Raw genomic sequence first — 71,355 nt, 5'->3', positions numbered from 1 at the left:
CCTCCGGCCTTCTCCAAAGCCTTCCTGTGGTTTGGAGAAGGCCGGATCGCTCCAGGATGAACCATGAACCCTCATCAAACCGCCGTTGAAAAAAAGAGTACGGCATCAGAGCATACTGAACAACCGTCCGAATTCCCCTACTTCCGCTCCATCCCGCTGGCGTGCAATTCGATAAGCTATCGAAAGCCAGAGGAGTCAACAAGAATGTCGACTGCGTGCTTTATGTCCTGAATTCCTGAATAAAATAAGCTTGATATTTCATAAATCTCCATTCGGTCCCTGTCCCTGCTTCTTGATGGATGAATCTAGCGTCAAGTTCGTATTATATATATTGTTGACGGCAGCGCCACACTCAGTCAAGTGTGGCATCTCGAAGTCCCCGAATAAACGTAAACAGCAGTCGTTGTGCGGGCGTCGTCCAGGAGTCACGGTGTTCTCATTGGGATAGTTCCCAACCAGATTTACATATACCGACCGAGATTTGCGAGGCTCAAGAATTATGGTTTCAATCGATTCAGCTGGGGGCCTATCGATCTCTCTCACTTGGACCTGAAATCATTCCATCGTAGAGATGCGCTCCTCGTCTATTGCTTGCGCCTTGACCTGTCGGGCTCAGAAGCTTCCACTATGAGAATCAATACCGAACTGGGAATCCGTACTCCGGTCTTCGGCGGGCCTCCCCTTGAGTGTGCGGGCGCCTCTAAGGACTCTCTTCCGCAGCTGATCTCGCGGGATTTGTCGAACATTATGTCACCGGTCATTGTCATCAGCATCATCAGGCTCGGTTCCCTATTCGAGCGCCGACGTGGCGTGTCGATCGATTCTATGACGCCTAGAAGGATTGTGAATCCCGAGGATGACCGGTGACCAGCTTTGCCGACTGAAAAAATTCCGTACTTTTTCCGTACAAGTCCAGTCCGTACAATTGTCCGGTCCGTACCGGTACGGTGACCGTACCGCCGTACGAACGGCATGGATGTCTGCTCAGAGGTCAGAGCCCTCTGATTCCCCTTCTGTGGGTCTAGCATCCAGCATCGTCGTCTTCTATCGATTCAACATCTTCCGTTAATGAGTGGCATGAATGGTAGTTGAGTGAGCATCGCACCTCTGGATCCGGAGTTTTCCCTTTATTCCGTGGGAATCGCCGCATAAAGGCTATAAGAGGGTCTGAAGATCTTGGTGGATATGAGTTGGAGGACATTGTCGCTCTCTGTTCGCTCTCCAGTTACCTCTGGGAACGAGTCGACGCCGCGCCAAGACGCGACGCTTACGTCTCCGAACGGAAAAAAGCGTCAATCGTCTCCGACGCTGATTCGGATTCGAAAAGCGACATGAGAATGGTCCCGACCTACGAGATCAGATCCCAGCTTCGGACAGACAGTATTCGGGAACCGCTGGGTTTCGCGGCTCAATTTTTTTTTGCGGCGAGTGGAGGTCCGTTACTCCTCAAAAACAAATCGATTAGGTGGGAACTCGTGGGGACACTGCGTTTCTGACATCGAGAACTTGACGAATTTCCGATCTTTTTTTGTCTCGGCGAGAAAGTCTTCCCAGCAAGTCCAAAATCGGCTGGCTTGACCGGGATCATGTTGGATTGCGAGATCAGGCCGGGAAGTGAGCGCAGAGAATAATTTTCCTTCAATTCGAGGGCACAAAGTATCTTCATTCCCGAGCATCGACGATTAAAGGGGAAAATTCATAAAAATTGTCGTCGAAAAATATTTTCAATTCTATTCTCGCAGGCGCCAGGATGGCTGGGGGATGCGGAGAACGCGGTAATCATGGTTCCCTCGCGACTTTCAGAGTCTTACGAACATGTTCAAACCCATCACCGATCAAAATTCCGAGATGGATTTCCATGGATTTTTGTCCATCTAAAATTCGATTTGGCCCCACTGTGCGCCGTGCCAAGCTTCTACGTGGTTGGTCGTCCGGGCGTCGAAATCACCATAGTGGTTCCACAGACTACGTGGGAACACCGAGGAGTTTTCGAGCCACGTATTGATCACGTACACTTTGAAGGCTTCTGCTTTCTCATACGCCGGGCGATCGGACGGCGGAGATTCCGCGTCAATTCCTAGCCTGGTCTGTCGACTCTATCCAAAGGAACCAAGCTCAGAGCAGAGCACGAACGAATCAACCACTTCGTTTTAATAGGACGCGAGACCCAGGCTTTAGACTCTCCTCCAGAGGCACTGGTTGTAATGAAAGTTACTATCTTTAATCTCGGACAATGGAAATTCGTGCAGGATCCCTTGTAAGCGTGCAACTTCGAAGTCCAACTGGAAGATCCGCGGAGCGAAAACCTTTCCATTCCCAGTGGCATGGTTTCTCAAGAGCTTGAACACTCTACATTAAGCTCAGTTCGTCTCATCGGGGAGCAGAAAAAGTGCGAGCGGGAATATCTGTCCCTTGCAGAACGAGTAGAGGATATACAACAGGTGGGGGACGACTTTGAGAGTTCCATCGAGGGAGACGGTGTTCGACTCGCACAACAGACCGAACATTTCATCTGAGCCAAACCCCGGGATCTCATCATCGATTCCGCCGTCGAATAGGAGGAATTTCTCGTCGCTCAGAGATTTCGCGTACAGCCCGTCAACGACTATGTCCATCCGACTCTAAGGTAAAGCCGCAATCAGTTTCGCGCGAGCCCCATACAAGGAGGCACGCAAGGACTGAAAGGTTGTTGAAGTGGCCCCGATCTTTTCATCCTTGGAGGGAGCACGCGGATTCCTTGCTGTTCCACCCAGAGTCTCGGAGTGGATCCGCTTGACCCCTTTCTCTCGTTCGTCGACCACGGCTACTTTCATGTGGGAGCAGGCCTCCCTCTTGATTCGCTGTTTTCCGGCGGGTGCGAATGCTCACCGCTTTGCTTGGTGACAGAAGGCTCCGGCCAATCTCGAGACGATGAGCCTGGCCGAGCAGCCTTTCCGTCTCTGCGCGATGCACCGACGATGACAAGTACCACCCAGAACTTGTTTCTCCACTTCGTACAGATAACTCCCTACGAAATTCTGCGTCTTCCCCTTTGCTGAGAGCACTTCTTGTACAGCCATATCGATTGGGAGTCGGTGTAGGGATTTCGTCTCGGAGTTTGGGAATACTCAAGCACTTCGGAGATCGATGAGTACCGAGCGGGAGTGGCTGCAAGCCTACACGCGCGTTCAGCATTCCGATTCCGGAGCCGCAGCCGGATTTCACGTTATGAAAATTCTACGTGACATGAAAATGGAGGTCCACAGAAATCCACTCTATTAATACTGATCACATACTTTATACAAAACAACAACGAAATAGGGAAAAATCACGTAAAATCGTTGAATGTGTAAGATCTAGCAGCGGCATCGTCGATTTCGTGTGCCGAGTAGGTACCTGGGAGACTTCTGAAGGTCCTCTTAAAATTTCTAGAGGATGTGTTCAGTATTAATAGAGTCCGTACGACACAAGTGGATTTCTGTGGACTTCCATCTTTATATATACATATATATATATATATGTATAAATCGTTTATTCGATCCGAAACATGGCATTCGACAGATGGTTGATATGATCTATCATCCGCACAGAAGATCGAGCTCTCCCAAAGTTCTAGGGCAGTATTCTATGCCCGAAACGAGCCTAGCGTTCCCCCTCTGTACTTCTACAGCGACGCGCTGTCTTATGTACATCGCAGATCGCAGCTCGGCAATCGCCGCCGCGGGCCACTATACGGCGTCCGATTTCTTTTGTCAACTTCAGAGCTTCGGAACCCCACACGCCGGTGGATTCAATGACGAATGGGACGAAAGTGTAAGTTTCGAGGAATTTCCGATACTTGGTCCTTTTCTCTTGTTCGGCTTTGGCCGCCACCGCCCGCGCTGATCTGGCTATTTGTCTATTACTCGGTGCAAACGAATCTCTGATTGTCACATCCCAGATGAGTTGTTGGCCTCGAGACCATGGTTCATGTGAAATGCCGTCGGGTCTCAACATGTCGTTTGCTGATAAGTTTCTGGGTTCTTTCGTGCTTGTTGTTATCGCCGATGATCTCCATGGCTGCTTTAGCTTTCGCCACATCTCTGGGCATGATCGCAGCGATCGTTCCCCAGTTGAAAGTTGGAAAAGCTTTCACGGATTCCTTGATTACCGTCAATGCGGTCAAGCCTGTCTTTGCTGACTGACTGAGCACAAGGTGCAGCCGTAATGAAATCCTCATCGGGATATCTGCCTTCCACATGCGGAAGACCGCTGCAGCGTTGTCTCGAGTCACCAAATGACCCGCTAACTCGAAAATGCGACGAACGTTCGATTGTGTGACATCCATGGCGTGTCCGAATTCCATCGTAAGCTGATTCGTCAGACTAGCCGCCTTGGCTGGTGAGAGATTTCCCTGTTTCGAAAAGGAAATGTAAGTGGTGGCGTACATCAACGCACTTATCGACGTCAGGTACGCAGTCATTCCCGTAGCCATCATGTTATCGAAGAGCGATGTGATTTGGTCGTACGTCACATGATCGGGACCTGGTCGTCGCATACCATCAGCAGCTGTCCGAAGCTGAGCATAAGCTGGCCAAGGATTCTGTCCTGGCGTCCGACGGACAGCTGCTGTGGCTGTTTCGTAGAGTTGAGCAGTCATGGTCAGGCATTCGCGGTCGCGATAGTCCTTTGTCAGGACTTGAATCAAGCCTTGTCGAACCAGCTCGTTCGACGAGCGAGCATCTATATTTATGTATATAGATAGATGTGATCAGTATCAATAGAGTGGATTTCTGTGGACTTCCATTTTTATGTACATAGAATATGTACATATATAGTATATAACAAGTGTCCCGATCCCATTCAACGGAGCGAACCATTCTCCTCCCGTGTCATGACCGATTCGGATCTATTTATTTCCTGGCTCATCCCTAACGTCTACCTACCCTTCTCTAATTCGACAGTACTTCTCCTGCACTCGCTTCGAATGCCTTGCGAAGGCCAAACGGCCTCCGCTGGAAGGAGACCACCTGTAAATCTAATTGCGAACTATCCCAATGAGAACACCGTGACTCCTGGACGACGTCCGCACAACGACTGGCTATTTACGTTTATTCGGAGACTTCGAGATGCCACACTTGACTCTGTGTGGCGCTGCCGTCAACACCACTTAGTAGTTCTGCGGGCACCTCCTGATGTTAGAACATTTTCAACATACAGGCTTTCATCCTGATCGACCACCTATATCGCCGCTGATTCGAGAGAGATTCCGCTGGTTTTATCGTCATCCCCCCCTTTGCTGGAAATGCTTCGTTTCTGTTCTATGAGAAATATGAAGAATTTTGATCCGATTTCTAGCTATCCTTATTTTTGTTCTATTAGCGAGATTACGGAAAAACAGAATGAGACCATCTGAGCCTGATCAAACGGGTCCTCCTATTATATTGATGAGCATCCCGGAATCAGAATGATCCCCGGCTCAAATGGAGCGGGAAAGAATAGTTCGGATATGTTTCTGTGCTCCTCACCGTCTCCGTCAGGAGATTCACGGTGCTGAAGCATGAGCATCATCATCGACGCCGCACAGTTGGACTTGTGTTCCATGGAAAAAAGGACAAACCTGGAAATTCTCTCCGTGGCGTACCTTCGCCGATTGGAAACTCGCGGAGGTCGCTCTGCAATCATCTCGTAGAGACTCCGCCAATCGAGAATGTTTCCCTCGTTCACGAAACAGAGTTCAATCTTGAATTCGGACATCTCACGGGATGATGCTGAGATTCCATGGGACGGTCTTCAGATCGCATATAGAGCGATTCAGAGGTCGGAAGCCGGGGCTTCCGCGGATCGCGGGCGAGTCTTCTGTGCCAACTCTTACCCTCTGATTTTTCCGGTGCGAAAGAGTCAGGCATTTTCTGCGCCATGGATCTAGCTTCAGTTCAAATCCTTCGATTCGATTTGAAGCAGAGTCGAGAGTTGCTCTCGAATCTCGAATCGTCCCATCGCAGCTATCCGAAGGAGAGAACGTCTTTTTCTGTTTTAGTAGAAGTATATCACGGTGGGCCTGAGTGAGTAGAAAAACTCGAGACTGCTGAGTGCCTAGAGAGAACGTCGCCTCGGTGGAATCTGGAGCCGCTGTTCCCGAATGCTGGATTTCAACTTCGATGAAAGTATCATAATTCATCATTGAGCTCCGGGACGCTGTCGGGCCGAAGCTCTTCCCAAAGTCTGATCGCGCTTTGCGGTTCCTGTTGAGAGTCTCCACGCGTGAAAGCATCCTCTCCTCCGGCTTCGATCCGATGTTTTGTTGATATCGACTCTCCCTCAATTCTCGAATTTTTCCACCGGGTGTCGCTGTGGATTTCTTCTTTTCCTGAAACAACAGACGGATTGCAATCGCGAAGTTCGGAACGAATCAGCGGTCTCTCTCAATCGATCGGATCCATCATGTCCGAAACGGAAGCCCCGGACATCACTTTCATCGTTGAGGCAGAATCTATATGCGCGCCCGAAAGCATTCTCGCTTCATCATGCGAATACTTCAGGTAGGTGCATGTTTTGACGTGAAAACGTCTTTAATTTCACTCAGGGGGTAGAATCAATGTACTTCGTCCTCCATGCAACGAAATTTGAGGCACTTTGCGACCCGATAAGTCGTGTTGTTCAGAACGGATCCAATTGTTGAATGCACCGATGGGGACGGAATTTACGGAGGTATCTGCCATTTAATTTCCGTGGTTATGCCTGGCGGCCTTGAAGGTTTCCGGGAGCGATTCTGGATGCACCTGGAATACTCCCGGATAGTGTATAAATATAGGATTCCCTCTGAAGATATTGAGTTTGTGCGATATATTTGAGAAGCGTAGCGAATATTCAGATGGGCTAGACCGGCGGAATACAACTTATTGGGCTGGACCAGTCGATCAAGGGGACAATTCCCTGAGATTGATGGAGATCAGATCAAAGTCGCGATGCACGATATTTGAGATTATTTCGATCTCGAATTCCTACCGAGTCGCACGACTCAACAGTGGAAGGAACTCTCTCAAGGAACAATCAGGATCGCTCCCTTCCGAATGTACGGACAACGTGAGCTCAGCCTCCGCATAAGAGCGGTCCACAAATATTTTGCGATCGCGAACGACGATGCTATCGGCGAGGAGCTTTTCATTGGGTCGCTTCGACCCCGATACCCCGATTTTTCAAGCCGCGGATTCAGCTCCCGCTCGAATGGATACAAATCCAAGTCCGAACCATGAGCGCCTCCGACCTCTGGAGGCATCCTCATTCCACGCCGTTTCGTTTCCTCGAGAATCCGCTTGGATTTACTCTCTCTGGCCACACTCTTGAAGCTGTTCTCTCCGAAATCTGTGAGACTTTGATCATCCTCCGCGTTCTGTCGAGACCTTCGGCATAAAACTTCACTGTAGCCTCCGATAGGTAGGAGAGGGGAGCAGTTCGCGGAAATACTGAATCCCACGAAGGAAATACGTATATCACACATGAGGCATGCTCCCAGCGACTACTTGTTCGATCACGAAGGTCAGAAGGACCCTCAATCGAGAGGATCGAGCACGGCTATAGGAATTCAACTGAACACCAACCTCATGTATCAACGGCATTCGCGGTATTTGAGGTCACACTCAAATTGACGAATTTCATCGTCAATAGAATGACATCGATGACTTAAAGGGGAGTGCTGAACATGCAAGACGCCGATCGGGCTGCTCATAGAATCCCGCACCGAGAGACGTTCAACCCAAGGAGGTGTCCATAGTCTTTCCCAGTTCTCTCATGTAGTCAATGCTTGAGGGCGAATTCTCGATAATCATTTAGATACCCCCAAGGTGGCCGTTCGCGAATAACCTCTTAGGGTCGAATTTCTCTCGAGGCGGGGATTCTCGGACCAAAGTTTCAGCCCGATCGACGCATTACTTTTTCAGCACTCCCCTTCTTAGATAAATCAAGGTACATGCAATTCAAGGGAAGGCTGAGGATGTCATTTCGATGTCAGCTGTAGAAAGAACGAGGATTTCGAGGTTGGATGAGGAATAGACGTTTTCACGCAATATTACGGTAGTGGCGTCGACACTACCTGCGCGGTTTTTTATTCATCCCAAGGTAACTTGTTACTCATCGTTAGCATCCGTTCACACGACCCTATCATTTTATGTGATTCCATTATATGCATCATTCATTCAAGCGCGCTCCCCGAGAGTGATCGGAATCCATCGATACCGAAAAATATTCTCCTCTTTCAGAGCTCTCCTCCTGGGTCCTGGGAGGTCTGAGGGAGGCCTCAGAGAGCGGGATCGATGGATCTTGAAAGAAGGATGGACGTCCCATGCTTGGCGAACTACAACGGGCTCCAGAAAATGGAAACATCGATTTGCGAGAACCTGGGAGGAATTCGGTCAGCAGATACAGTCTTGGAGATCTACGAGACCCTTGCGCGTCTTCATTTTGAGCACCTGCGAAAATCTTGTGCATTGAATAAAATCCGAGACAACGAAGTCGATTTCCTCCCAAACCCGTTGGTCCATTGGTTCTTATGATTCAGATTTTTTCGCCGTCTATCGGTTTTTGGGGAGAATACCCCATGACTTTTTTGCTCAGAATCGATTTTAGGTATTTCCGGTTAGGGTTCCCTTTGGAAATGATTAGAATCGATAGCGTGTTTCGAAAACCTCAGCTTCCAGGAGTGGGGAGACATCGTTATCGGATGTAAAATCGAAAATCAATGAGGGTAAGCCATGACACTTTTTTTCCCTAAACCCGATCCAGCGCGGCCGGGTACGCTAGTCACATATATAACATATAACCATGACTTGTCCGTAATCCGTAACTCGATTTTGGACGCGGACCCAATCAGAGCCCGCGGGAAATCTAAATTTCGAATTAACGGCGCGGCACGGGGCGAGTCTGACAGCTAATGATTCAAGGCCTGGAGAGAGAAGTCTTGAGATCACGGCGCTATGAGTCTGCGAACATTTTGCAGTCTCGAGGCAGCCTCGTCATTGCCGGACGATGGAGTTTCATTGATGCCAATCTACGCCAGGTGGCGCTGCAGCTCACCCGCGTCGCTGTTTTCCATTCATCCAAGTAGACGAGGACATTACCTGGACGGTACCCGGGACGTTAAACCTTGGCTGTGTGGTTCAGCCCGAAAGAAAAAAAAGGAGAGTGGACGAGGTATGAACAGTGTCCCTGATATTTCCCACAGTTGTCTTGCCGATCAGACCCCTTACTTTTCTTGAACTCCGTCGACCGCGGAAGCTTATCTTGGAATCCTTCAAGGATGTGAGAGAGATTGATTCGAAGAGAGGGAAATCCTTTATTGTGTCAGTGAATATCTCTACGAGGTGGAAAAGAAGAGGAGAGGCAAATTCTCCTGTCGTTGCTTAAAGAAGGAGTCAGAAGGCTGTCCGGCCAGAGCGATTCTCGGCATGGTATTCGAGTATTTCTCCTATCACTTCTTCTTCGAGTCATCCATATCTAGAGCCTCAAACTCGAGTTCACCTTCGATTTCCTCGACTGAATTATCAGATTTCAGCCGAGTCTGGGTCTGGGGTCGTTGTTGAGAGGCAGACAGGGGCTCATCTTCATGAAGCTGAAGATGAAGAGCTCATCAAGAGTTCGGTGAGGCTCAAGATGGAAGAAAGTGTCACGGTCGCACCCTAAAGAAGCTTCGGCATATATATCGTGAAGTCCGAGCCCGGTCCCTCCCTGAGGGACCTGCGGTGTACTAATTCCGACGACCAAATCGGCGCTGCATTACCTACCTTCGACTCCGTGGCAACCATTCTGAATCGTGCGCGCTCGAGAGTGCGACCTCCTCAGCCAAGCTCGCTCGCAGATCTCGTCTTGCAAGATGCTTGGACACAGACGGCTGACGGCCGGCCTCCCCTGTTGATCATCGATGGGACGACCGACCGAATTCTCGGGTTTACGGCGCGAGAAATGATGACGACCTTATGCGGAACAGCGACTGATTTCAGGGTCGGAACGATCCGCGTTGTACACCAGCTTTTCTTACAACTCTATACCTTCCATGCTTTCTCCGTGGGTCAAATGATTCTGTTCGTGTATTTTCTGCTCCCGAACAAGCAGGAAGCAACATTCCGCCGCATGATCTGCCTTCTCAAGGCTCCGGCTGCTTCCATAAGTTGCCTCCGACCCAAGAGTCTTTCAACTCGATTTCGAAGTAGCGACTCCGAAGGCGATTAGACGAGAGTTACCGAATGCGGGTCTAAAAGGTTGCAACTTACATTTCCCACAGTGTTTGTGGAGGAAGGTTCAAGAATTCGGTTTGAGCCGGCACCACAGAGAACCCGGACTGGGATGCGTGGTGCGATCCATGGGTGTCCTCGCCTTGCTGCCGTTGAACTTGTTGGATTAGGCTTGATTGGAGGTCAATGCAGAGGCCTCGAGCACAGACAACCCCGCCTATTCGAAGCTAGAAAATATCAAGGAGTACTTCATTCCCACATGCTTAGAGGACCACTCACAAGTGCTCCCCCGCACGCTCTGGAATCGCTTCGGGAATTTCGGGCCCGTACAAAAAAACCATGAGGAAGGACGGCATCAAGGCATCAGTTCCGCGCTCGGGGAGAAGCACGGGAATATCTCCAAAGTCATCAGCCTCCTTCAGAGACAGCAGCAGAAGTGCGAGGAAGACATGCTACGGTTGTGTATGGGAGGAAAGCCGCCTCGCAAAAGAAAGAAGTTCGAAGAGCTGTACCGGAAATACCGAGTTTTTGCTGAGCTTTTCGAGACCAATCAGATTTCGTTGATCCAGTATATTCATAGCGTCAGGTTCAATCTTTCTTTTGACACCATTCGCTGGTGCCGTAGAAGTAAATAACATGGAAGTATATACTCGCATTGTCCGATTGTGATTTTGTTTCAATCTGCCTCGATTTGGATTGCAGTCAGAAGCGTCAATGATGGTAGGGAGCATGCCTCCCCCCCAAAGAAAAGAAACGTATACGCGCTCATGATCCCGGCATTCGGGGTTGCGGCAGTCGGGATCGCTCCGATATCCCGAAATCAGAAATCTCGAAGACCGATATCCGGAATCTGATATCCCGAACACCGCAATCCCGAGAGCTCATTGTCGAGCCCCATGGAAACCTGATCCAAGAAGATCTAAGAGACCTGCGCGAAAAAAACAGGAAAATCTCGAGCATTCTTCACCGAGCGATGAGTATGGTGACAAAGTCGGCCTTGAGGAAGCCTCAGCGACCGATTTGAGAGACATCATAAGTCATTGGGAGGAGGTATAATATCTACTACTCAAATGGTACTTTGGAACCGCAATTACTCAACAAACGTTGGATCTCATGAACAGAAACTTAATCGACGAGATCAAGTCACACCCACGGTCGAGGAAACGTCAAACTACATTAGATCGATTCTTCGGGGCAATTGTCGAGTCCAGAGATTTCGAAACGTATGATGAAACATGAAACAGAGCTATGTTCAATGAAGTATAAATGAACTTGACCATGTTTGCGACTGAGAGTTTTTCGTCGAGCCATCATGTTCTCACGGAACGGATTAACTTCTTCAACATGGGTTCCTAAGGAGAATTCTGTTCTGCTTAACGAACTATCCGCTTAGCGAAGCTCCTCGCGAAACGGGTTAGGTTCGGTAAGCGGGGCTCTGGGAGTATCGATTTCTCGAACAGAAATCGTAAACCGAGGAATCGCGTCGAGCGCGCAAGTCGCGCATTTCGCGTGCACAGTGGAGTGCGACGCCGACCTGACACGATTCGGTGTCTCGATGCCTCTCGGGAGCCGACCTGACTGAGTTCGATGGAAGAATCCACCTCCACGACTCTGGGATATGCCGAAAAACCTACAAGCTACAAGTGTCCTTGGGAGAGCTGCGTTCGGCTCCCCCCGACTCTCGACCGAGTCATAGCAGGAAGTGCACTTCGCGCGTCATGATGAAGTAAAGATTTTCTCCTGCTCTTCTGTGTGTTCGCAGAGTTTCGTCACTTCGACAAACTTGCAGATCAACGATCGTCTTCAAGGTGGTGCGAGACCATACCCGTGCTCCGTCTGCCCCGAGATGTTCCCACAAAGCGCACATCTCACGACACCCGTCAGCTCTTCAACGAGAGGAACGCCTTTACCTCGCGGGGAAGGCTCCTCCGTTTCCGAAGCAAAAACTGAACTTGATCGTCTCCCGTCACTTACGCTGTCGGAGTTCAAATGCGCTTATCGTCCCATTGACCGCAACGCCTGTGCTTTTCCGCGAGCCAAGATGCTGAGAATCCGCGTGCTGGGTTTCGGCTTTCTTGACTTTCGGCGTGATGGGTTTCGGCGTTCCGGGTTTCGGCGAGAAACTTTCGGCTTACTGGGACCTAACCTTCAAGACGGTGTGGATGGCCTCCGTCGCTACCTCGTTGGATTTCGATAGAATCATTCACGGTGCGAGAGATTCATCCAGGCGAAGATTACACTCATTTATATGCCTTTGCCTCGGCACTCGAGCAGCTCGGCCGCAATCGTTTTTTCCGGAAGTCATCCCAGCAGTCACTTTTCTCGAGCTCGTCTCTCTCTCCCGAATCGCTGTAAGGGGTCGTGCCCGGTGCGCCCCGGGTTGGCGCGGCGAAAGTCCTTCTCGCCATTTTGATGACTTACGTCCATAGATCTGATGGGCATGATCAATATTCACTGGGAGGGGGGAAGAGATAAATATTGAACAGGAATTCCTCGATGACAGGGCTTCAGCCTCCGGCTCAATCCCGGTGCCCAGCAAAAATCATCCACATCATGATTTTCTCTCGATGGGTTTTATCCCATTTTATCCCACCCCCTTGTTATCTCGGTTTGCCATCCATACCCGGATTTTATTTGTAAGAACATGGAGCATTCTTCGTCCCCCCGGATCCAGAATCATCTCTTTGCCAGGTAGGAAACCTGGATCGGCGGCGAATCCTTTCAAACTCGATTGCAACGAAGGATCATCAACATGCCTGGCTTCGTCTGCTACGACTAGTGCGGTAAGAGTTTGTGTGCTCCGAGTCTAACTTCCGAACTTGGTTTTTCTCCTTGATCAGAGCTGAGTGGAGGAAGAAGAGTGCCAGCGTGGAATGGTGAAAATTTCCGACCAGTCTCATGAATTCCACATTAATGCTTCCGATCCACGCACCGGTAAGCTACGAGCGGGGGAAGTACCACCGTACCCAGCGCAAGAGCCATCTACTCCGACGGAGAGTGTCACTACTGATTCGGCTCCCCCGAGTCTTGCCATGGTTTCGATGCAAGTAATTCCTCACTCCATACGAAAAGCCTCCTGAACGCGAGATCATGCTCTCGAGCCCATGGAACCCCGCGGAAGGTCCGCTCAGCTGTTTCGACCCAGTTGTTGGGTTCCTCGAAAGAGAGTTGAGAACATGCGTGCCGATCTATGTATCAGTGTTCAGAACGATCGATCCCAACGGGGCAGGGAAACTAAACAATCGCGGGTGGTTTCGACCCAAAGTGCAGCGTTCTATATGTCCGGGAGTTTCAGGTTCGAGCGAAATTCTATGATGGAGTGATGGCATAGGAAATCACAATGCTGAAGTTCGCTGCTCTCAATTCGGACGGGAGCAGTGGCTCTATCAATGAAGAAGTCGGATGCCAAGTTCAAACGCGGGAGGCTCAGGAAGGCCAAGCCTTCGCACTCTACAGGTGAGTTTCGCTCGATCATTCGAATTCATCCCCACCGTGTGATGTTCCATCAGCAAACGAGCTGCCGGTCACGTCAGCCGTCGCTTACACAGCTCCTAGCCGACTGAAGATCTCTCATTGTTCCTCTAACGTTCTCGTCGTCGAAATATTCCTTTCTCAATGCCGTTCGATGGTCAATCCAATCTTTGCTTTCAGAGACGCGCTCCACGATCTAAGCGGGGACCGACCGGAGGATGGGATCCAGAAATTCCGTCAGCTCCTGAAACTCGACTACCTCAACGAGGAAGATCCGGAAGCTCATCGGAGTCAGTGGATTAGTCTATCACAGTCAAGAAGTCTATATTGAGCTTTCTGTTCTTCAATTTCCGATCTCAAGCATCCTCCATCCATTGCAGAGTCCGGTTCGACGCTCCCCACATCTCTACAATTGAAGTATTTAGCTTACAAGAATCTAGGCGATGCCTACTTCAAAATGGAGCGTTTACGAAAAGCGGCGAAATATTTCGTCGAAGCAACCATGATCGATTGGAAGGACATACCGACGTGGTTCAGGATCGGTGATATCGGAATGCAGATGTTGAACTTGCAACTGGCTCGTAATTCTTTCGAAATGGCGGTCACCCTGAAACCGGATCATTGGCCCAGCGTCGAGCGTCTCATATCGGTGCTTTATATTCTGGGTATGTGGGGCTTATCGAGAATGTGCTCGTGAGAACACCAATGACATCGAGACTGGACATCGGTTGGCCCGGTCCAAGTGCGCGAGAGTTTTTTTTTCAAATACGTCGAACAAATGAATATCCAGGTGATTACGCGAACTGTCTCGAGTTCTGTCGGAGGACTCTGACAGCTGAGCCCGGCTTCAAGCAAGCAATTGTGCTAGCCGACAAAATCTTCGAGGATGCGCCATTCCTGAAGGACATGTATCGTGATGCCTACACAACCTTCGAGGATGCCTTGCAGGACTGTGATATATCAGCCGAGGTGAGATATTCCCGATTTCAACCAGATCCCCATCTGGATTGGATTGGCTCATTGTGGTGTAGCGTGCACCCATCCGCAAAACCTGACCCCGTGTCCGATCGTTATTTCAAGGAATCGGCTGAAATTGTGGAGGAGTGCGAGAACATACGGAACGAGCGCCGGGAATACTTGAGCTGGCTCTCGGAGGAAACTGCTCCGAAGGATTCACTGAAGCTCCGCAGGACACTGTCTGACTTCACTTGGTGCCTACTCGGCGGACTTCTTATCGCTCATTACGATAGCGTGTCGACGTCAAACAATCCATCACTCCTGTTGGAAAGGTGACACAGAACCTCAATGATGACCCGTCGACCACGATGCGCTCCGCGACGACTGAATACCCTTAGCATACCGATTTTCTGATTCTCCCTTCAAGGATTGAATTCTCTGAAGGAGAAACCGCGACTTCTCCTGAAGAGAGATCGAGATTTCGCTTCGACTCATCATCCGAGGACGACAGCAGCAGTGAGGAAGACGAAACCGATGACTCTCGACCGGGTTTCGATTACAAAATGACTGATTCCTCGTTAGATAATGAGAGTTCGCAACAAATCAACGATCTCGCAATGCTCATAGGTGAAAAATCAGAGACTCGATCTCGATCAAAGACCTCGGCCACCGCACTGAATATTCCCTGAAGTCTGGACATTCAGATAATTGTTGTATTGAGTGGACTTTTCCCCGATCAGGTGATAATACTCCCAGCGATTCCTTGCTGGACGATCTCGGTATCCTCATCGAAGATTCTCGATCTCAGCGTCGAAAGAAGGTATTCCATGACTTTCTCTCGAACACGAAGCGGCGATCGGCGAGGAATCGTCAAGGCAAGAAAACAGTGGACCTCAGCGTCAATTACCGCGAACTCCTCATCCAATTCTTGCCGACGTCGATCTTCAGTGAAGTTTGTGTCTTCGAAGGAGACCGAGACGAGGCCGCCGTGCACGCTGAGCATAGAGCTTATCCCAACGTGGTGAGATACGATTGATGACTTCCTATATCGGAATTCGATCTAATTTCCTCTTGATATCCAACTCCCGATGAGCTAGACATCGTCTTGGATGATTTCATTATGTCGACCGAATTAGTCCCGGGAGTGTATTCCCGGATCTTCCTTTCTCCCAACCGAACTCATCCGTTTCCATTCCGCCGCTCGCAGGTCAGCGACCTGAGGGACAACGAGACCAGTGAGGTGAAAGATTTCCTCGAGCTGCACAAAAACGCTTCGGCCTTGGATTTCATGTTCGAGTACTTGACCGCCATCAGTAGACAGGACGACAAGCGCTGGCCACGAGAGCTCAAAAGCATTTTCATGGGTCTGTACGAGCGCATTCGACATAATTTCCAGAAACCGGACGATACCGACGAGAGCAAGACGGAAGAAGTTCTGAAATGGGCTCGTCTGGAACTCAATGTTTGCGAGTTATTCCTCGAACGCTACATTCTCGCCAACATGAAAGCCGAGCAGGTGGAATTCACCGAGAGGTTCCCTCTGAACGAATACATCGCCACGCTCGATTCCGTTTACCGTCAAACCCACAGAAGAGTCGCTCTGGGTGAACAGTGGCTGGTTTACACCGCTCGAGCTCTGTACCTCGAAGCGCGGTTCTACATGCACTTCGGCGACATACAGATGGCATGTAGCAGACTCGAACAGCTATGCGTCGTGATGGAGCAGAAGCACCTCCTGCAGCCTGACCTCGATGCCGTGGACTGCATCAAGGTTGTTAATCTCAAGCACAATAATATCGTGTCCGCCAAAATCGCCAGGGAACTCATCGACGGGATCCATCGACTCCGACATCTTGAAGATCTTCAGAATCTTCTCGATGCCAAGCAATACGATAAAATCGTATCGCTGGTGAGCGAGACATTCAAAATCGACCGTCGGGTTCAGGCCAAGACGAGCGTTAAACCCCGCTATGAGCAGTTGCTGCTGCTCCACCACGCCTTGTGCATGTTAGGAGACGACGAGAAAACGCTGTACTGGGGTGAATCCTCAATCCACGAGTGTCTGAATCAGTACGTGCGAGCCACGGAGCAGGACATGAGGTACCATTGGTCGGAGACGGCGGTGAAGCTCATCGACGAGATCTACGCACTGATCGAGAGACATCCTTCAGTGCTGGATAGTTTGACTCCGGAGAAGATGTCGAGGTTCGCGCACACGCTGATCAAGATCATCTCGCTACAAATGGATCTCCGGGAGTCCGTGGACAACATGGCCATTCCCTCCGTGCTGACGTGGAACATGCTCTACCATGTGATCAAACACGAAGAAGACCGGATCGTCAACGAAAAAAGCGCAGAGACCGCTATGCCCCTCTCGCTCATGATGCTGTTCACGGCGCATGAGTATTTGGGGAAGAGAAACTGGTGCATGAGGAATCAGGGTGCTTTTGTACTACTCTGCGTCCGTGTCATGATGAACGAGACCATTGAATTCAGAGAAACCCTGGGAACGCATCCGTTCGAGGAGGATCTCACCGCTGGCCTGGAGCAATGCTTCTACTGTCTTTACGGCCAGGACAGGACCAAGAAGAAAACTCAAGTCCAGGATCACAACGCCTCCCCTCTGAAACTGAATTGGGACCACGCTAAATACGTTTTCACGTTCTACAAGCCACCGCGACTGCCGGAATTCGACTCGTACAAACATCCGGGCATCTCGGCCGAAGCAGAAGCTCTGTTCAAGCGGATAGCGTCGCTGATCCCAAGCGAAAGCAACCCGACCAGTTGCGCGGACAGAATGGCGATCTTCATCGAGAGCTCCTCGTCGGGCCAGATGCCGCAAATGCCTGAGAACTGTCCGGATAAGGAGCTCATCTCGGAACTGTACTACCTGCTCGGGGACTACTACTTTAAAAATAAGGATTTCATCAAGGCGTCACGCTACTACATGCTGGACAGCTGCGTGAATCCTCAGCGGATCGATTCCTGGGCGGGCATGGCCCTGTCGAGGAGCGCCCAGATCGAACAGCGGATGAACTCCTGCGATTTGAAAAAGGACGGCTCCCAAGTCCTCAAACGGAGCGACGGCGCTATATTTTGTTTCCAGAAGGCCCTCGATCTCGACGCAAGCAACGCGAGTCTCTGGATCGAATGCGGCTCGTGTGCGTATTCGATCGTATCGTTCCTGTGTCGCCAGATGAAACTCCGCAGCGAATTGGATCTATCGTCGGAGACGATGTCCGACTATCGCAGGAAAAAAGTCGAATATCTCAATATGGCTAAAAAATGCTACACCGAAGCGATTCGCTGCGAAGCCGAAGGAACCGGGAACGATGAGCAGTGGCTGTGCCATTACATGCTGAGCAAAATCACGCACAAAATGGGCGAACCCCTCGAAGTGTACCTGCATCACGTGTCTAGCGCCGCCTATCACCTTCACGAATTGGATGCTCGTTATCCGAAAAAAGTCATATACCACAGTCCCGCGCATCTGTCGATAGAATCGCTCGAGATGCACTACAAAATACACGCGTTCTCCATGAAGTTTCTGATCAAGCATCAAGACAGACAGATCTCGCCGGCTGAGCTCCAAATTCTTGAGAAGTACGTGAGGGAGGCGAGCGAAGGAAACTTTGCCCAGCATCGGGAAAAGCTCAAGGAAGGTTCGATCGCCGAGGCCGAGGACAGCGACGGAAGCCGAACCCCGAAACGAGGTCCGGGTAGACCAAAAAAGTAAGCGTCGAGTTCTCGGGGAATGCTGGTGGTGACGCCGCTCGAATTAAGGTTTCGATTTGACCCCATGCCGCGCATTCGATATTCTCGACGTGCGACTCGAGATTAATATCCGCGCTCCGGCGATATTCTTTCAGAGAGAGCAAAGAGAAAAAAATCGAAGAACTCTCAAACCCTCAGACTGTGCGGAGGAGTTCCCGCAAGCGGCCATCTTCTCAGGACGACATCGCGTCGATCCTCGGAGCGTTGAAAGCGAAACCCAACAGGTGGGTCGAGTTTTAATTTCCCTCGAATCCGAAACCCTGACTTGTCGTGAGTCTCTGAATTGTGCGTCTCTAACATGAGCCATTGTGCAGGAGCAACTCGCAGGAAGAGTCCGACGAGGACGCGGTGAAGTCCATAGTGGATGAGATAGTCACCGACGTAGACGAAATCATCCAGCGAGAACGGAGGTACCATTCTCATTCTGCAACGAATTTCTACCGATGAAAAACAAATTATTTGGAGCAGAACGAGGCTCCTCTTCTATGACGAGGTTCTCATCCCGGAGTAAAAATTCTTCCAGATGCAGAGACATGTCGGAATACGAGACCATCCTCGAGAAGCTTGTTGGGTATTGTCTGGCAGCTTTCAGGGAGTGCCTGTTCCGCTTTTCCGCGCATTTCAAATCGGTGAGTCCGCGCAATCCGGTGTAGTGGAGCAAACCACCTCATCATATATGTGTCAGACATTCCGAGGAGTTTATCTCATCAAAAAATTATTACCTTGCAGATCTACCAGATGGCGAATTTCTATTTCCGCTACAAACGTCATCAGGACGTCAATCTCTCCCTGGATTACTTGATGGCGAAGCAATCGAAACCACCCAGACTATGCACGCCTGGACTTTTCGCCGAAAGAAAACCTATAAGTTTGTTCCATGGCGTTTGGCACATACCGGCTGACGAAATCGATCGCGCCGGAAGCTTCGCCACACACCTATACCGGGCGACGAAACTCGCACTTCAGATCGCTATTCGTCTCAACGATCACGAATCCCTCATGCAAATCGGTTCGTTAAATTCCGTTACGTACGCGGTATTCGAACGACCCGCGAGCGATTTTTTATTCGTCCTCCGAGCACTGAAATTCGTATCCCCATCATTTTCTCGCATTCCTCTGAGCTCTCATCTTTTCGTCCGGGTAGATTCTTTAGGGAGAGGATACCCTAGAGAATCCTCGCTTTGTCGCATCTCGGCATTCCACCTCGTCCGGTTGTTTTGACCACACGTCACGCCAGTCTCACGAGACTGAAATAATTCCAAATCGTTCCGAGAACGAGGAACAGGAAGAGCACTTCGACCATCACTTCGTAATTATTTTGCGGATAGTACGCGGCGAAGCGACTTCCCGCGGGGCGGACAGTGTTCCTTATCGAGAGGAGGGATGGTCTTCGGGATGGTCTTAAGATCTGCTTCACGGCTGTCCTCATGTTTCTCAATTTCTCATCGGGAGCGAGAGAATTTTTTCCCGGGACTTGGGAGTCAGTGAGTTTCATTTGGACTCTCCTCGATACGTCCCTCGGAACGTTCCGTTTCTCCTTAGCGACGTCCGACGGGAGTGAAGATTCTGTGGTGGTAGCTGACATGGTTTCTTGATTATCTCGTCCTTTTTTCCCCGTTTCTCGCGGTGTGCGAATGTTGCTCAGTGGCTTCGTCGTTGAACGAATTCGATCGGCGGCCCGCACACCCCGACCGCCGGCATTCGCGACTCGCGATCTTCAATGAGGATCTCCGATCGCATCTTCCAGACGTGTCACGCTCTGATCTCATTCCAGGTCTCATGCTGGGCAAAACACCCGAAATGGAGAGGAAATACATCCGAGACTTCGACAGGACCCTGATCTCGAAACGAGCGATGGTGAAGAGCCTGAAAATTCTCAACGATAACTTCAGCTCCCTGATGAATGAGGAGCCACCACCTTCTGAGAAGGTCAGTCGCGCTGATTGAATCCATATATTCGCTCGAATCGTCGCACCTGCCTTTCGGAATTGATAGTTTACGCTGAGCTCCATCGTGGTATTCGTTTTCAGGAGCTGGTTCAAGGTCTGGTGAATATCTACCGCGTATGGCAGCAGTGCACGAAGATCAATTGCTACGTCAAGGAAGTTGAGAGCGTTTTCAGAGAGAGCTATACGCTAATGAAGGTGAGTTGGATCTCCAGCGTCTCGATAGTCCCGACAGCGGCTCTCCCGGAGCGGGAGGAGCGAAATTTCCACGTATTTCGATCTCCCTTGAGTATCCGATCGCTCGCTCCTCCTCATCCTGAATATCTGATTCTAATCCTGGATTCTCCCCCTCTTGAAGTTGGGAGAAGTGGACTCGCAGCCTACTGTTGTCGAACAGGCTGTCTCGTTTTGCTCCAAATATCTTACTCGGGAAGCTCGCAAAGAAAAATTAGCTCAACAGGAAGCGCAGAGATTGGCGAAACTAAAGCAAGAAATGGCAGTCAAAGCTGCACAGGTAAGTTCCTCGTTGGAAGTTGGCCGAGGAAAGCCGTCGGCTTCCAGAGATACATACTCATCCTTCGCTCTTCTAGGACGCAGCCAGAGCCGCAGCTCTAGCGGCACAACAAGCTCAAGCCCAAGCGCTCAAGGAGCAGATGGCCCAACAAGAAGCTCTACAGCAAGCGATGATGCTTGCGACCACTAATCCATTCTACAATTCACCTGTCATTGCTCACACCGAGACTTCATCCACAAAATTAGCTCGTAGGCTAATCTTGGATTATTCGATACTGAGCGATTTTATTGATAAATAATCAGATCGTAGGGCACGATTCACCTCGGGCGGATTTTTTATTTCAGCCATTCCCTCGCAAAGCCGTATTTCGCCCCCAAAAGCCTCGAAAGAGTCTGCGTCGGTAGTGTCTGCGACGAACTCGAGTCTTGCTCGGAGTTCGACCGAGGTGAAAACGGCGACTGCGCCTCGTTCAGAAGTACCGAAAATTGATCTCAATCCGAAATCCATCTCGCCTCATGTGGTCAAGTCTATGGGCGTCATCGCTCGGCTCCAAGGTAGATTGATTCGAATGAAATCGTGCGATAAGAATAAGATCGTCGTCCTGACGAGAGGTCAGAGGAATTATACTTTCTTTGCTGATATTTGATTATCCGAATTCTCCTTCTATTTCACTGAAGAACGAGCTTTCGAGATGGACGGTTCCAAGCACCATCATGAGAAGAAATCAGAGCGCAGTCCTCTCAAAGACGATCACCGTGAGTTTGGCTTACATGAAAACCGTAACTCCTTATCGAACTTTTTCAATTTCGTGGAAGAGCCGATCGGCTGAATTTTTCCTTTCACCCTGTTCTGTTAGATCCACGTAAATCTCCGCCACTATCCACTCTCCTTCTGGATGGCTTGGCAGCGGACATCCCCCTCAGCTTACTCACCTCGAAGAGCTCGATCGGAACGAAGAGACCGTTGGACTCCGAGCTGATCGTGCTGGAGGACAGCATCGATAAAAAATTAATACCGGGTAAGTAGTACGTTCCCGATCGTCGAAAATCATCGCAAAAAAGTATGGCTGACAACGGACCGGCTCAGTTTCCGGAAGAAAATATTTCTCCAACCACGAAACATACGATATTGGCTCTCCAGCGAGAAAGAGACCGTCTGACTGACTTGGGAGAGTCGCGAAGTCCATGCCGGAGAACATCAGTTGAAGAGTATAAATTGAAAGCATTCTCTTCAAGACACATTCCAAGAATTGAAGAAACCAAGAGCCGAGATTACAACTTCTGGAGGAGCCGAGCCCGCCGAAGGAGCAGACAGCGATGATAGTGATTGCGTGATCGTGGAAGACGCCTCCGTACCGAAGTCACTGGCCTCCATCCTCCCCAAAGGAATCACCGTCACTTTGAGCAATAAGAACAAATAGTCCGATTCGATGCAAACCGCGACGACAAGCGAGATCTTCCGTGGTGTGAAGCGGAAGATACATTGTAAATATTCGAGAAATATTTTTTGTGAAATATTTGACTACACTCCTGTGAGGTCAAAATGGTCAGACGATAACAGGAGCAATAAATTATATTAAGTTTGTCCGATGATTCCCGAACCCCGTTCCTCTGTGAAATTCTCGACGGCCATTCGAGGCTCACGTACCCAGACGCGTTCAGCCAAAGTCTCCGTGGCTCTTATCCCTCACGATGATTTGATCTCCTCCCTCGAGCAACGATGAAGCAACCATTGACGTTTGGTTGCATCGCGGGTCCCTCCGGAGGGAACGCGGGAATCCCCGATGAATTTCAGGGAATGGAACCAGATCAAACTCGACGATTGGAGATGTCCGTTACCCCCAAAGGTCATTCGCCCCTAATTGATTGCAGCTCCATCTCGCCGAGGAAGTCGTCGTTAATGTCAGCTATCTTCTGGCCGGAGAGTTTCTCGGCCTCCGCGGAAGAGCATTCCTCAGAAAGGCAGAGCATTGCCTCAACGTCCGCAGACATCCTCGAAAATGACGTGGAGGGAACGACATCAGATATCGAGCTGAGGAGAGCCTGGACCGGCGAGACGGTCCTTGGGTCCAGAGCTCTGCCCTCCTGAATAGTCGGAATCGGAACCCATTTCTCTGATGATGAATGAGACAAACGAAAATCAACCAGGCCACGCATATGGAGGCAGGCACACAGTCGAGAGAGGCACGAACAGGAATATCGATCACCTTGAAGTGGAAGGAGCTCACCTCCCTTTCTGCTAATATAGGTGTTCAGAGACATGGCTGGCCTCATTCCCGAGAAACTGAAATTCCGTAATTTTTGGGCGGAGCACGGTGCCAGGCTCATCGGAGTCATCAAGGTGGAGATTCGGGGAGAGGTCCCCGAGCCGTTTGAGTTCCGCGAGCGCCTCTGCAAACTTCCATTGGCTGCGGTCGTCATGATTGAGCTTTGCGCTATTCCTCTCGAACAGGATCCTCAGCCGGGACCAGAACTTTGCAAAAGTGTGACTGAGGGCTGCTGTTCCAATTTATTGCGCCACTCGAATCGGTCACAATCATCTGCATGGACTCTCTTATTTTAGAGTATTTTTTATTGTGAGGGTATTTTCGGGCGATTTGAGATTCGACGCCGGCGTGGTCCGAGCTAAAAATTCCGGACGAGGCACGAACTCGGGTCTCCTTGAGATTGGGACAAGCCCTTGCTCTCGCTCCACGACATTGTCCTCTGGAAAGTCCGCGGTTCAGAACTCAGAACGCGGACTCATAATCGATAGCTTTAGTTAGGTTTGAGCCCAGCTAACATAAGATGGGAGATCAATAATAATTGATGCTCCTCATTTTCCCCCGTTTCCGAACCACGACGATAAGTCGTCGCCCGATCGATCTGTCTCCATGGAGTTGGTCCTCGAGTGGAGAACCTCACGAATATATGCGGTCTCAGAGAGTTTTATTATTCTCCTGAGAAATCTCCCGGACAACGATCAAGCCCAGTCAATAGTAGTTTTAGATCAGACTCATGCGTTTAGTTGACCTGTATCGAACCTTCGTTCGAGCGATCCACAATCTCATCCCGAAAATGGACCTCTAAGTGTAGGACCTGCCATGCATGCATAACAAGACACTAATTGCCCTCCGCTTCTGCGCTGCGACTCGCTAACTTCACAAAAACAGGACAAAATACCCACTAGTGGCGAAAGTGACGTTTTTGAGCTAACCCAAAGCCACTCTTGCGTTTTTTGCCCATGATTTACGCCGAACACCGCTCATTACACCAATGACACCCACCGCGCCTATAAGGATCCCATCCTCCTGCGAACTAACGTGGAGTGGACGCAACGTTCATGAAATACGCGACTTCTCTGAAATTCCGGTCTCCACCCTCACCATTCTAAGCAATCAATGCCATTGCCGACATCGCGCTAAGCTGTGCCGCGGTCATCGTGATGGGTGCGATCACAAGCTTCAAACTCTCAGGAGAGCAGTTGTGTAGCACCACGCTCCGACTGCATCGAAGGGTTCGACCTCCTGTGGATCCTTCGAGGGGCGAGTAGTGGGGACTCAAATTCATTTGTAAGTCTCATCAGAGTGGGCTCATTTTCCTCCGCTGTAAGCGCGAGCCCGAAGCAGATACCTGGGTTATACAGCCGGCTGAGCTACAACGTGCCCGAAGTTAAGAAATTGCTTATCTATTAGATACATGCCGCTCATTGGATCGTCTCATGTTTCCCATCGACAATAATTATTTAAATTGGTTCCGATCATAGATTACGAGCTCCGAAACAGTAAGTCGATGCTCATTTACGGACTGGAGATTCGATGGCGAAGAGAAGCCCGCATCAATATGTATGTGGACCAAGGATTGCGGATCACCTGACCGTGCACCACCCGATCCTGAGCGGTGACTCGCTACTCGCAGAGCCGCTCCGCCTCAGAATTTCGAGGTTCGAGTGTAGCTCTTGATACAGCTCACTTGGACAGAACTCCGGGCGGACAAAGGGTGTTCTGTAGATTAAACAGTAGATTCAAAAATGTTCTCCGCAGATGACTAAGCCGAGAAGCTTACCCCATGGATCCATTCTCGTCGCCATCGCTGTTGTTGGTGTCGTCGTCGTCCTGGTAGTAGAGGCAGCGTCGTCGGTGGTGGTGGTAACTCCATGTCATTCGATACTCTCTCCATTTCGTCGTAATTGCACCGAGAGGAACGCTCGGGGTATAAGAGCGCAGCTGGCGAACTCTGATATATTGTTCGGATTATTGAGCATGGAAGAGTCATTGAGAAATGAGCTTTTGGATTTCTACTAAAACACAGTGGAACGCCTACGACTTGAACAAAAATCGCTTCTCTTCTCCTGTTTCCTCTAGGGCTGCGTCGTGGATACTTGATGGAGTTTCACGTCGAAATACCATGGAATCATTCGGCGGAAGATGTAACCCGCGCGAAGCAATGTGCATGCATCCGAAATCCATGTCATTCGCTAGGATGAACGTCGCATACGCTCGGATATTCTCTGGACCATGTCGCATAGAGGAGCCGAATACACCGAATCATCCGTCGAGCTAATCCACTCGGACGTCTATCGCGGTGCGAGAGTCATCGCTTCACGAAATGATGGAAACAGATGCGCGCCCGTGTCAATCACACCGATCGAAATCAAAAAATTCTTCGTGTCACGTAGGATCTGTTTCGTTCACGAATGTTTCCAGTCATAACACAAGACAAATTCATGCTGCGCGACTCTACCCGCGTCATACCGTTTGCTCCGCGAATGAGTAGGAAACCGAAGATCAGTCAAGCAATGAACGACAAATCGTACCCTGAGCGGACGTTGACATGCTCAACGCTGAATGCAATCGTGAGAACTGCTCTTCAAGAGTACGTATACCGATTCCTACAGAGTCGAACGGCTAAGGCTTGACGTCGGTAGCAGTCGGTCTGACGGTCTCTTCTTCTCTTTCGATATTTTATACCGTATCCAAGTCTCGCCGGTTAGCATGGAATTCGCTAACGAGCTCCTTTCGCAGGAGTTTGAGGGAGGAACAAATCGAATCACCTCTGAAATCTTTGTGGAACGATGCCCACACGACCTCAATAGGATGAGTTTGGGTTTTCGATTGTGTCGCCCAGTGGTACGGAGCTCCCTGTTGGCGACCTCACACTCGGCTGCTGATCAAATAAAATCGCAGTGAGCAGATTCGCCAATCAATCTGCATGCAAACGAGTACTCCGAGTCAAAATTAGATTGTGACGGCACGAGTCGATGATTCCGTTTCGAGGGCCATGAATCACAGTCGTGGGTACGAGCACCCATTGATCAACATCGAGAAATCTCCACTGGTGGAACTCGTCCTATGAATCGACTCGAAATAACCTTGGAACGGAGTTCGACAAGCACTGAATGGTCACTTCATTACACCAACCTACTGTGCTCTCTCTCCATTTCGCTTGACCCCAACGAACGGTGGGAACAGGAGCTCAAAATCGAGCTATTGCTTGGCAACGCCGCGCCGCCCTCCCACCTAACCGATGATCGCCTGAAAGAAGCTCAGAATCATCGACGACAAATGGACGATCCTCTGCCTTCGGAGTTTGAGGAGTGGGTGATAAGAGCTAGTAAGGAGGAGACTGTGCGAATGAGCGTCCTTGTGGATGCTAGATCACGTACTGACTTGTATTGCTGTTTCGGAGCCATCGTGGGAATTCGCTCTGCTTCACGACCCCTCATTAGGCGAGAAGCCGAAGCTCGGAAGTCTGCGAGGAGAGGAATGAGGAATTTCCGCGTATCGAATCGGAACGATCCGAGGACTCGGGATGGAGTGGAGAGATCACTAGGGAGGCGAAGCGCTCCCGAGAAAGTGTCCGGGTCCTTATCTGCTCACAACACTTCATGCTCCGTGTTATTATTCAATACATATAAGAGTTTATGATTCGCGTCGCCGGACACTAGGAAAATTCCGTCCCCAGTATTGTTGCCACTCTCCCGAAAGACTCGGAACCTCAAAACCTGAAACTGATCTGTTTGTAAGCTGCATCGTGCTCTCAGAAGCTAATAGAAAGACCAGCCTTGCGACCTGGCGAGGCTTCAAGCTGCAGTGGATGATGTATCGGAGTGGATATTTGAAGTTTTCGGTCAAGGCCTTGCCCGAGCGTCCGCTTGCCCGCTCGCTCATAGCTGGTAGGTTGACTTACTTGCCATCTGTGGCAAAATTGATGGCGACCGGGTGGCGGTGCTGTTGCCGGAGCACCTCGTCGCTCATTTCTGCCGCTCGACAACAGAGGCAACAGCCTCAGTGTCCTAATTGGGGAGGGGGCTTCATGGGAATCGGAGGAGAGAGCAGGAAACGAGTGGTGCCAACTCACTCCACGAATCGAGAGTGTAACCGTGTCGGGCATGCGATCGGCATCATAAGTGTTATGACCACCGTGACCAGTTACAGCAACGAACACCAGTGGGAACGGAGCTCTTTCATGATCTTCGATACAAATGCGAGAAGGACTCCGCTCCTTCTCGCATTGTATAATGCCGAACCGACTTTCCACGAGATTCGACCGAATTCTTATGGAGGCAAACAGCAACAAAAACTGCTCCGCCAAGGAGAGAGCGGACTGGAAGCGATCGAAAGACTAGCGACCGAACTTTATACCCTCGGATCCGAGCAGAAGTCCGCGACCGCACGTATGAGTATCGACGTTCAACGGAAATATTCACCGGAGATCAACCGAGAAAGCGACAACATAGCGGGGAACGGAATGACATCGGTGATGGGGGTTTTTCAATCTCGCCCGATTCTCCGCGTTTGACTCGATTCGCTGGGGAACCAATTTCGATGAGCTAAGCCTCCTTGGAAACCTCTTGAGTGGACCGCTTAGGGTCGAGATGAGCACCCAGACTCCATGCAGAGAGGGACAGAGAGCCGAAAAGAAGCCGCGGAGGAGGAAGAGAGTCATTGCACTCAAACAACTGTAATCCTCACATTGACTATTTATGGATGGCACAACAGCGCACTGCTGACAAGAATGACGATGAAAATGACGATTATGAGGACAGCAACCATGAAGAGAGGGGGTAGCATGGAGGGGGAGAAGCAGCAACGCTAACAACGACCAAAAGCAGAACGAGTGCTGTTCGGAGCAGGACGACAGGCGGCTGAGGGATAAAGAGGGAGCTCATACGAGTTCAGCCGGCTGGCCTAGCTTGGTGGCCATCTGTCGCCGTGGCTCACTATGACGATTCAGTAATTTCTGAAATGATGAGACGACCTCGTTCATCGTAACAGCGGAGTCTATTTTTTCCTCTCTAATTTTATTACCTACTGCCAGCCTGTTTCGTCGATCGACATTCGCCAAACCGGACTGCTAAGTCCCCACTCCACCTCTCATGGTCGGACATCGAAGCGGGATGTATGTTTTTTCGGAGGAAGAAGATTCGATCCTCCACAGAGAAAACTCGAACGGAAAATCTCAAATTCCAGAATGCGAGCGTCTCATCTCCGACTCGGATCCCGATTAGAGTCCGTGATCGAATTCGGTGTCCTTCGATGCATCTCGTTGCATAGGAGCAGTACACACGGAGGGGAAGTTGAGTGGCCGGCCCGTGTGGTGGGTGAGTGGGAGGGAGTTAATGTGTGTGTGTACGAGCGAGCGGATGCATAGAGACCAGATATCTCCTCGCTGGCTCGCTTGCTTGCATAGACGATCCGAACCGCGAGAGACGATGGAGCCCGCCAAGTCGAGTTGAATCGGAGCGCGGCGCGTAGCCAATGCCACTGAACTGGAACTCCCCTCTGCAAAAGAGAACAATGATGTCGATGAGTGTTCGATTCTGTCCGTCGCCTGGGAACCCGAAAGCGTGACCGATGCCCGCTGTTTTCCTGTCTGCGCGATCCAAGAGGACAATCATCAGCATCGAACTCGACGAGTGTTGACGTTTCTGGTCAACGAGGCTCGCCATCCGCCGCGCCGAGTTAACCGATCGTCATTCGAGGCTTCTCTGGTCGAGCTCGGCTGTCGTTGACTATGCAGAGGAGAATATGTACGACTCCGCTCGTTTATGCTGCATGTTTGACTCAGTCCCCTCTGTATTCTTCGTATCGAGTTTTCTGTAAGAGAGGATTCGGTTGAGCTACCGAAGCTCGGCTGTCAGCTCGGGCGACGAACAAGGCTGAACGCGGGTTAACGGTTGTGCAAAAAAAGGTGCGTTAATCCACCAAATTGCTCATTGAAGTAAACAGAAAACGCCCATGGAGTTCGTTCGACTGGAAAGAGACTTTCGAGCTCTTGGGTGGCCCGCAAGGCGCGCAGTCTAGACTAATGTGGCCGGACAGACGCTCCGACCGATGGTGTTTCGAAACTGAAGCCGCGCGATACAGGAAATTGAACATGCCATAAGGTCTCCGCGAGATGCTCAAGGAGCATCAATCCCGTTCGAATATTATAAGGCGCCTTCTAATTGAATTCATTATGCTCTAGCAGGAGCTCCTACGGCTGAGAACGAAGAAATAGCGATGCACAGGTGAGGCCTCGAGGTGGGTTTCGTTCTATCGCGACCGGGAAAGAGTCGGTTCGCTCGGAGAAACATGAACATTCTCAAGACGCTTTCAATCTGGCGCAGCGTGGTAATTATGGGCTTCACTGAGCTGTCACTGAATATCGATGGGAATTAGGTAAACGGCAGCAGAACATGCCCTGCGTGTGCTCGGTCTGAACGTACGAAAATTCGGGAGCGAAGGCTACCGGGAAGAAGCTTCCGTCTGCGCACGATCCGCGCTGTCGTGCGTTGCGATTGCCGACAGTGCGGCCCAATTCCATTCGACCTTTTTCTTGCGGCGATTCCGTGACTGATATCATCATCCTCTCCGAATAAGTCTCTCGACATTTTCTCACGAGGGATTCTGATTGGGCATTTTCCCCATTGCAATAGCCTGCGATTTCGTGGTCAACAGCAATTGTGGACCGAAAGTAAACCCCACGGAACTGGAGATGAGCTCAGCAAAGCAGATATGATACAGATTCTCTGACACTTATCCGACTTCCTCCCGAGAGTGTCTGCGGCCCTCCCTTTGGTGAAGAATCAGAAGAAAAGGAGAGAGCTGAGGGAAAACGCGACCCTCTCCTCGCTTCCGCTTTTTTCCGGTCGTCCAGCCCTAGTCCCTCCTGCGGTGTCTCGTCGAGTTCAGAAACAGTAATCCCCACACATTTGGGATAAAATGAAGCTTTTTCGCCTCGTTTGTTGCTCCATTGGACTGAAATAATCACGATGATGAGAACTGGGGCAAAACCTTCCAACGTAGGATTCGCTCCCGCCTTCCCGCTTGTCCCCTCGCGCACGACGTAACGCAGAATTGGATACCCTTGCATCTCAAAGGAATTCTGGAGACGTAATGGTCGCAGGCTGAAGTTCGGAAATCTTCAGAACGAACGAGACGAAGTCAAACATCGGAGAACCATCGAACTCCGGTGTAAAAGTGAGGGTGAGACTTCTAGGTTACAGGAGCTCATTGTTAAAAAGAGTTTTTCATGTCCGGTCCTATTGATCTTTATTGCACTCTGCCTGCGCAGGCGAGAAGACCGCAGTCCATGTTTCCATGGGGACGCTTTTGATGAACGAAGCCTTTCCTCTCAAATACCTTCGAATTTTCTCAACCTTCTTCCGCTTTCTCAGATACAGCGAAAAGTTCCAAGCCAATGATATGTTGATAGAACATAATTCGGCTCGACCGATGGAGACGCGTTACTCGAGGCCGAGGCTGACAAGGGTCATCCTAGGGGCATCCGTGCGTCGATCACATCCGCTTTTGGGATGATCAGCGTCTCCAGAATCATCACTATGAACACAGTGCGGTCTCGACAGCGTGCGTCTCCTCGTGACGCCTCAAGTCACGTTTTTGGATGAATTCCCTCCCACATACGAGGCAATCGAAAGGCTTTCTCGAGCTATGGAGAAATGAATGATTCCTGAGGGTCTTGGCATGGGAGAATCTCTTTCCACACTCAGCACAGCTGTAGGGTCTTTCTCCGATGTGCGTCCTCCTATGCACCGTTAGAGCACCTGATGAAACGAATCCTTTCCCGCAATCTCCACAGACGTGGGGTCTCTCTCCTGTGTGTCGCATCTGATGGGCCTTCGCAGAGCTTCGATGAACGAAACTACTCCCACAATCATCGCATCGATAAGGTCTCTCACCGGTGTGGCGACGTACATGTTGATTGAGATAGGATTTACTCTTGAAAGCGGCAGAGCATTCTCGGCACGAGAACGGCGACTCCCCCGTATGCGTACGGAAGTGCGTGATCAAATTGCTTCTCTGGGTGAACGTGGCGGGACACTCCGAGCACGAGAAGGGTCTCTCTCCGCTATGAACGCGGTGATGAGTTTTCAATTCCATCGAAGTCACAAACCTCATTGGGCAGACAGAGCACGAATGCGCTTTGAAGCCGTCATGCCGCAGAAGATGGTCTCGCAGATTTCGCTTGCTCGAGAGAATTCGGTTGCAGACTCTACGCGGACACTTCACGCTCTCGTCACCTTGACGCATCCTTCAAGCTCGAGGTGTTTCCTAGATGAAGATCGCTGTTCAGCTCCCGAGAGGACGTGACGGATTCAAGCTCGGCATCCGTCGGCGCGACTTCTCGGAGTGTGGGTATGCATGTCCGACATTTTCCATTTGTACTCGATACATGATACTGTCAAATGAACCGCTTCATCCGACACCGGAATCGTTTTTTTCGTCTCGCGAGCGCGCGGAGTGTTGCCACAGAAAATGCTGCGGCATCACCCACGCTGACATCGATTGGGGTCATCTGAATTTTTTTATTGATTTGAATCCAGTCGTTTAATTGAATTGAATGCGGGCGAGGAGTCGAATCTGTCCTCGAGGGTTGGAAACTTTGGTCTTTCTGTTTACAACTATTCCGAGAAACGAGCGAGGACCTTCTCGAGAGCATTTACGACCGTGTCGTCGCAGTTAAGCGGCTGGACGAAGAATCTGGTCGGCTGGCACAGAACCCAAAACACCCTCATCGGATGCACCTCCGGCCGACGCTGCGAAGCCGGGCAACGGGGGACAACGCTTGGAATAAGCTTTACAGCACGGTGGGGAATGCAACCATCTGGTCTCGAGCTCTGGATCCACAGAGGAACGTCTCGCCGACGCGCGATCTTCCGTGAAAATAGCGGAGTAAGGAATCGGACGAGAAGCCGTCTCGGAGAGGTAATGAGTTGTAGGCGACGACGGATTGGGATTCCCCTCCGACCGGAGTAGAAAGTCAGAGAGCGACCGCGGCTCGATTGATTGGCCATCATTTGGACCGGGGATTCATTCGTTCTGCGGCGGACACATTGTAAGCGGTCGAGATTCTCTCCAATGTCGCTGAATGTTTCCTACAGACGAAGCTCTGCGCCGCGCCGTGGTCTCATTCTGAGCGAGATGAGGTTTCTCGGGGCCTGCAAAAGACTGTTCGAAGTCCTCCCCATGAGGAGATTGAGTTTTCAGAGAAGGTATCATCCGTTCCGAAACCTGGAAGAGAATTTTTCTTGATCATCGTCGACCGAATCCGCGAGGGCTGAGGACAGACGACCGAGCCAATCGTCAACGTCCGTGCGGCGAGCCCGGAGAGAGCAGATCCTCGGACAGGACGCGTCTAATGTGCGTGAGATAGGAGCGTTCAATGTCGCTGCATTCACAGATTCGGCTGGACGGGGAGAGATGGCCGGGGAAATCTTTCTCCGTCGGATTTTCTTCTGCGACGTTCCGTATTAGGTTTGAAGTTCAAAGTTTCCTCCTTTCGGCTCAAAGGTTGATACCGTATGTAAACATCGCTCTCCCACACAGAACTTTTCAGATTTTCTGTCGGGTCTTCTTCCCGCGATAAATGACGGGATTCCGACAAGGGCTCGGAGGTTGTCTCGGTCTGCCTCAAAACTCCACCCACCCTCGAGATCGTAGAACGATTCACTGGCGTCTCGCTGTTTATTCCCGGAAGTCGCGTTCTGACGGTTCGAAATTATGAATTATTTGCCCTGGGCTCGATGGCCTTGACATCAAGTTCCCGATGAGGCTCCTCTGAGTTCTCGGATATTCGGCTTTGATTCCAATTCGGATTTAGCGTTTTTTCAAAGATAAAAGGTTGCCCGAGTTGAAGGGACTTCACGTGAACCGCGTATTCTTTTTCGCGATAGTCGATTTCTTTCCTCCCTGTGGCTCACCCGGACCAGATGTGAAGGGATTCATAGGAGAGTTCTTGCCAGTTTGAGGAGCTGTGTTCCGGGTTCAGGAGACACGAAAACTGGATGCAATCAGAATTGTGGAGATGGCTCACTCCTCACTTCCCAACGCACTGCCAGGACGATCTCGCAGGCGTTCTGCTGAAATTGACCGGTCGAATGAGGAGACTCGGAAACTTATCCGTTCATTCGAAAGTTCGCAGGGTCTTCACTTTTCGTCTCCTTCGATTTTTGAGTCTAGCTTATGCATTCTCGTTGGATCCTCAGCGTCCATGCGAAGGTTTCATGTTACACAGGAAGCCTGCTCGACTGACTTTCGAATTTTTCATCAGCCATTCGTCTGTTCCACCGCTCAGTGACAGATGGTTATTTGCAGCAAAACCTGACGGTGTTACCCGAAATTTATGCTCCGGAGTCAAAAGCAATTTCTCTTCCGAAAATGGTTCCAAACGGTGATTTAGATCCGAGAGCAGGTCGATCTATCAATCAATCTCTGGGACGGAATCAGAACATAATAAGCGCCAGCCGCATGAGTTTCGACAATTGTACGAGACGCTCATGTTTTGGATGTTGGAAAGTGGAAAAAATCTTTCAAAAAAAAACACGGTCACTATCGAGTCAGTCGAGTTGTCCGAGCGAAATCGGGAAGAGGCTCTACCGGGATGACAAACAATGAAATTGATAAAATCAGGCAACGACACAATCTGAGGCCCAGACGAAAGGAACGAGAAAAAGAAGGACTCTCGCTGGGCGGCGCTATCGCAGTAGATCATGCGGACACTGTTGTGATGCTGATTATATTCGATACATAAAACCCACGAGAGGAGCTCGGAGAGGCAATGCGAGTATGTACGAGATTTAGAAATACAAGTAGGAGCTTTAACAGCATGAGGAAGACGGGGGTGGGGGGACACACAGCGCTCCCATTGCCTGCTGGGCTCGATATGATTCGGCACCCAGCGCTGCGAGCCTTCGAAAGCAAATTGGCTTCCGAAACAGCGAATGTTTATGAGAGATGCTCTTGACCGTCAGAACAAGCTTCTCTCGTACAAGCCCACTTGTGATTCACCGCAGTTGACTTTATGGCTTCGGCACCGTTGACCGATGACATACAACTCACAGCATACTCTCCTCTCTGGCGAACGGTCGATCGTCCGTTCCCATCGGGATATTTCTAGCACGGATCTGAAGCCGTCCATATCGATGCGGTGGCACGACGGAGAATCGATCGACGATCCCGAGTTGGACAGCAGGTCTATGCTCGAGGCCGGCCGGCCATTCAAGCGTGCAAACGGACAAGGTATCCGAGTGGAGGAGGAACGAGCACGACTCTCAGAACGCATTTGACGTATACGTCGAAAGTTCGGCGTTCCAATGAGAGTATCGAGACGAGGTTTCATAACTTGCCGGAGCTTCGCAATACGTTTCAATGGCTATGACCGCCACCGCACGACTCGGAGCTACCTGCGGTCGAGCAAGTCCCCTCTTTCTCATCGGAATAATTGATGAATAGTACAACGTGACTCTTTCAGTTCCCTGACACACTACCTGGCGGATAACCGGGGGATCTACCTGTCTCTCCGATCGACCGACCGACCGTTCCCCCTTCCATCCAACTCGTCGGCCGTCGCTGCACCGTGCGGTCGAGCTTCATACACGCTTGCTCTCCCGATGGAGGAAAGAAAATATGGTCACTCTCCGGCGGCTTGTCCCACGTACATGGCCTGCTCTGAAACCCAATGTCAATCACCCGTACGCATCAAATCTGTTGTTAGCGTGTATCAACATGCCAAATCTCTCGCCGAGGAGCACTCGCGCGCCCGCTCGTTCGGCCTTTGAAAGAGTCGAGCCCGCGTGTAAAGCAAGTCGCTTACGCAGGACATCGACTCAGAGCAGCCGGAGCGTATTGAAAATCTGCACCTGCCCGAGGCCTCATTGATTCCTGCATCTGACTCATCCAAGTCATCCTGATGTTGTCCTGAATGTTACAAACTTCTTCAACAATGACGACGGCAAGCTGATAAAATGCCCTTGGGTGCGCGCCTCGGAAAGGGGCAGAGCGAGCTTCTTATGGATCCCTAGATGCGATACAGGAGTCTTCTGTGAGGAGACTCTTGATGATGATGTTGGAGGAGATGAGGATGATGATGATGTCACCAAAAGTCTCTTTTTCTCCATTCAGACACGAGGTGATATCCTCCGGGTCGATGAGCGGGGCGCGGAGGGCGACATTGAATAGACGGCAATATCCATCTTCGCGCGGCAATATGAGCACTTACGGATGAATTCGCCACATTCGTCATCAATTCTACACATGCCTTCTGGGCAGGCAGGACATGTGCATTTCAGGATTCTCAAAACAACTATTCCGCTGGAGGAACGCAGTGAGATCAGGTCGGTGGGGAAGCTGAGGGGTTAGGGCCGAGAGGGTTCAATGCGAAATATGGGACGGGGGGAGGAAAGATTGAAAAGGGTAACATTCCGAGGCAGGTTTGCCGCCTCATAATCTTCACCGGGAGATCTCTGCAGTAATTGGAATTTGGTTCTACCCTCCGTTCTCTCATCACGGTTTGGAGCTGAGGAATTTCGACCACCTCAATATTTGGCTGGGTTGCCAAGAGCGGGACTTGTCTCATGCTACCCTCGAGTCTCGAAGCCGGCTGTTAGTATTCATCATCATGATTATTAGTCATCATTGCCATCGTCCGTTTCATCATCGTAATCAGTGTCAGCGTCGTCGTCGCCATCGTGATCTCCCGTGAGAGTTGCATCCGTCACTAATAAGCGTACTTCACGATATCCTGAAAGATCCGCTCGCTCTCGATTTTTTCATTCGGAAGTGGCGCCGATACTCCGTCCCTCATCGCCTTGCACGTGTGCCGATGGCACGCTATCGTCACGATGATTCATGTCCCTGTCGCCCTGGTCGATGCGCTCGCTGCTTGCAGGATGTTGCTGACTACACCATAGTAGTATGTTCCTGGCAGCAGGAGCATCATCTTCCGAATCTCCTCCGTTCTCCTCGTCCTCGCACTCATACCCTGCGATGACGAGTTTTATCCTGGAGCGACGAACGCTCGGCGACCCCGCTGCTTTTCAAACCATGATTGAAACGAGCATGATTAGGACGAGTCTTTGTCGAAAAAAGAAGGACGATCTAGCAGGAGATAGGACTGGTGTCTCGATGCCCAGGACGAGCTCAGGTCACGTGCGTCCTGCGGCTAACGGGAGCTTCTCCATAATGGCTTTAATGAGCGGAAAAGATAGAACTCCCTGTCCGAAACTCTTGGAGCGCAATGGAAGCATCGGAAGCAGAAAAAATTTGTTCTAATGGTATTCTCCGAACATATAGGGAATCTCCGAAGCTCACCCTGAAAAGCAAAATAAATAGAAGCGTGGCTGCAAATGTACCTACGTCGAGCGTTAGCGCTGTCTGGGCGGAGACACTTCTAGATAGAAGGGGAAGGAAGTTATCGGACCTCGGCAACTCAGAGAACGTTCAGACGCCATTCCTCCGAGCAAAGGCATCGGTGTCGACCATCACAGCTCATTATTCTGAGCCTTTATCATTATCAATGGGCAAATCTTGCCGAGCGCGAATCGAGAAGATCCTAATCATGGGAAATTCCCAGTTTTTCAGTCCACAATCCCGTACTTTGCGAATCGCGAGATTCCGAGCTTCAACCGATATCTTTCGACCCAGCCGAACGACTCGCTCCTCCGTGAGATCGGTTTTGTTTTCGTTTCGTCCTTGTGGACTCGGTCGCTGAGGGAAAGATACGATAGGTCAGATAGCGGAAAGAGAGACTCCTTGAGGAACGAAAATCTGTCGGAGATAGCACGGATACCGGCTGCTGATGGGGAAGCGGGGAGCATAAATTTCGTAAAAAATATGTATTATAATCTATATATAGACAAAGGATGAATATATTGACGAAGATATTCGGAGACAGAAATCTTTGACGATAGGCGCAGAGAGACGGATTGGTGGGTTCCGAGCGGGAGAAGGGAATGGACAGGGCGACTAGAGCTACATCAACGATTCAGGATCGTTATTGGCAAGATTATGTCTTTAGAAAAGCCGCCGCACCGCAGCAGCAGTCGTACGCGGGCTTGAGTCAGCTTGCGATATGTTTACACGGCGCACGTGCAAGCTATCTAAATAAAGCTGTCGACGGTTGATCGAAATTCCACCTCAGAGAGCGAGGTGGACGCCATATCTCCTGTCCGCCCGCGCGAGGATAGATCAACCATTCGGGCCTCGTAGGATCCGACAGCCTAAACAAGCTTTCATTCCAGTAGATAAGCTAGGATATATCCCGAACCACTATAGGCAGCCGCCCAAGAAACGAGATCCAAACTCCAGGCCATGCTAGAATCCTTGAACAATGAGTTCGTTCCGCACTCGGTGCTCAACCCACGTTGAATATTCGAAGACAGTCTCCAAAGCCGAACTCTCGCCCTGTCGAGACGATACCGCCCGAGGGATCGCTTCCCTTGGTCCTCATTTTCTTCAGGATCGCTATCTCGACGAGCAGACGGTGCGGATCTGAGCATCCGAGCATCTGGGTCCGGGCAGCTCCTTCTTTCCGGACATGTCGGTTGCGAGAAACCTACTGCGTCCGCAAATCGCAGGGAATGCTTGGGAGAATATCCGGGCCCATAGCCCCCCTCCCCTCTCCCGGAGGGAAGTTGTTCCCGACGTAGGTCACTACCACCATTCCCGGCTGAATCCAAGGTACCTGATCTCTCCCCGGAGCTTCTGCCCTCATGGGGCGGCACGCTGGGGCTCTGGTGTCTCTCACCGTATCTCACCGAATTCATATCCGGGGACCTGAATTCTCGTAGTCATCACTCGCGTCTCAGGCTGAGACTCTCAGCTGTGGCTAATTCTCGAGCCGCAAAGCCTTGGGGAGCTCCATAAGTTCCGATATGGACCTCCTTGAGCAACTCTGTCGACCCGTCAAGGTCTTCCAATAATTGGATATTCCTCCCAGCAGACGTCGCCGTCGTGAGTTTGACTGATAACGCTCAGCCTAGCGGAAGGCTCTACCGGAGGAAAAAGGCTCCAGCGTCTCTGTGAGCCCGGGACGCGAATTCGGTTCCTGTTTGCTGTAGGGGCCAGACGGCTCAGCGGGGTGGAAACCTCCCAGAAGATGTTCCTGGATTTCATGGAAGTTGGTTCCCGAGAGCTCGAGTCAGAGCAACGAGTCAATGGAAAGACGCCTGTCCTTCACCCGAATGTCCATGCTCGTGGAGCGAGTCGGAAAATGAGATTGACGCGGGCTAGATGGAGGCATTCAGAAGAATGATGAATCCCTCCAGGAGTATATCGAAAGGTGGAGAAGATTAAAGGTCCAGACATTTGATAAGCTCCAGACTTCACGATAAGAGGAGGATAACGGAGATACGTGTGATCCGATCGAGCTCGCCCTTATCGAGAACATTCCGCAACCATCGCTGAGATCAGACAGCGAATTCCTCAGACCTTAATGAAGAAGTTCACCGGTGGCCCCATGTGGCGATCCTCGGAAGAAATGCGGAGTCACTCGATTTCTTCGGAACACATTCCAAACGAGAATAAGTTGAAAAGAAAGAGAGGCGACCAACGGTCGATCGCACTCGGCGGTGCGACAAACGAGGAACACCGACTCGGAAAAGGAGCTTCCATTGGAATGCATTCCCTTGCAATCGATCACGGCTCGGAATTCCGAATGGCTGGAGACCAACAATGTTCTTTGTTGAGCAAACCTGTTCAATGCTGCCTGGAACAAGAGCGTTAATTGAGCATGGCGAGACAATTATTCGATGAGACAAGACTCAATTCTTGTGCGCTATCATTGTCGTGGTCACAGAGATCAGGAACCGCCTCGTGTTGATGAAAAAACAACTGCGGATTTAGAGTCTGCTTGACTATCGCTGGTCCCAAAGCGATGAACTCCCTCCCCCCCTTCCCCTCAGGAGCCGACAGGCCTCTCGGATCACAGGTTCATCTGTGGACGAAACGCCGGAGAATCCGCGAGAGCTACGACGAAATCGCTCAGATGGAGTCGGGGACCGCAAGGCTCGTTGATTGGGAAGCGGTCCCATTGTCCTGCCTTTTAGAGAGGCTACTCTTACCGACGAACACTCGGACTCCGGGTTTATCACGAAGACCAGTGGTCACTCGGGTACGCGGCCATTGTGATGTTCAGAAAGATTTCGAAGCCACATGATTCGAAGTTCGCACTGCTCCCCTGTTCAGCAGGGCCTGTTGGTTGGTGCCGCTCGAGCTGCACCTGGAGTCTCGAAGTCAGAAAGTTGCTCTGTATAAGATATGCGCGTCTCCTTAAGAGCGACCGGATCTCCATTAGCTCCTGCGATGCGTAATGACTCGCCATAAAAACTTGCTTGCGAATGAAGGTCGTTCCGCATTCGACAAGGGTGGCAGCGAACCAGGCACCTCCGCCTCCTCCCCATAGTGTGTCCTCCGAGCGTTTCCCTTGAATTGTTCATTGTTGGATGCGTTCAATGAAGAACATTTTTGTAGATTGCGTCGCATCCTCCTGCCTCCTGCCCATCACCGCCCCGGCCCAGATGCGAAATGCAAATCAGGATCTGTCTCTCGGCATGCTCGTGAGCGGGAATCTCGAGCGTGGCTCAAAATTAAAAAAACCGGATCCATAGCGGCAGACCGACAGCAGATTTTCTAGCCTATTCTCTCCGAAGTGTTTCGAATGCGACGAACGAACTCCTCGAATCATTGGGGTTAGGTGACCAGGCGGGGAATTTCGACGGAATGATCAATCATCAGTCGATCATCTTCAACATGATTATTGACATTTCTTCGTGAAGCAAAGTGACCTCGTTGCTTTCGAATGTCCCGGTGGAGATGTCGTTCAGGATGTCTAAATGCTCGCATAGAGTCGAGCGGATCGATTCGGCAGGAGATAAGCTCCGGGATTGGATCGTATTTCCCAGTCTAGACTTTTCAGGCGAGGTTATTCTCGTCACGAAGTTTCTGAAATCGCCCTCGCATCAGCGCTCTTTCCGAGAGTCGAAGTCGCAGTATCGCGAGCCTGAGAGGTACGTAGTATGCACCGTGCACGCTCCGAACAGAAATCAGAAGTCAGCCTCGACACGTACCGATCTCGTGATTTCAACATGGTAGTGCATATGCTTGTCTCGACAATGGTCATCACTTGAAATCAGAATCATGGCGTCTCACGGGCTGAGGAAAAAGCTGAACAACCTGTTCCTCTGAGCCCCGCATTCTCTACTCGCTGAGCTGACCGACTAGGCCACCAGATTTATTTTCTTTTCTGAAGGTGGATGAAGTGGCTTATGTCTCTCGAACCGTCAGCGGAATCGCTGAATCAGAAAAAACGAGTCTCTCCCCTCGGCCACCCTCGCCACTTTTCCTCTCCACTCCGGCACGAGGGCCGAACGGTGCTCGCGTGTGGATTCTCCCGGTCAGTTGATGACGAGTTGTGCCGGAGTGGGTGAGAGTCATGTCGTTGTGCTCGGTGCTGTGAACGCTCTATGGAACTGCATGATACGATGAATGTGCTCCCGTGTTGACTCCTAGTGCGAACGGATACATACAAAAAGCCTACGTGTCGACGTCACGCGAAACCTTCGACATTATTGAAGAGGAGATAAGGCCGAGCTGATGGCTCCGATGTTGAGTTTTGTGTTTCAAGTTGTGTTGCTTCCAGCGGCGGTACTCACCGCCACTGTAAAAGGTGAGTGAACTTCTGCCGCCCTTGCCGGACAATTTGTTCAGCGCGATTTCGGCCATTGTTTCGGAACTCTCTTTCATCGTCTACGTGTTAGGCCGTTATTCGCTACCATTCGAGATATTTGTCTCCCGGGAATCGGGAATCAGAAAATTTCCCCCCAGTAACGAGCCTTGCACGAGACTCGGAAGAGGAGGGAAATAGGGGAAGAACGAATTTTAAAGATCGACCTGCGTTCGAGAGCGGTAACGTGACTCGTGGAAAAATTAATTCCCGCCCGAGGACTGTCTCGACACGAATGATTGACAGGTGACATGAAATGTCGTGGACGATCGCCGTCGAAACTGTGTCACTGTCTCGGTAGTTCGGAGGGCGAACCTCGCAACATGCTAGCGGGTATGCAGAATACTTGGGTGGAGGAAAGATGGAATGGGCGAAAACTGCTCCCATCTACTCCGACAGATTTCGACGTGAAGACAAAGAGGAGAGCAGTTGTTGCGTCCGGGGGCATCGGGGCGTTCCGAGCAGGGGTCAGATTTTTCTCAAAAAGAAGCCTAATCCCCTCCCATGGGCTCGTCTGACAGTTTAATTGATACGTACACACGTCAGCCGGGGTCGGTTCGCTCGTACCTGAACTTTACGTGAGAGCTCGAGAGCCGTGGAGTCGAGCTGTTCGTGGGGATTTTCAAGCGGAGCCCGAATTTCAAGCAGCGAAGCTTCTTGGCAAAATTCCCTCCGATCGTCCTTTCGAAGTGTTTCTCTAGAGAGCTTCAGATCTGGCACGGGAACCTTTTCCCTGACCCGACCCGGAGCTCACGAGATGCCCCGTGTGTCCAATCAGGCGTAGTATCAAGGAAGCTGGAGGCATGTTTATCTCTGCCTGAACAAAGGCGCTACAAGCTTGATTGTAATGAAATTATCCTCTTACTCCTGACTACTGGACTATCGGAAGGACGGACGGACGCGCCCACCGACTGACTGTTTGAGGCTACACGTCGCTATTCGTTGTTCTTCTTCCCTCAATTTTGGGCGTCCCGTGTGTTCGATCTATCCCGAGGCGGGCGAGCCTACTCAGCACTTCGTTTAGATGACAGCGGAAGGCTGATTCGATCCTAAAAGAGTTGAAGACTTACCGAGATAACTGAACAAGCCTGCGCAGCTCCCCATGCTCGTTCGTCCCTCTTCACAGAGCCCTCCCTGCCCGACGACTCCTTTTTTTTCCGAACGGATCCTTCCGCTCGCTAGCTCCCCCTTCCACCCCCTCCCACCTTCGCCGACTTGCCACAGAGCCGCCTCGGAGTTTAGTAGGTCCCTCCAAACCTAATGGATAAAGCGACATAGAGAGAGCCGAGGCAGAGGTTTTTAGAGCGTTAGCGAAATTGCCGATTGTTCCCTGAGGGGTATGTACTCCAGTTTTTCCCTCTTTCTTCTTCCCCGTCTCCATTTTCTTCTCTCGTACCTCGGATACCGGGGCGTCGCGCAGAAGAACAGGATCATTTAATGAGCGACCAATTTTCTCCAAAACGGTCTCCGAGCGTCATCTTCGTCGTCGTCGTCGTAAACTGTGGAATCTATTCGTCCCAGACGGTGTCGGGATCTTTCTTTCTGAGCTCGTCGGTCGACCGCTCTCGCTTTTCCTACTTTCCACTTGAAAATGCTCTAGGGACCCTCCGTGATCGCTCATGCACGGCCGAACGTCTCTGCTCGGATCTCATTTATATCAAACGAGTTTGAAACAGTCTTCTTCAGACCCGTGCCGCCACCGTGGCTGCCCATGTCGCCGCGGCTGCTCATGCCATATCTGGATTCTGGTTAAACTGTTGAAAAACCGAAAGCAAAAAGGAAAAAGGGAAAAAGCCCTCGTCCGGGAGCGGGGAAATAGTTTGTGTTTTCAAAACACGAAAATATGCTTCCGTTGATGGTTTTTCTTCCCGATCTGTTTCTCTTCCGACCGTGCCCAAACAAGCGTCAGAAGACAACATGCCGCTTAAACTTGTATATTAATAACGGTCAATGAAGGAAGCGAAAGACGAAAGAAAAAATATTTTTGCGGCCAGCTGTCTACTCTTCTCATTAATAAGGAGCAGCGATTCGAGTTTTTGCAGAGGTCGACACCGAACCAACGAGCGAAGGGCAGCAGCCGGAGTCGAGGCAGGAATAGTCGAGCAGCTTAGGAAAATATAAAATCATGAGCAGACTTCAATCCAATGATATGTCTCCGTTTTCGCTCCGGACGACGATCACTGGGAATGAAGCTCGAGATAATCTTGTAGCGATCTTCCGTAGAACGACATGAGTGTGCCCTCCTGAGCCTCGGAGTTGATATCGGTAGTTTCCGCGCTCAACTCGAGTCCGAGGTATCTTCAGGTTCCTTTGTTCGCCTCTCAATTTTCGCTCCTAAAACGCTCTGTCAGTGTTCTGACGTCGTCAACGTCTTAGACCAGCTTGAATGGTTCTTACGGACTTTGTTAGCCTACTGCAACACCCCGCCGATAGCGACCTGGGTGTTAATCAGCGGGGTAGGCCGCCCGGTGGTCGGTCGGTGGGCCGGTCGGCCGGCCGAACGCTCGACTACGAGAAAGTAGACGAGAGTGTACCTTTGGTATTATGGAAGCAGCCGCTATTGACTCAACGAGCTCACTACTTGCGAGTAGGAGAGGGATGAAGCGCGCCAGCTAGGTCCGTTGACTTTCGTGCTGGAAATATTGAACGACAGCGTCCGTCTATCGGTGAGGTCGTCCGGAGAGTGCCTTCTGTCATATACACATATAGTTAGCCCGGGGCTGATCCAGAGTAAACACAAACGGCACCACCTCTCTCCAGCCGAGTATGGATCCTGGCGAGTAACTATGTTTGTGCCCCCTAAAACGGTGTGGGCTCCAGATGGCAGCTTCCGCTTCTGCACATTCGGCCAGTTAACCAGGCTGTCGGTCTCGAGCGAGCCACTGACTGAGCGACCGACGGGCCGGCCACAGCGCGGAAGCCGAGAACGACAGTCGGCGTCTCGAGCGTGGTCACACGTGGGGATCTACCCACGAGGACTGATCTCCAGACAAGCTATCTCGTGTTTTCTGGAGCACTGGGATGCTTGCACAGAATCGAGTATTTTAATGAAATCACCCGAGTCAGTCGAAATCATGATGAGGGAACTAGAAGTGATCATCGAATAGCTCGGATTGTTGGATTTCGAGCGGAGATGTCGATCGGTTTCCCATGGGGAGGAAATATCCAAGAAGCAAATAGAACTCCTCGGGATAAGCTCTATTCTGTCGGAGGGGAGACGCGATCGGAAACATCGCCGCTTTCGATGCCAGAACCCCGACAACGACGACGGTCGCGTTGGTGAGATACTGCTGATTGCTGCCGCCATATAAAACGACTGTCTAGTTATGTCGAGGCTATAAGCTAGCCATCCCGGACGCCGAGGGAAACATCGAATAGCAAGCAATAAAATTCGTTGAAGTACGGCATATGCATCTATGGGAGGTGAACTGATATGTTGAAGAAGATGTGTCGCTGGCGACTGGAACGACTACACCTAGCGGTGCTGCTACCGTCGTTGGTAGGGATCAGTTGTAGGTACCTACCGACGGCTTGACGGTCAGACGATAGAAGAAACGAGCGAGCGAAGAAGTGTGAGAGACAAATCGGTTGCTCGAGAGCATCTGTTCTTCTCACTCGGTTACTCGATCGGAAAGGATAAGGAGGAGGATGCGCTTCATAAATTCGGTCAGTTCGCGTAATTTATTCTCGTTCCTCTTCCTGCTCGTCGTCGTCTCTCTCTTTTCCTCCAACTTATTTACGATGCCGATATGTTCCGCTATTAGCTACGCTTAGCGCCGACGCCGACCGCCGCGGCTGCTGCTACAAAGACAACTTGCCTATGGGAACGTGTGCGAATAAGCATTTCCAAGACAACAGCAGCATCAGAAGAGAACCCGACGTATTTTCCTCGAGTTTGAAACCCGCTCTGTGACATTTCGCTTTTTGTTTCGATGCGACCACGTCGGGAACCGAAATGGGCGAAGGTTTTCAAAGCGGCTCTCCGACCCAAAAATCCCGTCAGAAGTACTCTGCATATTCTGCGGAGGAGACCAACGATTTTTTTACATAAGTGACGGGCAGACAGCGATTTTCTCCTATTCTCTTATCTCAGAACTACTAGTGGATGTTGCCGTTTGTTTGTCCCTTCGCGGTGCCGTTGGAGACTTCAACGCTGGCGGGCCTCTGTTTCCCTTCTCGCTTTCGTAAGTTCTGCTATTCAGTCGGTCGGGCAGTCAGTCGGTTAGTTAATGGCGAGAGGAAGCAACCGCAAAGGTGCCACTCAAAAATCACTTCAAGTACCACTCGAAAAGCTAATCCATGCCTACCGCTCCGACTAGCTTTGACTGGATCGGTCGACTACTTGGCCAACTGCCATTGATTTCGCCGATCCGACTGCCGCTTGCACTCCCGGAGGCGATGGCGTATCTCGCCGCTCTCGTCGTAGTACATTCATGCAATCGCTGGCGGTGTGTTGTTGCTTTTGCTGGAGATCTCGTGGCCCTAAAAGAGGGGAAGACAACAACTGGCTTTTGGTGGAGGCTCTTCTTTCTCTCTCTCGCAGAGCCCAGTTTGAGGTGCTGATAGAGGGGACGGTGCTCACAGGAGGTGCATTGTGAGGTGCGCTGTGAGGGGCCTCATCGGCTCTCTCTAGCGCTGCGCTGCCGCCATCATCGTCGTATGGAGCTCGTTTTTCTGAACTTGAGGAGATCGTCGATTCGAAGCCATCTGGTGCAAGTCAGTCCAGCCACCGAGTCGAACTGGCAGGCAAGCTGGCAAGGAAACGAGCAAGAAACCTTTCGCATCCCGAGAGCACCGGAAAGATCTCGCCTGCGAGTCTTGCGACCTCAGTCGTCGTGAGAAAATGCTTTCTGGGACTCCTGTCTACGGGGAACTCACGCTTCCGGTCCGCCTTTCTTCCTGGGTCTGAGCTCGAGAAGACTCAAAAACCCGAGCTCGCTCCGAGGTCTCGTGAGTGCGAGCCCTGTAGTTGGGATGGTTTCCTCGCTCTGCGACATCGACCCATCGATACATGGGACGGAAGGCGTCGGAGACGGCACTCAGATTTCTGAACCGGACGATGACGGGCTCGGGTCGCTTCTCTGATCTGTAGCGTATCATGCAGAATCTGTTCCCTTTCCGCATTGCACGAGCATGTCGATCACCTCTTGATTGGAGCTCTGATCGAGTCGGTCTGCTGCTCCAATCGCTTCTTCATGGAGATAGTCGTCCGGCGATCGGAGACGTCCGATGTCGCCTTCGAGATCGCACGGCGACCGACGAGAGAACCGACTCCGCCGGCTGACCGGTTGGTGTCTGTCAGAGGGTTCGACAGAACTCATTGTTGTCCGTCGTACAATGGGTTCGTCGGCTCGCGCAATTCCTCTTGTCTGATTGTCGGATTTGAGGATGAAAGCGACTGTGTGGCTACGACGAGTACCCACCGGCAACGAGTCAATGCAAGTCTGTCGCCCGCAAGCCAGGCCACGAAAACGGACGAGCAAGTATGTGCGCAGGTGCGTAAGAATTGTATCTCTTGTTCACCATCGAGATTCCTTCCGAGCGAGTGAGGCCACGCGGCTGCGCGACGTCGACAGTTGGTTGGCTTTTGAGTGGACCCAGCGATAAGGCATCGTACTCGACTTCGGAGCCGCTGTTGCTGTTGAAGGCAATGGTGAGAACAGGAACAGATGATGTTTAAATGAACAAATGGTGCTTTCGACCCGGAATGTGCAGTCACCAGACAATATTCTCAAGGATTCCTCCATCGAACCGCGCTCGACTCGAACGAGCGATGGATCGACGAGCGTTCCGGAGCGGTCAATCTGGAGATTCCACGAGAACGCCTTTCCGGGGAGACGGGAAAAATCGTCGGAGCGCCCGATGCTTCGGAAGACTTGAGGCCGTTCTGGGAGCAACTCGGAGTGAACTCGGCTCGATAAAAAAACGAACGCGATATCGCTCGGGTTTTCCTTTTCATCTCCCTTCTGGAGCCTTCCCCGACTCCTTCGAGCCTCGTCATCGTGATCGTCTACGTGAGCCCGCTCGTACCTCCGTTCGTAAATGCGTTGAGTCATTCGACCTGAACCGTTCGCTGGACGACTCTGCCCCTACCCGTCGGTGTGGTTTCTTCTGTTCTCTGCTTCCTCCAGCAGCAGAAGCAAAGGTTCAGATCGCGGAAATCTGAAACGTAAAATTTGAAAAGAGTGTCGTCAGGTCTCCGATCTGACTGAGGTTGATCGCCTTCGCGTCATCGTCAACCGCCTCCAACAATGAGCGGTGCGGCAGTGGCAAACAAACGAAGGAACGAGAGGAACACTGGACGAACGGAGACGTGGCGCCTATACGACCCAACGCAGTTTCAACATCGTAGATCTATCGTTGCCCAAGTCGTCGTTTCTCCGCCGTCGACGAGCAGAGAAAATTTAACAACGGGACGCTTCTTCTGTGTTCCGTCCATCCGTTCGTCTTTCCGTTCGTCCGTCCGTCCTTCCATGCGTCCAAACATCGGTTTGTCTGTCCTGCCGGTCGAGCACAATGGACCACCGGAGCCTTTCTTCGCGTCGTCGCTGTACCGACCGACAGAGCAGAGCTAGCTACAGCGGCGGCAGACGAAACATAGCCACAGGCATCGGTGCTATCTCGTTGTGCGACGCCGCCGGATGCGTAATGGTTCGAGCCGGCACACGCTCTGCCGACTGTTAGCTAATAAGTCAGCCCTCTTGCCCCCTCAGCTCGCCCTCCCTCACACCTTGTTCGATGATAGAGCATCGGGCCTTTGGCTTCACCCGTCGACAACGAAGCGGACTCTAATGCAGTCCGCCGCCGACAGTGGTCATCTATGGTAAAGCGCGATGAATCAAACGCTGCCATGGCCTATCCCAGGTCAGGCTAGGACCGCCTAGCGATGGAGGCAGCGGAGGCCATATTTCACCGATACGGTGCTTCTGCACGAGCAGCACGTAGACCTTTTGCCACCGAACTTGACAGCGTACTCCATTCGCTCACTCGGTCAACTTGCAAAAAGCGTTAGACGCAGGTTACGCGGCAAAGGTCTCGTGCAATAACCGTACGTCACAGATAGCGATCGACGGTGTCGACGCCACAGCCGTAGCGAACATCTCATTCATGTGGCGAGTTTACGCCCCCACCCTTCTCCTTTGACCCGTCCCAACCTCACCGTTCCGATGATGCTCTCGTATGACGGTCGACGTACCGGCCGACGTCGAGGTTTCAGACGAAGCTCCGCGTAGCATCTACGGCGCGCCGAGTTATGACCTCGGTCGGTCGCTCGTCCGCTCTAGAGACGGTCTCGGCTGTGATCTTGTCCAGGTGGAGCGACAGTGGCCATAAATCGCTCCGTTTTTGACGTTTGCCCATTCTCAAGCGTGTCTGGGTGCACGTTTGAGGTTCCCGTTGTAGTGGCGATTGGAGTAGGTATACCGTAACCGAGGCGAGCCGGGACCTTGTGTCCTCGATGGGCGTCGGACATGCAGTGTAGGCATAAACTCGCCGTTCCCTCCTTTCCGCGCGGCATCCGCGCGTCGTCCACGTATTCGCAGCCCGGACCCCCATCTCCGGTCGCTCGTTATCGGTCAATCATAGCTGAACATTTAGATTGCTCAATCTGCATACAGAATGGACTCGGTGATGGGTGCCGAAGAAATCAACCGAGCTACACGAACCCGTGGCTGTGATACGCGGAAAGGCTTTATTAGTGTTATTAGGTATTCCTATTCGGTGGGGGAAGACAGACGAACCCGACGACGGCACATGTGTGACGTCGCGTCAGTCGATATTTCGCCGAATGACGATCATCGTAGTTGCCGAGTGTGCCGTTTCCGAACGAGTTCCGTGCGAGCGGCGGCTCTGCTGTCTGTCGAGAGAAGAGAATTCCACGCCACTCTACAGGCAACTGGGACGTGCCGGAAGAAAGCGCTTGATTTCCGAGACGTCATTCGGACGACGAGCGCTTCGCGTTAGAGCAGCGGAAACGCTCCGACGATGGTAATTAGCTGACGTTGTCGTCCCTCTCCACTCATATATGTACTCGGTCAGTAAGCTCATTCAGATAGCCGACGGAAAAGATACGACTGATAGACGACAAAGTGACAAAGTGGAGTACTCGGATGGATGGATAGATAGACGGCGAGACCGACCGACCGACCGACGCATAGACATTACGGCATATTGTACTGAAACAGACCACCTCCGAGAATCGGGGGCCACACAATGGGGCCCAGACAGGCCGAGGGAGCTCGCTTACGAACGACGAAAAACAGTCAGACGAACAGACGGATCGACTCTGCTCGCTCGTTCCACAAAGTGGTGCAATATAGGAAGCCATAAATTTTCCTACGGGTGCCTTGATTGAGCGCCGCAATCACGCTTTTCCTCCGCTTTGCGCCCATCGCGGGCTTTGGGGATTTGAAAGAATTTCACGGGAAGCCGAGAGCACAGGGAAAAAAATGTTAAAATTCCCAAACGGAAAAGACAAACTGCGAAGATTACCCCAACTTGTGGGCGAAGGAGGGAAATGAGGTGGCGGGGGCATCGCCATAAAGAGCTCAAGCGTGCCGTCCTCCCACTTGCACGGAGCTATTAAATTGTCTTTATCTTGGAAGGATCGTGACGCCCACCCCACCCGCCCTCTCGGTCGTTTGCCTTCCCCATCTGAGCGACCAGACACCTACCCACCCCAATGTCAGTCCACCGCGCCGCCCGACCACATCGACCCACCGTACCTCGGAGCGGAATCTCGAGCGTTGGAGTTCGCTCTGATTAAACTTGACCGTCTTGCAGTCTCCCCACCCCCCGACGACGAGCTTCGATCGGAGGAGAACGACAGCTCTTCAGTTTTCCGATCCAGAGATTCATCAATTCGAGTGGTGGATCGATCGCTCGGTTTCCCAACGAGGGAGCGGGGGACGGTTTTCAGTGTTCCCGGCAGCCATCTCGGATCCGATCGCGGGAATCCTTGATCCCGACGTCGGGAACAGAGCCCAAATCAGTTCCGCTATCGCGACACTGATCGGGCGTGATTTTATTCATCACGCGGACGGTTTCATTTGTCATGATGTTCCGGCTATCGCGGCGTCTGCGTCTCTGATTAGCCACGAGATCGGCGGTGTTTCAGACATTCAGTCAGATCGGTGGGACTGAGCTGGTCGGGGAGTCAGCCGCCTGATTTCTCAGCCGATTGTTGCGGGTGCTCGTCTCATTGGAGCACGCCCTCATCCCGCACGAAGTGGCGCCGCCAGTTTAGGCAATTAGCCGGCTTCTTCCATGGGTGACAGGGCTGGTGTTGGACTTTATCCCAGTCAGTCAGTTTGGATGTCTGTGCGTCGGTCCGCTCCTTAGCCTGACTAACAGGCTGCCTCGCAAACTAACTGGCAGGTTGTCCTCCCAGCTGCCTACGGCCTCCGGCAGGCGGGCGGCGGCGGCGGCTGGTTTGCTTCATTTCTTTCATCAGACTTCGTTACTTTGACGTTCGACGTAATTTCGCTGCTTTTCCCGCCCCGTGTTTCTTCTCCCGAGAGAGAAGAGTTTCAACCATGCGCGCTCTGACGCCTCGTCCCGACAGCTGGTCCTGCCGCCGACGGCTCAAGTGTCTTCGTCGGCGCCGGTGTATTCAGCAGCAGGTGAATAAGTGGATTTGTTTCGCAGTATGGAGTCGTGAATAGGAGGACGGGGGAATCGACTCTGGGAATACACTCGGGGAGCTGGGGGAATTCGTCTGGGAACAAACACCGGATACCTGAATACGCGTAGAAGAACGATCGGCGACCCGCTCTGACGGTCCATAGGCGAACCCCACGGAACCCTATCCGCGCAGCCGGAAAAACCGTTCACGCCGTAGACACCTGATTCCTTCCTCGCAGAGTGGTTACGACGTGGAAACAGAAGCCGCTCTTGATCGTCATTTGATTGGAAACGCTCGCGAGCCTTCATCGGTCGAGTGTTCTTTATCTCAGGCAATGACTGTCGAAAAGCGTACGGTCGGTCGGACGAAGGAACGAAATGGAAGATCGAGATCCGCGACGTCTACGTTCCGATCGTGAGCGGTAGCTCGCTTGATAACCGTTGCCGAGTTCCTCGGATCTGCCCTTCGTTCTTCTATCAGTTCATTCGCTCTTCCATTCTATCTGCGCTGGCCGAGAGGGAAGTGTTGACTTGGAGAGTTTATTGCGAGAACGCGCATCTCTCCGACGAACTGAAAAATCCGTGGCGTTCTCGTTAACAGCTCTATTGAGCCTTAGACAAAAATCTGGAGTCGTAAACTTTTACTTCTGAAGTTGAACCGAAAAGCCAGAAGAGACGGGAGGGAGGAAGTCAAAGAAAAACTTTTCTCCCGAAAAACCAGAAGCTATTCTTGATGATGCGCAACAAAAGAAATAGAAGACGAACGCTCGAATCTTTGAGACGAGAGACCGATACGTGGGGACCCCTCTCGGAGGAGTCCGAATACCAGACTGCGACCCTCGGTCCGCATTGTATGTCGCTCGCCGTGACGGGCTCCTCGTCTTCTGTGTGAGGCTGAGGTGCTCGTCGCTGATGACGAATTCGGTCGCTGATATTCGGCCATAGCAGAAGGTCTCGAGAGTGAGAGGAAGCGAGGACAGAAGCAGAAGAGATAAGCATCGAAAAGAGCACACATGGTACAGCCACTTATGTATGTGGGCATCTGCATGACAATGACGCCGCCGGGTCGCCGAACATTCTTGCGTTCTGTTGGAGAGGTGCTCGCTCGCTTTTCCGCCTGTGTGTCACCATCTGACGATTCCGATCAAATCGTCGACGGGCGTCCTGGTTCTGCTGTTCGACCCGGAGGGCGAGGGCCCCAGAATCTCCTACTTTGCCCATTTCTCGGCCCCTCCTTCTCTTCCGGAACGATATCCGAGTCGGACGCTGCATTTAATCAATAAGAGAAATTCCACGGCACCCGGAACTAGTTGGAAGGTTCAGCCGATGCTTGGTGACGATTCCCGATCGTCGCGTCGTCAGATCTGAAGATCCAGAGAGTTGCCGGATCTATGTGGCACAATCGAACACGAAAGCAATGACGCAAAACAAAGTCGGCTTATGTTCCAGACGGGACAAAAATAACTCACAGTAGAAACGACGGGGATCGCGTAGTATGCGCCGATGGAGCGAACCAACCGTTCGACTTGCTCGTATCGGCCCGACAGCGCCAGCGGTATCGCTTGGGTCGTGTCTTGAGTGACAGAGAACAGCGAGACGATCATGTGCTAAGAACGGAAAAATGGTTTGAGCGGCAAAAAACAAAACATCTGACCGACCCAGCCCATCACAGCAGCAAAACCCCGACGCTCGGTGCGCTCCATAGTGACACAGAGACCTCCATCTGATTGTTCGACGAATGCTCCAGGTGAATTCCAGAGGCGGCATCTTCGAGATCCTGGAAGAATTACATCGACCTGCAGACACTCCGAGTGCCGAAAATTAGACTCGTGGAGAACAGTGGCGCCTGGACCGGCTCCATTACGCGACCTGGCACCCGTTCCACGAAGAGGTTGTTGAGCAGCCATTGCTCGAGTTCACGGTCCGGCGCTCGGTTATGGCTCGGTCTTCTGTTCTGAGTAACTCTGATTTGAAAAAAAAACTAATCGCCGCGATCCCTCCGACACAACTTGTTGCTGTGAGAGATGTGAGCGCTGATATCGAATTGTGGGATCTCGTCGATCCATCTACCGGTCCATCTACGGACCGTAACTGGCCGTCGTCGGCTCCGTCATACTCGAATAAGGGTTCGAATCTAGTCAGTCAGGCGAACGGCCGGTCGAGCAGCCGGCAACGCAGCCCAACACGCCCAACCTATGCGGGTGCCCATATGGCACCGAAGAGGTCCGCTGGTCAACATTTCTGGAAGCGTGACACCTCAGGACAGTTGCAGCTGTGTCTGAAACCCCGAGCTTACGCGGATACCGATGAGCCCATTCGTTGCTGCAGCATTCGCCCGATTAAAGATCAAGCATCATGAGTTGAAGCCCAATAGTCCTCCCCTTCTGATGGGGGAATTTAATCAATCGACTTCGCTTGACGTCCGTAAAAGATTCATCGAACATCAGAAAATGCAATCAATGAGATATCATTCCTTCATCTCTAATTACGACTATGGAGCCTATTCTGGATCTGCCATAAAATTGAATCGAAAACTCCATCGATCGACAAATCTCTAAGTCGATTAGAATCGGGTCCTGATTATTCCTAATTATTATCGTCGTGTCCTAATACCAGGGCTAATGCAGGGAGCAGAGATTCTGCGGACAAGGATCCTGCGGGCTGATTCTGTGGCACCCCGACCGCTTCAAACGTACGTACCGTCAGACGTACCGGGCGCTCGTGTACGATCGTTGTACCTGTTGTGTCACGGCGTGACTTTCGGGTATAGTAACGAAGTGAGTTGCGGCCAGTTGTCGAAACGGACCGTAATCACGGCGGTGGTGCTGATGATGACGGCGTTGATGATTGTCATAACGCCATTACCATAATTCGTACTTGAAGCTTTACGGCGTAGACGTGATCAGATAATTTCGCTCGAGTGCAAGATCCGCACCCATTCTGCTCGGCCCTCCGTTCGTCGGCTCGCTCGCTTATTTCTTCGTTAGTTCGCTCGTTGGACGGCTTCGCCAGCTTACCGGTTGTTCAGAGAGTTGACGACGTTTGGGGAATTTCATCGTAGCTTCATCGGCTAATTTTGAGCTAGATTCATGGCCTGCCTGACTAGCTGCCAGGCTGCCTCGGTGACTTTCCGCTGCGAGCTCCTTTGAGGTTAAATAGTTGTTAATTCTTAACACCACCACCTCGGAGCCTCACGCATTCTCGCTCGTTTCGAAGTCAGCTATCATCTGGCTATCTGGCTATCTACCTACTTTCCCGCCTTCTCCCTCCGAATGTATCAAGCGCGCCCGCCCTTGTCTTTTTTTTCTCTGATGCATCTGGGGCATCAGGAGGTACCCCACAGGTGCCGCTCGAGGTCCGAACATTTTGTACTGGGCAGACTTTGGCGCTGAAAGTAGCCCCTTTGAAGTTGACTGAAGTCTTGTTAGACTCTTAATCCGCTCCTGCTGCCGCTGCGTCATCGCGCGCACTTTCCTCCTCTCCCAACGTTTTTGGTTTCATGCTTCGGAAAGGGTTCGGTTTTTGTCAGAATTTTTTCAACGGAGCTCAAGCCCTGAGATCAGTTTTCATTTTCCGACCGCTCCCGGGTTCATCGCGAGAAACTCCGAGCACAGACAAAATATCCAGTTCGGAGCTCCGAAGTGGACAAAAAGTTCCCAAGACGGCCGACCTAGCGATACTTTGTTTGATTCGAATAAAATTAAGTATTCGTGGGGGACGTCGGTGGCGCGGGCGTTGACGGCGACGTCACAGCGTGCGGGGACCGTGCGCCATGACTGACACTCGTGCTTCGTGATGCCCACGGCCCATGCTTGACTTTCGGATCTCATGCTTCGCTGCTGAAGCTTTCTATCGATTTTGGCATGGGAAAACGCCGGCTCTCACCTGGTCTGTCACCGCTTTCCCTGACTACCTACTCTGCACGGTTGCCACCCCGGAGAGCGCCCCCTACCCCCCAACCCTGAGTTCGAGCGAGCCCCTTTTTTGAGTTTATTTGACCGTGGAAAAACTTGTGTCTTGAGAAACCCGCCATCAGGCCAGCGGCAGCCCCGCTGCATGGGTGACTTCGAATCGTTTGATCCCCGAGCCGTAACACAGAGTCGTAATCGACCGATTGGATAGAACCGTCAGCGGCAGACGACATCGGTGGCAGTTGTTTCGAACTGTCTGAAATGACGATGGACACACGAACGTTGAATCGATCATTCCCGACCCGACCAAGCAGATGCTTTGATTGAGATATGCATCGGAGTCAGCGATGAACGTCCACGATTCGCTTTCTTGATCGAGCTCCTCATTAGAATTTCAAAGTTTCATAAACCGTCGTCTCTTCGGACACATTGTCGTCGTCGACGTCGCCCAGAATCTAGGTCTCACAAGGTCCAGTGGCTATTATGCAAAAGTTGGAGAGGGGTGCAGAGCTTCGCTCGGGATTTTTCCCAACGGCTTTCGTCGGAGAAATTCGCGTCGGGTACGGTGTTCACTCGTCAATTGCCTGCTCTTTCTGTACCTACTTACCTACCTACCTTCCGACCGACCGAACCGCTCGGAATGCTCGATCTTGGACCTCCACGTCGCCTCACGAACGGCATCGGAGCGCACCATCATCGGTGCCCTATGACGAAAGGGAGAGGAGAACTCACGGTACGAGACGAAATGAAAAAAAACGGGAGACAACGCGCGTCTTCGACAACCAGACCGACTGCGGAAGCTTCTGCGTATTGTGGTAGACGTCGTGATTACAAATCAGATCGCGAAACGGCGCTTTCAATTGCGAGCGAGTTCGAAGTTTCGACTTTTACGACCAATCCATGCCGGGCAGATGGATCGGTCGCTCTATGCTCCGGCCAACGAATCTGCGAATCATCGTCGTGATATACTGCACCTACTTCACACCGCTCGTCTGTCGTTTAGCGACGGAAAAAAGTCAATAAAACTGGGTTCGAAAAAGAGGAAATACGCGTCGTTTGCGTCGCGTATTTCCCCAGTATGCGGTAGATTTCTGGCAGATCTTCCCGTGCGGAATATCTAACATGAGGTGATATCCGGAATAACTGTGACCGGAATTCGACCCGTACCATTGCGTGAAAACAATATATGGATGTAAATAGATCATCCGGGACCGGCCCACGCACCAGCGCGGGAGGCTGCGACGCTCCGGAAGACGCTCTGGAACTGGGATTCGGAGCCGACGACGGACCAAGGGACGGCCAACCGGACGAAGGGATGGAGGAGGCCTTGTTGTCTTGTAAACAACACTCCGAGACAAATTCTCACGGTTTCCGGGCGCATTCTGGCAGAGTTAGCCTAGTAAACGGATAAGTGAGTGAGTGTAGGAGCGAACGAGCCCGCCAACGATCGGCAGTGACAGGTCGTGCTCGTTTGACTTGTGTGCGAAAATGGAGAAGAAACGATTCTCTCGTTCAGCCAATTTGCAATGGATTACAGTAGGGCGTTCCCTCCCACCACTCAGGAGGCGATCACGGCTCTTTTTCCTCGAGCGAATTTCATCCCTTCTCTAAGAGTGAATGTGTGAGTGCCCGCCTGTGGAAACTCCGTTCAGGCCGGAGGCGATTCTGCGATTTCCCCGCGGATCCCTTTCCTCCTCACTCCCCGCTCTCATCCTGCACGAGTCTCGATCTCGTCGTTTTCCACCTGTGCGTTCGGTCGCATGACGTTTCGGAACGGCCTATTCGTCTTTTTCCCACGATGTCGCTGAGAATCCTCTGTGTGTTGCTAATCCTCGGGAAATGTCTGTAATCAAAAGATGAGCCAACAATCAAATCAGAACTTGGTGACAGGGATGAAGTCGGCGGATATTTTCGCGCCGGGGATTCTGACAGCCCGCCGGATTGAAAGGAAATTCCGATGGCGGAGCGTGAAACTTCACAAAGTCAAAATGAAGAAACGGTTTTGTTCAGCTCTGAATCGAGCTCATGGTTTCGTTACGACGCTGCTATCGGCTATTTGGGGCCCTCGACACGCTATTCGTCGCTTAATCGAGAATCCCGCTCGTCTGCTGCAAGTGATGTTGTGTCTGACGCGAGGCTTGGAAGCGTTCAAGGCCGCGACTAATTCTTTGTTTCTTTTTGGAAGAATAACTTCATCTTCCTGTTTGTGATAGCTCCAGGTCGTTGCCAATCTGTTGTTCGAGACAACATGTGTTTCCTTTCGAGGCGTGAACTGCGCTTCTCAAAACTCGGAGGCGATTTCACCGGTGAGCGGTCTCGCACGAACTTCCCGGATTCATCGAAATTACTCAAGACTGAGCGCTTCGTGATCTCTATTTCGCCTGCCCCCCATTCTTCTCCTCCCCCTCTAGCGAGTGGCTAGTTCGCTCAGGATCGTCAATGATGTCATCGGATTAAATTATTCTGCCGTATGACTCGTTGATCTGGTCTCGGTGCTCCCGGCCGACTCTACCTACCCCTAGTAATGGAGGAGCGACCGGGCCTCAAAGTTCATTCGGAGTCCGACATTCGAGTCGAATAGTTCCAAAAAGCGACCCAAACAGCACCGTCGAACTATGACGACCGAGTCACCGTTCGATGATCCAGATGCTACTGCCTATGCCGCTGTAGGAGTGATCCGCACTCGAGCAGATCATTAGAGGGTGGCTGTCGTTTCCCTTCTTCCTTTCTCCTACCACTACCGCCGCTCCAAATGACTGTTCGTGTCCCCACGAATCGCTCACATGGTCAGGCACGTGCACGTAAGCCTCCCGAAATTCAACGGTGGGGTGGGCATGTGCACAGACGATTTCAACTCCGACCTGAACACAGCGTTGCATGTGGGATCGATAATCGATTAAAATACTCGAGGGTCAAGACTCGTGAGGAATGTACCTAGTCGAATGGGGCGGCCAATAGTGATTCCAAACGGATCGACTTTGCAGTAACCTGCTACCGGATGGATTCTTACGCTTGATGTCACGAGATCGGTCGATGTTGAACTGTGGACACGTGGGTAATTCATCATTGTTTTCTTCCCTTGCAGACAATCTTCCAAAAATCACGGAGCACCCATCGGACGTTGTCGCTCTCCGTGATGATCCGGCCCAGATGAACTGTGGGGCAGAAGGGTCCCAGCAGGTGAATTGGTATCACAAAGGCAAACTGGTGAAAAACCACGGCGGCAGCACGGTTTCTGGAGGGACTCTGTTCTTCTTGTCCGTTTCCCATCAGGACACCGGAGTTTATTGGTGTGAGGCCGTTAACAAAGCTGGAACCACTCGCAGCAGGAACGCCACCCTGAGCATCGCATGTGAGTACGGCCGAGTCCATGAGGTTGAAGGAGTCTCGAGGGGGAACAGCGAACAGAAATCCCTATTGATCGCGACGGAGGGTGACATGTCATCCGTCCATCTCGGGGATTCCAGTGGCGAATCTGACGAAACTTTATTCTCTCAACCATCCAGATCTCCGAGAAGAGTTCAAAGTCACTCCTTCTGATGTGGGAACAGCTCTCGGCGAAACAGCGGTGCTCCGATGCGAGCCGCCTGCTGGAGTGCCAAAACCAACGGTCGTGTGGCTTAAAGAAGGATTACCGGTGAGTTCATTCCAGAGTCAGTCACTTGCCGGAGTTTATAAAAATTAATAATCAGCTGGAGAGACCGCCGACTCAGTTTCTTCGTTTTTTTTGGTGGTCTCACAGCGAACTCGGAGGGTAGGGATGAATTCTTTCATCTTCTAATTCCTTAATGAAGAGTATGGTCGTGGAGAGTGCTTTCGGGCGGCTTTCCCGAAAAGTGCCACCGGTAAACGGTAGCGGCGAGGAGTAGAGGAACCGCGCGGGGAAAACAGATCGGCTCGAAAACCGAGAAATCGAGCGAGAAGAACACCCTCGTTGTGTTTGACAGAGAAACCGTGAAACAGTGGGAGCTGTTCTGTGGTCGTCATCTTCGTTGTCTGTGTTCCGGCATGCTTGACTGCTGGCCAGTCCCCTCCGTAGACGACCATTGGGTTAGCGGAGAGCCGTCGTCGTGCGATTCTGGCGCCCGCGTTTCGCATGCTTCTCCTGTCCGTTATAGTCCGTCGATGTTGAACAAGAACGACACGAGAGTAGACGATCCGAGGAGAGAAAAAGGCGACGTAAAAGATGAGGCGACCGCTGGTGTCTACGGAGAATGCTGTTGTCGGTGATGTTGTTGTTGTCACCCAGCAGACAGACAGGACAGCTGGAGTTTTTCAGAAAGCTCGCTCGATTCGTCTGTATGCATAAAAATATCTCTGAACAAGCGCCGCCGTCACCGGCGGTAATCTCGGACTAGGTGCTCTCGATGCCTCAGACCCCGCTGGTGCTTGGTGCTGCGCACCGCGGGAGCACCTGTTGGTTTGAATCTCGATATGAGTTGGATCCGTGGCGCTTTTGAGTTCAGACCGGACCCTTTGCCTCGGCCGAGTAGCTCGCTCAGGTCCATCCTTCTCCTCGCCTTTTGTTCTGGGAGCAACTCCAGGCAGAGCGACGAGGAGAGTCGGCCGAGCCTTGTTCCAAGTTCACGTTATATGTACTCGACATCATTTATAACATATAACCGATCCAAAGTATCAGATGGCGCGATCTGTGATAAATTCGCACGTGTCCCCGAGCGAAACTAGACTCCCACTTTATTAGGTCGGTCGACGCTTTTTCCGAAGGATCGTCCGCCTTAGCACGTTGGACAACAACGCTCAAGACGATCTGTCAGAACGCTTTGTCGCAGCGGCTCTGTCTCCCACCGAGTCTAGGATAGCAAGTTCGCCGAGACCGAAGCGTGTAGGTATGCGGTTGCAGCGATCGGTGAAGACGCCATGCTGAGGTTCGTCCGACATCTTTTTTGTCGCAGTCGATGCGGTGAGAGATGCCGTGACTGACGCTGCTGATTTCCGACGTGCTTCAGAGTTAGCGCGGCGATGCGATAATTTCGCTCCTTAGAAATTGGAGACTTCCTGGGATATTACGTCTTCACTGAGGTCGTCGATCCTACGAAATCCGGACGTTTCGGAATATCCATGCTCATGAACAATCCCACCGAGCAGAGGCTCCCAACGATATCGTTGGGGTTCTCGGTCTTCCTTCTGCTCCAGAGGAAGAGTTTTTCGACGACAAGCGAATCCAATAGCCTCGCTCCCGCTGAGATCAAGTTCCTCGACCGGTAACCGGCTGCCGAATCGTTCGGCGCGCACCGAGCGGCAGGCCGACTGATTGATTGATGAGTTTATTGGCTCAACAGATATCGAACAAACAAGCAAATAACACTCGTTCTTTGGAGAGACAGAGATTCTGTCACTCTCCCTCCCTGTGTCCGTTTGCCTTCCGATATTGAGCGTGCTCTTCATCAGCGAGATCGAGTCCATGATCGGCGTGCCGAGGCGGATCGATTCATTTGCGAACGCGAACATCATTATGATGAGATTCCAAGCCGCGGTTTAGACATTCGACTTTCGTTTACTCTCCGATAAGCCTCCAGAGGAGCCTCTCATAGAGAGCGAGAGCCGACGCGAATCTCAAGGTGTCGATTGTCACTCGCAGCTGATGGCAGTCTCGCTCCGAAAAATTGACTCATTTAACTTATTTAGCGGTCAACTCATTTCTTGTTTTGAATTCGACTTATTCATAGTTCACCAGACTGAATTCGATAAACTCGTTTTCCAGGTTAATGTCGGTACCGGAAAGAGCCGATTACGACTGCTCGACGACACCGGAGCGCTCTTCATTCAGGATGTGAGACTCTCGGATCAGGGATCTTATGTATGTAAAGCGGACAACATCGTTGGGACCCGGGAAACCACTCCGGCGAGACTACGAGTGCTAAGTGAGTTTTCTATCGAGAGCTACTAGTTATGTAATTAGTTGATCATCGCATCCTGTCTGTCTCCTAGCCCACAGTCAAGGTGCTTGTCGAAGCGGGAAGCGTTGTTGTTTTAGTTGTTGTGTGGGGTTGTTGTTGCTTAAGATGTTTAGATTTGAAGACGTGGAGAAACTCAGTTGCGAAAAGTCGTTCCAAGAACGTCACTCACGTGAGTCGTCTACGAGATTAAAACTCGAAGAAGCCACCGCTTGCGGTAGCCTTCCGTGTGGTTCACGATAACTCGGTGTCGAGCTGCTCATGTCGCCGTCGTCGAACACTCCGAAGCTGTTTGTGGAATTCCTCCCTTGTCGGTCGGAACAGAAGAAAGCGACGACGTTAAGGCTGCTACGGATGCTCACTTGCTCTAACGGCTATGTTTGTTTAGATTTTTCGACACAACTCGCTTGTGAGACAGACACATTGATCCTTTTACGGGCCGAGTCGTTCCTAGTCAAGTGTTCCTATTCCATAAACAAATCTACACCAGATCCAGCTCGCCATCCTCGCCGTGGGGATTTGACCGCGAGTCGGAGCACCCGCCAAAATAATGAGCGCCCAAGGAAAAGTTTACGATAGCGAACATCGATTCTGAAATTTCTCGGAAACGTCACGATCGGTGAATCCATTCGGAGAGCGAAACGAGTTTCCCGACTTGGAATATTTCCATAAGAGCTCCAGTATTTCGGTTTCCGATGATCGGGAACATCTCGGCGTCGAGCGAGCGAGCACTGCACAACTGTAGTAATCGCTGTCCACCGCAGTTGGCAGCGAAAACAGACAGAAAACGACGCGATGATGACGTCGTCGACGTCGGTCAGGGAGCTCCGAACGATGGTCGTCGCCATCACATTAATTGGACGCATAGATACATAGGTCCGGATAGCCGCGCGTCGGATGACGGTTTCCTCGCTAAACTGGGTTTCAACTCGAGGAGTTCTGGATCCCGTTCCTCAAGATGATGCTCAATTGATGCCTTTTGAGGGCTCGTGCTCCGGCGACGTGACCGTTCTGAAGCCGAGCAGAGATAAGCCGCAAGGGAGCTAGGAGAGATTATCACGGTGGCTTGGGTCGTCGTGGACGACGTGTCGAACATGATCGGTCAGAACTATTTTGCTCCAACCTTTTCTCCCTCGACCTCTCCGAGTCGTAGAGACACGGAGCCCTTTTTTTCATGCTGGAGGACAATTTTCTTCGTTTCCATTCAAGGGGACAGGCTTCGTGTGTCGTGGCCGGGTTCTTCATTTTCTGTGAAAATTTCTGCCTGCTTGCTCCGTCTTGCGTAGGAACGAGGGAAGACGCAAGGTTCTGTGCCTCGAAAAACGATCCGTCTTCCTCAGTCGAAGCGCCGAACAGTTAGTCACTGATTCCGCGTGAGAGTCGCATCGCTCAGAAACGTTTCACGGTAGCCATGGATGCCACGCTGGACGGCGAGATGGAGAGGAAGTTAACAGGAAAAAATAAAATGCTGTTCTCCCTGCAACCGATGAGAGGGAAGCAGGTGGCACGTAGGAAGCAACAGAAAGAGAAGAAGCAGAGGAGAGTTTTGTGTTCGTCGATGTTGCTGGCGACGGCTACTTCAGCAGCGACTCCCGCTGCTGCCGCCGTTGATCGAAGTGTGACGATCTCATTAATCTCTAAACGAAAATCTAAAAGCTCCGAAGAGCGATTCGTCTCCTTCGTACGATCATGTCATGCTAACTGTTACCGCCGCGGTTGATTCTGCGATTTTTCTTGCTGTTCCGAGGCACTCGTAAGTCGCCAGAGTTCGCGTCGGCATTCCTGGTTCAGGTTCCCGACAGAAGCGTCGGAACCCGTTCTGAATTGAAACTTCGTCTCCGTTGTTCTCGGATTGCATTGAAAGCGGCGCAGCATTGTTGATACCGCAACGGCGGATCGCGTCAAGATCTCGGCGCCGAAATTGGTTAGGCCACTGAAAGTCTATCATGTCGTCCCACACAAGATCTGCAAGGTGGCCCCTAATCCAATGCCTCCGTTTTTTTGAGGTCTCTTCAATCTCGCCTCTTCGTTCCTCTTCAGCGTGTTCTTCGTTTAATCGTCGCGCTCGACCCGGAGAGCCGAGGCGCCGATGAAAACGGCGGGCAAATAAATAACGTTGAAATCTCGAGAACGGCCTTTAGAACCCTTAAGGACCGGGAATGATGAAAAACGCTGTAGGGGCGGAGAGGGAATAATTCGAAGGGAAAAAGCGTCTCGAGACGTTTTTCAGAGGACGCATTCTTTGAAAGTAGGTGAAGAGACCCGGAGGAGTTCGCCGGGCGATAGACGGGCGGAATTCGAGGAGCAGGATTGGAGCAGGAGAAGGAATAGAGCGTTCACGGAGCATTGACAAGCATCTGGCCGACAGATGTCTGACTGAATTTAAGTCCACGGACGTTCCGGTGAATTTAGTTGGATGAGCAGGGGATTTGTCGAATCATGAGCGCCGCTTGTCTTCCCGCGGAGCAGTATCATGCGCCGTCACCATCTGCAAACACCGCACGCCGCCGTAGAATTCACGTGTCCGATGTCTGCTCGTTCATCAACTCGAGACGTATCGAGACCGTATCGAGAACCAGATTAGATTCTATGGATTTTTGAGCCCCGCTCATGCCTCAGTGTCTTAACAGGTTCAGTCGTTGCTAATCTGGTCGTGTTTTGAAGTTGATTATTTTTCCCCTCCTTCTCAAGCCGTCTGAAGATGCGGCCAGTAAACTCAAGGAGTTTACTGGCATAAACCCCCCGAGCGACGATCGATGGATCACCGGTGCTAACCTCGTCGAGCCTCGATCGATCCCGCGGCAAAGAGCTGCTAATTCCTGATTGCCCCGCTGTGCCCCGTTGCTTTGCCGGCCGTCATGGGGTCGTAGGTTCGGTACGGTCCGATGTTATCGGACCTGGCGTTTTATGACTCCGACGAGTGAGACAACTGAGATAGGTATCTGCTTGACAAGCAAGGGCTCAGGAGGTGTTCCTATCGAGAACAAATGAACAAACAAAAAGAAAACAGCTCCTCCGAGGCAAGAGGACTTGACGATTTGGCGAAGCTGGACAGTACCTCACCGTCCGCGTTTCTCGGATAGTTGAGGAGAATAAAAAGAAAAGTCGTCGTTCGCTTTATACGTACTGCTCTGCGTCTTCGATTTCAATCTCTGCTCGCGGAGCGAGCTGCGCCGGTCGTAGTTGTCCAGTTTGAAAAATGTTCTGAAAGCTCTCGTTGCCGCTCGGCTCCACGGGCGTCATGGCCCGGTCACCGGAGTCGACGTGAGTGCTGCACAAACAAGCGACTATTTTTCATTTCGATTGTTGTATGATATTCTTTCTGGAGACTCCCGAGCCGGATCGATTCGGTACTTTTCCGAATTCAGCTTGGTTCTCAGAAGTCCCGACCTGGATGGAAACTTTTTCCCCTGGCTTTTTGTGCTCTCCGAGAAATCACTCGGCTAATTATCTCATTTTGATTGAATAAATATCACTCTTTCATCGAGAATTGAAGCATCACATCGAGCCTTCCCGACATCCACGATTGAAGGTTCGACCCCCGGTCGCTACGCGTGAAGGTCGCAGCTCTGATGAGCCTTCCCGGACTTGGGTCTTCTCTCGAGAGAATGAACCCCATGGTGAGCCCTTCCCACGAGTGCTCAAAAACTTCTTTAGTCATCGATCTCGTCGGATCGGATACTACGAAATGATTATGATGTCGAATCAAGAGTCTTCTCAAGGTTGTTCTCAGCGCAAAGGGTGGAGCAAGTGCGAAGACGAATTAATTCACCGGAAGGCGCGTCGCGTCCGGCGACTAAGAAACAAAGTTCTCGGGTTGCCGGTGGCTCTAAAAACTGAAAGCACGCCTTCGAGGCGATACTCCGCTTTAATCGTAGGGCCGAGTGAGTCATATTTCCTCGGAGTTTCTCTCCCGGCATCGATCTTCCTCGATCGTTTCTCTTGCGTGTGTCACAATTCGAAATATCCGCCTCGATTCTCGGTCCGTGCTGGATCCCGAGAACTCGAGATTCGGAATCTTGTTTATTCAGTCCATAACAAGCGACACACATAGCTTCGCTTACGACGAAGCTCAGGTCTGGAGGGCCGACTCATGAAGTGCACGCTATCCCTGAACATATTTCTCCGTGAGCCGATCTTTAGCAATGGTGCGAGTTATGCAAATATGTCTGTCTGCGGCCATTGTCGGTCGGTCGCTGCTTCACTTGTCCGTTTCTCAGTCACTTGTCAGTCGATGTTCTCGATCGTCCGCTTGAAGCAGCACTCAGAACAAGTCTGAACACCATTCAGCGAGACATACCGACCCAGCGAGCGAGCGACCGACCGACCGAACGACTGACTGGTAGACTGAGGGTCGGACGTACAGAAAGCGCTCAGACGTGTCCCGTAGACCTCAGAAGCTTTTGTGGGGCATCGATTCATCCCTCGGACGGACGAGCAAGCGAGTCGACGGACGGACGGACGGCGAGCTCAAACAAAGCCGACATGTCAAACATCTTATCGGAGCGCCCACACTTGTTGCTGCTCTTACGTGTCGCCGTCCTGTGCTCGTCGCTGTCTTCGGTGTCCATACACTGTATTTAAGCGTTTCCAAGGGCGTCTCTAATTTACGAGAATGGAATTATTATCTTTCGGTCCCGCCCGTTCATCAGAGCCGACGTTAAGCGAGAAAGACAAGCGCCAGGATTCGAGCGTTGGACGCAGAGGCCCGGGTGCTCACTCTGCTAACGTTCCCTACTTCGAGGTGTTGCGGAGACTTCGGATACGAGGGCGTAATTGAGCTGCTTAAGCTTTCCGTGTAATGCGATGATGATCCGCGCCCAACGCTGGGAATCTGTACCACGGCTCTGAACAATTAAAATGAACAAATTATTTTTCTGTCGGTCACGTATTGTGTGTCGAATTGTTCCGTTGGCTTATGACGCGCTGGACATTTCGAGGGATCAGAGATAAATTTATAATCTCATGATTGAGCAGTAGCGCCTTGAGCTGTCAGATCACGCAAAAGCCGTTCTTTGGAGAAATGCTGAGTCGGTGTAAGGACCGGTGATCGGCTCGGTCCGGCGGAGCTGTCTGCTTGTCTATCGAGACTCACCTTTATTTGTGTAAGTGGCGACGATTATCCATTGGCTCCGCTCGTTGCTGTCGCGGCGGCATCGACGACGAGCATCGGTGGTAGATGTGGCGGCGGTGGTGCTGATGGTGATTCTGCAATTATGTTCTGCTGCGAAACGTACGATGAAATGTACGAACGTCTGCCTTTCGCGAGGCAGCCGGCGCTGTCCACTGCAAAGATGCTGCCCTGTACCCCCCCCCCCCGTATGCTCGAAGCTTTTACGTGAGAGCGGCAGAAAATCGGCCAAACGACGTAATTATTTTTCATGTCCTGAGCCACAGCCCGCCGAATTAGGGGTGCTCGCTCGTCGCGACAACAACGTTTTCGAGCCAGCGACTGTCGGGACAGCAAAACGATGCACTGAGCAATCTATAAATATCTGCCGAAGCCGTTGAACAAGGCAATGACTATGTTCGCGTGCGGATCAGGTAGCGCCGCTGGAAGCTTAACTTGGGCACACAGACGCACACATGGTACAGATGGCCGTTCCGGAGGCGCCCACTGCCGAATGCCGTAGACATAGACCAGCAGCGGACGCATACAAAGGGTTTTGACGAATTCTTATTGAGCTCGGTAACCGATGAAGATGTGAATCGTGGCAACGAGACCGTTGCCGGCTCGAGTCGTAACGGAATAGAAAATCTCCTTCGGAGAGCACACTCCCTCCGATTGGTTGGAACACGAATCCAAGCTCATTGACGATGATCTCGGTGATGACTGGACGTGGATCTGAATAATTAGTCCCGGAGGGTGCTCAGACGCAGCTCGGCTACAATTATTATCATGTATTGAGCTCCATGGTCTTTCTTTCAGGCAAGCCGAATTTCGTCGTCAAGCCCGAGGACGTATCCGTCGTCTCAACGGACCGCACAAATGTCCGCCTTGAGTGCACCGTCGCTGGGGATCCGCAACCGAGCATCCGGTGGACGAAAGACGGGAAACCCCTCGAAGTGTCCTCGAAACTGAAAATCAATTCTAACGGACGTACGGGCGTGTCTTCGATCGTTGAGATAAACGACGTGAGCTCCAGCGATCAGGGCGAATACATCTGCGAGGCTTCGAACGAGGTTGGAACGGTCACCGCATCGGCGAAAGTCAGCATTGAATGTGAGTTCCGATCGGGGCAAGGGGAGAGACGAAGAAGAGGACTCGCGCATACCACGCACCGGCAGAAGTAGTTTCAGGAGAGAAATTCTTTTGGGCGATTCCGAAACGATGTTCGATTATGATTCCAGCTCGTCCGCTGTTCAGACAACGCCCTCTGGACCAACGGATCGCTCTGCACAGCACAGCGACACTACACTGCGCGGCATCGGGCAGTCCGCCGCCGAGCATTTTCTGGAGTCGTGAAGGTTCTCAAGAAGGTCTCATGTTCACCAACAAAACCTACGGACGAATCTCGGTCGATGCTTCGGGTACTCTCACGATCCGTGATGCTCAAAAAGACGACGAGGGATCGTACATTTGTTCGGCCCTATCGTCAATTGGATCAGCGATGTCGAGAGCGCACCTCGAAGTAGCGACGGTCGAAGATCTGCCACCGCCGCTATTGGCTGTCGTTCCGGTAAACCAAACTGTTCCCGAGGGGGAATCGGTGACGTTCCACTGCGAAGGTGCTGGAGCACCTCAGCCGGAGATCCGATGGCTTTTCAATGATAGGGACATTGATGAGGAAGAGGATGATCGTCTCAGCGCTGATGACACTTCGCTCGTTATCCAAGGTATGTGGGACTGTATCACTGTCCGTGCGTTCTTCATTCCAACCGCTCGCTCCTCGAGCCGTCGATATCCGTTTCAGCCCGACGAGGAAGAATCCCACAGATTCCGACATTTCTAATGAAAAACTCAGGGCTCTCGTCGATATATGTAGTGTCGAAATAAGGCAACACATCATTGGAAAAATCTCACGAAACTCTATCGAATGAATTCTAGATGCCGTCGCTGATGACAGTGGGCTGTACACATGCATCGCCTGGGGAGAAAATGGCGAGACACGACGCTCCGCGTCTCTGAAGGTCCTTCACGGTGAGTTAGTGAGCAGTCCTTTTCAGACTTTGTCGTCCGTTCGGTCATTTCTACAATCGCTCGTTCTTTCGGTCGTGCCATCGTCAGCTCTACGGGCGAGCTTAAGGTCTCAATGCGCCTCGTACCTGTCGCTTTATTCTCCGTTCGATACCTCGTCACTGAGGAGCCAACTTTCCGCGATGAGCAAACATCGCGTACCCTCGGGGGACATTCGCTTGAAACCAGAACTGATGAAGCTGTATGCAGATTCGAGAAAAAAATATTCTCGTGCTCGCCGGCACAGACAATTAACGTCGAAGAAAGCTAGTCTGTCTTGGTTACGTGACCTGTTCTCACCCGGGGTCTTCTGTTCCAGAGTCCGGGCTTTTCATACGGGCGCCTCCGCCTTCGCTTCTGCCGGGAGCTCCAGGTCGGCCATCTGTGACCAATGTAGATGACACCTCAATCAGTCTTGTCTGGGATGCCCCGCCAGAAGATAACTCCGATGAGGACGACGTCGAGGGCTATTCTCTTGAATTCTTCAGTCCAGATCTCCGGTCGGGCTGGCTTTTGGCCGCCGAGAAGATCCGCGGAACCAAATATACGCTCACCGGCCTGAGGGCAGAGACTCGTTACTTGTTCGTTGTGAGAGCCCGCAATAGCCACGGTACCGGTAGACCGTCGCCCATATCGAAAGCGGTGAAAACTTCAGGATTCTCGTCGAGTTCTGACGGTCAACAGTTGAGCAAAGTTCGTTCTGAGCTCGCTGAGCTTGAGGTCAAGATCAGGAGCGTCAAAGCGATCAATTCAACTGCGGTCAGCTTGGACTGGACGGTCGTCGGGGATCGTGATCGTTTGGAGGGCTACTACCTTTGGTTCAGGAGCTTGAACCCGGGCATCGATGACGACCGATTCAGCATGGTCACCGTATGGGGCAGCAAGCGGACCCGTTTCGTGCTCCAGGAGCTTTCGAAGTTCACAACCTACGAATTATTCCTGGTGCCTTTCTACAAAACAGTCGAAGGCTCCCCGAGCAACATGAAGAGTGTCAGCACCCTCGAGGACGGTAAGTGATGTCCGGAATTTGTTTTCCGACTCCATTGGATTTTCCACCTCTAGATTCTCTCCCTTACTCATTCGCGTCCGAATTCGCAGCTCCCTCGGCACCCGTAACCGATATTTCGGTGAATGTGGCCAATTCAACGAGTGTCTGGGTACAATGGAGAGAGCCGCCGCCGCACGAGCAGAACGGATATCTGCAGGGCTACAAACTGATTCTTTTGGGCGAACGAGAAACCGCTAATCGCAACGTGCTCACAAACGCTACCCACTTCGTGTTTACGAACCTCGTCGAGAAAATGCGTTATCGCCTACAGATTCTCGCGTTCACGGCGGCGGGCGACGGGCCTCCGAGTCATTTCGTAGGTTTGTCGACGGACGAGGACTTCATCCGAAGTTTAGCTGCCGATGCCAAGGACAAGGAACCGTGGTTGGTTCTTCTGTTGTCGGCGGTGTTGTGTTTCGTGCTGATAACGATCAGTGCAGGGATTCTGTTCTTCCTCTGCAAGCGTCAGAAAGACTTGAAGGCGACCACCGTGTCATCGGTGCCGGTCTCGAAGGGAGGCGACGTCAAGTAAGTGTTGAGTTAATTCCGCTCGTTCGTAAGAAGCTGTCTCAAGTGTTGCCAACATCTTTATCATCGTCGAGTGGTTTTTGTGGCCACTACTACATACTTCCACTACGACCACAGTAGCTAGTGCGATAACTTCCACTGTTATTTCTGCTATTGGTTCGGATGGCGTGGCGCCGCCGCGCCGTCGTCGCGCCGGCTAAATAAAATAGACCACTCAACGACGTATCGCTTCTCTCAGCAGCCTATTCGCCTCGCTCGGTCACCCGGTCCCGGCGCAAAATTGGAGTCAAGTCTACAGCTGTAACGATGCCACCAAGGAGAAAGAGGTTCTCTACGAGAACAAGCTAATGAAAATACTCGACGGTGTCAACTATTGCAGGTATGCTCAAGACTTCGTCAAACTTCGAATATTCTAGACCTGAACCCTTGGGACGGGGAAAACTGCACGCGGAGTGGGTGGAGAGGGGGAAGAAATGTTTTCCCGAAGTCACTGTTTTATTCACACTCTTGCGGTTTCTTCCCGTCTAGTGAATACACGCCTCTGAACCTGCAACGGGAAGAAGGAGAGTACGCAGAGGTTGGTGGTCAGCAGAAACTCAACACTTTCGGAGCATTCCCCGCTTACAACCAGCACGTCCCGTCTTTTCCGGAGCCGTATGCTTCCACTACGATACTTGCGAACCTCCCGCAACATCGACCCAACGAACTTCTGCATAAGGCACAGGCCGGACGTCAATCAGTTCGGTCGGTGACAGGATTGCACCCGTCGCAGGAGTTTGAAGGTCTGCTCCAGGCGCGGAAATCATTCAGCGACGCCAGCAACGGAGACTCCTCGAGTTACAGCAGAAGGAGCGGGGTAAGTTTTCGGAGCTTCAACCGCATTCTTGGGGCCTGCAAAGTCTCTCCGGGGGAATTCATGCTTCCCTGAATCCTGTCTCGGGAGTTGTCGGGAAACGGGGATAGGGAAGGCGAGCCCTTAATCAATGTTTCGATCCATAATTTTGTGTCTCGGTCGTTTCAGAGGTCGAGTAGAAGCAGCGGACGCGTGAGGACGACTGGTCGCGTGGGAGGCTACCAGAGGGGTCTCGCGCTTCAAAACCTCAAAGGTTCGGACAGTACGTCCCTTTCCGAAGACGACTCCACGGGAATGCAATCGTGGGGTAGGAATAGTGGCAGGAACGAGCCGATCTACAATACGGTGCCCGAGGAAGACGTCGACGAACAACGTCGACGGGACGTTCCGATTTCATCGAGAGACGACATCACGGTGCCAACATACAGCCGATCGTTATGTACTCCAGTCACAGCGCGGAAACTTGAGATTTTCGAAAGCAACAGTACCCGCAGCAGATAGGTAGAGTAGAGGGGGGGGATCGCGGAGGGGAATCTGCGATTTGAGGTGGAGTTGTAGATATTAGCCCTCTTACAGCAAGCTGGATAGGAAGGGAGAGAGCTTTGAAAGAAACTGCCCGTTGTACATATATAGGAAACTGACGGTGAAGAATATCGAAGCGTTGACTCGTTAGGAAGTGAACACGATCTCTCTTGTACATACATCTAGTCTGACCGAGTTTCGGACTCACTCAGGAAGCTGGAGCTTCACCGGCTTCGGCTTGAGAATATTTAGTAAATTATCAAACGAAGCATATCGTTTAGTTAACATAGAGTTTGATAGCGGAGCGGCTCAAACTGTCTGATTTGTTCTGCCGCCGCCGACATGACTTGTCGAGTGATTCCCTATCTTTTCCCGAGCCTTCTCCTAGGGTCTGCGACGTACGATGGAACGGTCCTGAGTTAGATGGAGAGGCTGAAAATTACTCCATATGCGGAAAAACTCGCTCGTCAAAATCGGACGGCGGAACCTACTGTGATAGATTTTTCATGTCGGAGGCCGAATCCTCCAACCGAACAAGCACTCACTTACAGAAGCATTGGGTGACTGCTGATGATTTTTTTTCACGCATCATGACTATATGCAGAACCGAACTGTGCCCACGTCCATTCATTATTTGATTTCGTCCTATCGCAGACGCGATAGGCACCTCGACCGTTCGGGTATGGTTCTGAGGTGATCGCACATTTTGTCGCAGAGGTGCATATGAAAGTGAATGCTGGCGTGGAGCTTCGTAAGACTCTTGAGTTGGAGGTTGGATTTAATGGAAATTTTCTCAATGCATGAAGAACTCTGAAGAGTGTTGTAAGTACGGAATCGAGTGAGTGCAGCATATTCAGCATGGTGGAAGATTACTCCGATCCCAGAAAACGGGGGGACGACACCCTGACACAACGGGAGGGAAACAATGAATAAATGTTGATAACATTTACAG

General features: G+C 51.5%; 3 protein-coding genes across 3 annotated transcripts in view; 2 read left to right on the top strand and 1 right to left on the bottom strand.

Moving 5' to 3' along the window:
* Positions 1-13,524: 13,524 nt before the first annotated feature.
* On the top strand, positions 13,525-22,266 carry LOC100904398 (calcineurin-binding protein cabin-1). The gene is given in 20 exon segments (XM_029113271.1): positions 13,525-13,640; positions 13,836-13,945; positions 14,036-14,320; positions 14,446-14,624; positions 14,736-14,944; positions 15,040-15,239; positions 15,353-15,633; positions 15,820-18,355; positions 18,484-18,610; positions 18,701-18,796; positions 18,910-19,015; positions 19,116-19,395; positions 20,161-20,315; positions 20,417-20,530; positions 20,691-20,846; positions 20,923-21,094; positions 21,191-21,400; positions 21,524-21,601; positions 21,703-21,864; positions 22,082-22,266. Coding segments are annotated over 20 exon segments (5,757 nt in total).
* Positions 22,267-30,648: 8,382 nt separating this feature from the next.
* LOC108865234 (gastrula zinc finger protein XlCGF49.1-like) lies at positions 30,649-31,359 on the bottom strand. The gene has a single exon (XM_018642066.1). It carries the CDS (start codon positions 31,357-31,359, stop codon positions 30,649-30,651), a length of 711 nt encoding a protein of 236 aa, XP_018497582.1.
* Positions 31,360-57,375: 26,016 nt separating this feature from the next.
* The window catches only part of LOC100904257 (protein sax-3-like), a 16,487-nt gene continuing 2,507 nt past the window's right edge, over positions 57,376-71,355 (top strand). Inside the window, exons 1-11 of the mRNA XM_029113270.1 lie at positions 57,376-57,712; positions 57,867-57,997; positions 60,083-60,242; positions 66,205-66,498; positions 66,627-67,112; positions 67,324-67,424; positions 67,774-68,461; positions 68,551-69,028; positions 69,267-69,407; positions 69,557-69,884; positions 70,050-70,365. Of these exons, the coding sequence (XP_028969103.1) occupies positions 57,376-57,712; positions 57,867-57,997; positions 60,083-60,242; positions 66,205-66,498; positions 66,627-67,112; positions 67,324-67,424; positions 67,774-68,461; positions 68,551-69,028; positions 69,267-69,407; positions 69,557-69,884; positions 70,050-70,365 (3,460 nt within the window). The remainder of the gene's footprint in view (positions 57,713-57,866; positions 57,998-60,082; positions 60,243-66,204; positions 66,499-66,626; positions 67,113-67,323; positions 67,425-67,773; positions 68,462-68,550; positions 69,029-69,266; positions 69,408-69,556; positions 69,885-70,049; positions 70,366-71,355) is intronic.

This window comes from Galendromus occidentalis, unplaced genomic scaffold, assembly GCF_000255335.2.
Source record: "Galendromus occidentalis unplaced genomic scaffold, Mocc_1.1 scf7180000076500, whole genome shotgun sequence".
In the NCBI taxonomy this organism is placed as follows: Eukaryota; Metazoa; Arthropoda; class Arachnida; order Mesostigmata; family Phytoseiidae; genus Galendromus; species Galendromus occidentalis.
This window is presented reverse-complemented; position numbering and strand designations above follow the sequence as displayed.

Coding starts and splice junctions, on each gene's coding strand:
- LOC108865234 (XM_018642066.1), bottom strand. CDS start 31,359: ATGCGTCAAGGTGACGAGAGCGTGAAGTGTCCGCGTAGAGTCTGCAAC.